Source organism: Quercus lobata, chromosome 6, assembly GCF_001633185.2.
Source record: "Quercus lobata isolate SW786 chromosome 6, ValleyOak3.0 Primary Assembly, whole genome shotgun sequence".
In the NCBI taxonomy this organism is placed as follows: Eukaryota; Viridiplantae; Streptophyta; class Magnoliopsida; order Fagales; family Fagaceae; genus Quercus; species Quercus lobata.
Window position 1 is genome coordinate 33,498,021 of NC_044909.1, and position 71,189 is coordinate 33,569,209.

General features: G+C 36.2%; 7 protein-coding genes across 9 annotated transcripts in view; 6 read left to right on the forward strand and 1 right to left on the reverse strand.

Moving 5' to 3' along the window:
• The first annotated feature begins 818 nt into the window (after positions 1-818).
• LOC115994908 lies at positions 819-5,222 on the forward strand. Its single transcript, XM_031119248.1, has 3 exons — positions 819-1,018; positions 2,366-3,228; positions 4,676-5,222. Exons 2-3 carry the CDS (start codon positions 2,369-2,371, stop codon positions 4,848-4,850), a joined length of 1,035 nt encoding a protein of 344 aa, XP_030975108.1. The 5' UTR covers positions 819-1,018; positions 2,366-2,368; the 3' UTR covers positions 4,851-5,222.
• A 10,117-nt stretch (positions 5,223-15,339) lies between these two features.
• LOC115993754 (transcription initiation factor TFIID subunit 14b) lies at positions 15,340-18,775 on the forward strand. Of its 2 annotated transcripts, none has more exons than XM_031117727.1 (6): positions 15,340-15,714; positions 16,662-16,750; positions 16,835-17,056; positions 17,134-17,321; positions 17,436-17,557; positions 18,307-18,770. In XM_031117727.1, the coding sequence occupies exons 1-6, from the start codon at positions 15,586-15,588 to the stop codon at positions 18,400-18,402; spliced, it is 846 nt and encodes a 281-aa protein (XP_030973587.1). In that variant the 5' UTR covers positions 15,340-15,585; the 3' UTR covers positions 18,403-18,770. The 2 variants fall into 2 exon arrangements, with proteins under 2 accessions (XP_030973587.1, XP_030973589.1); XM_031117729.1 differs by having other exon boundaries at positions 15,352-15,714; positions 17,436-17,567; positions 18,307-18,775.
• A 6,205-nt stretch (positions 18,776-24,980) lies between these two features.
• LOC115950878 (auxin-responsive protein SAUR50) lies at positions 24,981-25,540 on the forward strand. The gene has a single exon (XM_031068154.1). The coding sequence runs from the start codon at positions 25,054-25,056 to the stop codon at positions 25,369-25,371; it is 318 nt and encodes a 105-aa protein (XP_030924014.1). The 5' UTR covers positions 24,981-25,053; the 3' UTR covers positions 25,372-25,540.
• A 28,833-nt stretch (positions 25,541-54,373) lies between these two features.
• On the reverse strand, positions 54,374-56,400 carry LOC115950639 (60S ribosomal protein L8-3-like). The gene is made up of 2 exons (XM_031067862.1): positions 55,897-56,400; positions 54,374-54,945 (listed from the first exon to the last, which is right to left on the reverse strand). The coding sequence occupies exons 1-2, from the start codon at positions 56,334-56,336 to the stop codon at positions 54,600-54,602; spliced, it is 786 nt and encodes a 261-aa protein (XP_030923722.1). The 5' UTR covers positions 56,337-56,400; the 3' UTR covers positions 54,374-54,599.
• Positions 56,401-57,566: 1,166 nt separating this feature from the next.
• LOC115993710 (peptide methionine sulfoxide reductase A5) lies at positions 57,567-60,709 on the forward strand. Of its 2 annotated transcripts, XM_031117666.1 has the most exons (5): positions 57,567-57,980; positions 59,085-59,197; positions 59,281-59,425; positions 60,102-60,273; positions 60,342-60,709. In XM_031117666.1, exons 1-5 carry the CDS (start codon positions 57,690-57,692, stop codon positions 60,356-60,358), a joined length of 738 nt encoding a protein of 245 aa, XP_030973526.1. In that variant the 5' UTR covers positions 57,567-57,689; the 3' UTR covers positions 60,359-60,709. The 2 variants fall into 2 exon arrangements, with proteins under 2 accessions (XP_030973526.1, XP_030973524.1); XM_031117664.1 differs by having other exon boundaries at positions 60,102-60,709.
• Positions 60,710-62,033: 1,324 nt separating this feature from the next.
• On the forward strand, positions 62,034-64,018 carry LOC115950680 (60S ribosomal protein L8-3-like). The gene is made up of 2 exons (XM_031067905.1): positions 62,034-62,565; positions 63,401-64,018. Exons 1-2 carry the CDS (start codon positions 62,126-62,128, stop codon positions 63,744-63,746), a joined length of 786 nt encoding a protein of 261 aa, XP_030923765.1. The 5' UTR covers positions 62,034-62,125; the 3' UTR covers positions 63,747-64,018.
• A 6,273-nt stretch (positions 64,019-70,291) lies between these two features.
• The window catches only part of LOC115950789 (peptidyl-prolyl cis-trans isomerase Pin1), a 2,940-nt gene continuing 2,042 nt past the window's right edge, over positions 70,292-71,189 (forward strand). The window contains exon 1 of the mRNA XM_031068030.1: positions 70,292-70,790. Coding sequence (XP_030923890.1) covers positions 70,538-70,790 — 253 coding nt within the window. The 5' untranslated portion in view covers positions 70,292-70,537. The remainder of the gene's footprint in view (positions 70,791-71,189) is intronic.

Here is a 71,189-nt window from a genome sequence, read left to right on the forward strand (position 1 = left end):
TGGAATGGCCCCAAAATGCGGGCAAAAGCTTTCGAAATTAGCTTAAAAAGCCAGCTTTTTTTATTATTCAGCTTATTTTTGCTACTATTCATAAATCTCATTGCTTTTTTGGTACTATTCATAGGTCTCATTGTACTATTTTAATTACATTTTAGATTTATCTACAGTATTTTCAGCAAAAAAAATTCAATTTCAATTAAATAAATTGTTCCTAAACAGACACTTAAGATCTTATAAATATCATAAAGCTTTAGAAACCACTAAGCCAACCCCTTTAAAGTGAGACTTTGAATCTTTTTTTTTTTTTTTTAGAAAGAGAGACTTTGAATCTTGAATGATTTTCTTTGCAGACACTACAATGTGCCAACTAATTAAGCTCCAAGATTTTTGGCACAACTAGATTCCACTTTGGACCAATTTTCATCTCATCCTAATATCTTACCTGATTTTTTTTCCTTATCTTTCCCCATCGACAATAATCTGTCAATTTCCTTTTTTTAGAGTTACAAATAGTGATAAACTATATTAAATTAAATTAATTATAACTCAAAATATAATTCATAATAGCCACAGAATTTTTGTCTTTTTTGGATAGTTTACTGGTTAACCGTTTTTTTTTTTTTTTTAATTATGAGAAGAAGAATTCAATACTTAAAAATTGATCTCATAAAAGTCATCTACCCTGTTTAAATTTTCAATAATCTCCTTCATACAGATTGAAAAATAATTATAATAAAAAAGTTGGAAGAAGAAGAAAAAGGAAAGGAAAAAAGAAGAGAAATAGTATAGACAAAGAAAGAAGCACCTTCCCATCAAAAAAAAGAAAAAAGGAAAAAGAAAGAGGCACCTGCCCCGGCTACCTTCCTCATAATATTCTTTTGTTGTTTTTATTTTTCCTTTTTGTTCTTTTTATAAGATCGACGCGTACTATACCAACCAAGAATACCCAACACCAACATCACCACATTTCATCGTCATCTCCATCTTCATCTTCATCGTCATCGTCATCCATCCCAAGGTTCTGTTTGTCTTTTATTATCCTCTTTTTTTTATTTCCTTTTGTTTTTTCAGTTTTGGGTTTTCTCCGTTTGCTTTTAAGGTTAGTGTCTTGGTTAAGATCCTAATTATGCTTCTTTTTTTTTTTGAAGATTAAGTTTGTTGATGGATTAATTTGAATTTTAGGGCTTATGGTTGTCCTTCTTTTTTGCCGATGTGATCACTTTGAGTTTGGGATTTTGTTTGTTTCTTCACTTGGTAAAATGAAAATTCACATTTTGATTTGGGTTTTATTCCTCCTTTATTTTTAAAGAAAAAAAAAATTAAAAGAAAAGAACTTTGAAGTGGGAATGGCTTTAGATTTGCGATTTATATGTTGCATAATTGCATTATATTTAATTTAATTTTGGCTATGACCTGCTTGCAAATGATGATTATGAGCTAATTAGTCATAATAAAGCAACAACAGTTACTTTGAGAATAGAAGCAGTTGATTTTGGCTAAAAATCTTAGTTGGTTTGTGTAATACAAGGAGGTTCAGTTTAGATGTGTGAGAACTGGGAAGGTTTGTGATTGCAACGATTTTTTCCTTGTCTCTCCATATTACATTTTGAGGTATTGTGTGTATCTGTGATGCATAAATAAGTATCATTTTTGTCAATTAGCTCTAGCTTAGATCACACTTCCTCCCCTTGTAGAACCAAAGTGGACGGTGAGTTTGTGAGTTCAGGACTTATTGGGTGTGTGTGTAATTAACAATTTGGGATGAAAAGAAGTAGAAGAAGAGAATAAGTGTCATTTACAGTCTTGAACAAACTTCTTCTGATCTATTATGCATGTAATATGTTTAGTCAGTTATCATATTTGGTTATAATACTTTTTTGGTTTTTTTTTTTTTTTTGTTTTATGGGTGGACAATGCAGTCCTTGTGAAGCTTGTGAGCATTGTAAATATGTATAGATAATGCATTTTTAAGGGCTCATTGTAAGAATTATGTTTGTTTAGTTGAAGAGGCTGAATGCTTTCAGTGTGGATAAGCATAGATTTTCCAGAATAGGTGTACAGTTACATTTCAACTGTTTTTACCAGATAAGATATGCATTCCATTATTCATCCAAAAAAAGGCAGGAAGAAACAAAGATAGACCTTCTTTTGCAAGATGGAAACTTTGATGTATGGTGTTCAACCTATTAGGACCTTTGTCTGCTTCATCTTGCTTGGTTGGGCTAGCTGGCGTGTTGTTAACTACTGTGTCTGAGCTTCATAGCTTTGTAATGAATTATTATTCTTATCTTCAAGGATCCTATAAGAATCTCCATGTAGTCAGTCAATTGGAATTCTCATGTTCATTTCTGCATAATTTTGACAGGGGATGGCTGCAGAGAATGTTATTGACTTGTCAAATTTGAAGTCTCAGCTAAGCCAAACACATGAAGAGTGGAAGCACGAAATGGAAAGGAGCCAGTCCCAAGTGGATGTCTTGCAAACAAAAATTATGGAGGTAAAAATATCTATACAGGGGTCTGAGGAAGATGCAAAGAAGGAGTTAGAGGTTCTTTGGCGGAGAGTTAAAACTACTGCAACACTTTTAACTTACTTGAAATCAAAGGCACGACTCATGGCTGTTCCCCATTTAGCCCATACATCATGTGGCATCAAACAATTAGAAGGGGTAGGGTTTATTGACAAAAATGGTACACCATTGTCTGGCTGGACTAGGAATATTGATCTTTCTTCATTTGACGGTCCAGATGAAGATACATTGATTGGAATTAGTGGGAAACATGTTTCACTGGATGAACAAGATGCAACATACACTGGTGAAATACTCAAGTCTGTGCAGATGGTTACAGATGTAATGGAAGCTCTTGTTAAAAGGGTTATATTAGCAGAATCTGAAACTGTAATTGAGAAGGAGAAGGTAACTTTTGGCCAGGAAGAAATTAAACGGAAGTCAATCCAAATTGAGAACATGTCTTTGAAATTAGAGGAGATGGAACGTTTTGCTCTAGGTACAAATAGCATACTGAATGAAATGCGGCAGAGAGTTGAGGATTTGGTTGAAGAAACATCTAGACAGAGGCAGCGAGCTGCAGAAAATGAACAGGAGCTTTGTCGTGTGAAAAGAGACTTTGAGTCTCTAAAATCATATGTTAGCAGTCTCATCACTGTGAGAGAAACACTTCTTTCATCAGAGAAGCAGTTTCAAACTATTGAGAAGCTGTTTGAACGGTTAGTATGCTTTTTAAAACATAAAAAAAGGGTATGTTTTTACTTTTTAGGTATCTCCAATGTATAAGATGCTTTGGTCACATCCTTTTCGTGATTGTCAAGAGTTTACTAGATATTATTTGGTTGGCTGTGTAAAGTGTTTTATTACACTTTCTTATGCATTTCTGCAATTCATTAGCTTTCTGTTTTGTTGATGCTTGCATCTTCTGTGTTTCTGTCTTGTGTAATTTGTCACATATTAGCACGCTACAATGTTAAAGTTATTAACCTTATTTCTTAGTTGGACAGGCATCTCTTTGGTTTTAAAATTTTACATTAGCGTCCAGATTTTGGAACTTCTGGAGCTATTTAGTAGGTAATCAAATGAAAAAATGTGTGAAATTGGTACCATTGGATTTATGATTAGTGCCAAATAGATAATTTGTGAGATTAGTACATTTAAGTAATATGTCTCATATTAGTGCACTACAATGTTAAGGTAATTAAACTTATTTCTTAGTTGGAGAGGCATCTCTTTGGTTTTAAAGATTTACTTTAGCGTCCAGATTTTGAAACTTCTGGAGCTATTTGGCAGGTAATCAAATGAAAAAATGTGTTGGATTGGTTACTGTTAATATGATCAGTTCTTTATGATGACAATTTAGAAACTCGCTTTATAGGTTTTTTGGCTTCTTCATTTTGATAGCCGGGTAGACATCGTACTAGCACAATAATGCATTGAAAAAACAGTGCTTAATCATAACTCTTTGATTTGAAGGAGAATTTCATCCCTCAAACATGAAACCATTCCTTATGCTGTATCTTATTTCTGTTGTTTTTCTCTATTAGCAAGTAGCAAATTATTACTGAATCAATATCACTGTTCACTTTGTGTTTGGGAAGAGATGGCTAGAATAAATTATTTACTAATACACTTCTTTTCTTCGTCTCTCCTCTCTTTCGAAACATAGGGTCAGGCAGACAGGTTGGTAGATGTTCTGATTGACTTTTTTTAATTGTCTATCAGATTAAAATTTTTATAAAGGTTGTTAGACTCTGTTTAGATCTTGGAAAAGTTGAAAGAAAGGGAAAAAGATCACACAAAATGATTAATGAAGAAAGTTGACTGGAAGCCAGTCTCACATTTTGAGTTGCCAACCCAGAATAGTTTGAGTAACGAAAATAAAATTGTAAAAATATATGAAAAAATGAAGTTTATTTGTTAAGCAGAAATTGGTTTCCTCTCCTTTTTGTCTGCTTTCCCAATACAGTTGGACCATATCTAAAATCCCCAACCTTTAGGCTCAGCAAGCTTGTTGATATCTTTGCCTGGTATGGAAAATTTGCTTCCCTTGATAATGCCGGTGATTTGCATTGTCTGTGTAGCTAAATCAATTTTTCTATTCTTTCCCGTTGCTATATTTTTAAATTTTTGGTGGTTTTATTATCTGATGTTGCCATGAAGCAGGCTAGTTGCAAAGACAACACAGTTAGAGGGTGAGAAGATGCAGAAAGAGACTGAAGTGCAGAAACTTATGGAAGAGAATGTGAGGTTAAGTGCTCTTCTTGACAAGAAAGAGGCTCAGCTTTTGGCCATGAATGAACAGTGCAAGGTAATGGCCTTGAGTGCTTCGAATATCTAATTTGGTAGGCTGCTCTTGTTCGACTGCCTGTTGGCTTGCCATGCAAGGTGGTTTGATTCTTACCCTCCTGCTGACCTACCATGGAGTCTGAAAATCAGCAGCACTGGATCAGAGCTCTTTCTGGGATCCTTTCTTCCATACGTAACTTTGTGAAAAGCCCTGTGAGCTTAGCATCCAGTGCTCTTTTCTTTTATCAGTTGGTACTGCACACTGTTGTTAAATTGAACCCAGAAAGTAATTTTAATTGGAAAGAAAACTTGGTGTTTTGTTCATCAAGTAGCCAAGATGTGCTAAAATTAATGATGTAAATGGTTGTGATTGCAGTTTGTACTTTCAATGTTTGCATTGCGATTTCATCAGTTCTTTGTTTCACAGTTTATGATACTCTTGGTCAAGCTGCCACCTTCAAAGCTGTTGACCAAATAACAGTTTCAGGGTCTTTTTTTTTTTTTTTTTTTTTTTTTTTTTTTTTTTTTTTTTTTTGAGAAACACAGTTTCAGGGTTTTATCTTGATATTTTGGCCAGTATTAGTATAAAAAATTAATGACCAGGTTAAGTCCACGTTGACCCTAGCATCTCAAAGGGAATATTTAGTATTTCTGCTAAAATATAAGGAGAATCTTTTTGGTTTTGGGTTATGACACATTATCGCTAAGGATTGAGGACTAATGCCATTAACTTGCTAATGTGATTTTTGTGTACAAAAATTCAGGAAATCAAATGAATAGCTCTTTGGCGGAAAATTAAAAATGCCTCATATTTTGAAACTGTGATTGATATTGTAAAAGGGATGACTCTTGAGTTTGATCACCAGATTCACCCACCTCCAGTTATATAGAAATAAGTTTGGTTGAGAACTCTTTAGTTTCATAATCACCTCAGCTTAGATGGTAGTAAGTTTGGTTAACGACTCTTGAGTTTAATCATCACCTCCATTTATCTGTTAAAAAGTTTGGTTATGTTAAATCCCTTAATTATGGTATAGTTATGTTCCTAGACTATAAAACTGAGTAGTCTCTCCCTAAACTATTGATAATAAGCATTTTGCTCATTGTATGTTAGGAATTTTGTTAAAATCAACGGGGAATTAAATTTTTTAAAATAAAAAAAATTGACGTTTCTGTTAGATTTACTGAAACCCTTGCAACGAGGTAATGTGCAAAACAGCAATGCAAAATAATTGTATATAGTTAGTTAGGCAACGTTTGAAACAATAAAGGAAACTAATATCTCGAGTTTTAGAAACTCGAGATCCATATTACAAACAGGCCACATGGATCTCGAGTCTTTAAGACTCGAGTTTTATGCGAAAAAAATTTCACCTATAGTGGCGTTTTTAAGCCTTTCAGTGACGTTTTAAAACCCTATAGCGGCGTTTTCCTGAAAATTTTTTTTTCATAAGTACAGATTTATGGAGTCCTATAGTGGCGTTTTTAAGCCCTATAGTGACGTTTTATAGACCTATAGCGTTTTTAATCAATTTATCGAATTCGAGTCTTTAAAACTCGATTTTCAATTTACTTAATTTTTTTCGAGTCTTTTACTCGATTTTCAATTTAATTTTTTTCCACTTTAGACTAATCCACTTACAAATTGAGATTTAAAAACTCGATTTTTATCTTGGAATTCGAGTTTTAGACACTCGAGATGCTAGTTTTTAATATTGTTTTGAAAGGTGACAATTAACTATATTTTTTAATATTTATTGTTATTTAGAAAAAAAATTCCCCTTGCAACAGTAGGCAAAATAGTCACATCCGATTTAAGATACCGTACAATACCTTTTCCTTGGGGTGCCATTACCCCTCGTTCTTACACAAAAAGCATTAACTTCTTTACTTTTTTATTTTTCACTGTTTTACCTTTTAAAGTTACTTCTTAAACTTTTAATCTCAGTTATTGAGAACAATTGCCCCATTTGCACGTAATAATATTGCACGTAATCTTAATCCGTCATGTCCAATAGTTAAGGGGAACACTACCCAATTTTAAAGTTTATAAAATATTATAATAGCACCATAATTAAGGGAAAGTGCAATTAGCGTAAACTTTAAAGTTTAAATAGAAGCAAATAAATTTAAACTATGTTTTCATTTCAGTCTAGTGTATTATATATAGGGAAGAAATAAATTAATCAAATATTTTGTGAGCAAGATAAAGCTTGTTTGGCGCGCACAAAAAAAAAAACCGAAAATAATGAGAAAGTTTAACTAGAGGCATGACAACATGTCACAACATTTTAATAATACTTTTATTTTTAGTTGTGGTGGTCTAATATTTTATTATTTTATATTAACCTATGAGAGACTAACACCATAACTATTATAAAAACGAGTTTGAGATTTATATTTTTTAATAAATTAGGATTTAGAATAGGTACTCTCAACTTAAACCTATCTTTTTCCATTTGCACCAAAATTGACCAAATTGGATTGAGTAGACCAAATGGAACGGAGTGGATCAAATGGACCAAATAGGATTAAAGTGGACTGAAATGACCTGAATAGACAGAATGGGATCTAAATGGACTGAAATTAACCAAAAATGGACCAAATTAGATCAAATGGACCGAAGTGAACCTAATAGGATCGAAATGACCAAAATGGACAGAATTGGACTGAAATGGATCTAAGTGGACCAAATAGACAAAAGTGGACCAAAATAGACTGACTATGATAGAATGGACCGATGTGGACCAAAATGGACCAAATAAGATTGAGTATACTAAAGTGGACTAAATGGAATGAAATACTATGCAGATGTGACTTAACAAGAGCATATCAACCATAAAATGCTACGCTTTAACTTTTTAAATATTAATAACGGTAGTTCGTGCGTTACACGATTTTGGTTATAAACTTATAAATATAATTTTTTATATATAATTTTAGAACCTAATATGATGTAAATCATTTTCAACATTTCTCTACCCATTAATAGAAGTATGCATAGAAAAATTTGAGTAACAACATGTCTTTCAAAATAATATTTAATGCTCACACCCAACTAAGTTAAGGATGTCAATTTTGCCACGCTCTACTTAACCCACCCCTCTCCGCTTCACCCCGCACTAGTTATCCCTTCCCCGCGAAAATGGTGGGATGGGGATGGAGCAAGATTTTAGCCCTTCAGCACAAGGCAGGGTGGGGATGAGTTTAGACTTTTTAGACCCACCCCACCCTGCCCCACCCCATCCTTGCCTTGCCCTGTGTTGATAAAAGGGCTAAATTATAAATTTCCCGTACCCTATAACCCTACTATTTAAACAAACATATCATCATCTTATTTTATTCTACCCAATGTGGTTCTCTGCTTCTTTTTATTCTCTAGCAAGATTGGAAATAAGATACCAATTTTAACATTTTCTTTTTTCTTTATTAGAAACAAATCTATATACTATTGAACCATTGATTTTGTATTATGAGATTTTGTTTTTGTTGTGATATTGCCTTGTTAAACACTTGGATAATATTATTCAATTTTTGCTAAAAATTTGTTTGATTTGATGGGATAAATTTATTTGCAATTTCAAGTATATTTTTATTAATGAAATAGGTTTTATTTTAAAAAAATTGTAATAGTTATGGGCAAATTAATAAGAAGTAGAATTTTACGGGGTAAGGTGAGGCTTCGCGGGACCCTAAGAGGCGGGGATGAGGCAATAAAATTTTCCCTGAGATGGGAATGGGGTAAGACAAAATCATGCGAGGTGGGAACGAATATCTCATCTTTCAGCCCCACCCGCCCCATTGACATCCCTAAGTCAAGTAACTATAAATCTAACATACAACATAAACTAAACCAACATATAACCTTCTTCTTAAAAATTTAAAAAAAAAAAAAAAAAAAAAAGCTAATAACCTGTGTAGCAAACTCTATTTGAGGCTTTGAACTTTTCAATTCGTATTCTTTAATTTCTCCGTCTTACAAAAAACATATAAAAATTATTTTCTTAATGAGAAAATTAAAAACAGTTTGAAGTGATAGAAATTGTAAATTTATTTTTGAAGTTGTACTTGCTTCTTCACAATAATTTTTTTTAATCTAACAATACTACTAAACATTTGTAGGCCTCAATTTGCATAACAAATCTCTAGAATAATAACAAAGATGAAGATGATATTAAAACAAAGACAACATACCTATCTACAACAAACAACGACATATCAATATGCATGTAAATTACATATTAAAGAAGGAAAGATAGAATTAGTAACAATCTAGCATACATCAATCAAACATTACTTCTCAGCTCTCGATACTCTTCTCAAATTCTCCTCTCTTTTCAACATCAACATTGGATAATGCAATTTAAATGTCTGATTGTTATGCAAAGTCAAATATTTTCTTAAACAATTTAATAAAAAAGAAGAAAATGTAGATAAGAAAAATGCAAATAATTATACCATAAGAAAATTTTCCATGAAAAAAGAGTTTATATTTATACTTTTTTTTGAGAAAGAGTTTATATTTATACTTGATAATGAAATCTTTTTCAAGAGAAATTTTCTCCTTAACAAACTATATATTGTTTGAGCTCTTATTTACAAATAGGTTCAATTAATATATTCCCTAGGAACATACATTAATCATTCATTTTAAGAAAATTTTTATGAAAAATTGAAAAAATTATCTAAAAAGTTAGTAGCTTTTTTATTTCCCCATAAAATATTTCTTAAAATAATTTATTAACGCATGTTCTAAGGACATTCGTTAGAAAAACTAAAACCCTTTACAAATTACAATGGCGAAGAATGTCCATCTATGCCCTGTCAAAGCCATCAGCCCCAAAGCCCCCAACAAATGATGAATTGAGAGGAGAATAGAATCAATAGATGCATTATCCTCCTTTCAACAACAGCTTCAAGAAAGATATGAGGAAGTCATAATGAGAGTAATGTGACTCATCTCACACATATCAAGATTAACATATAAAAAAATAAAAATAAAAACTTCTAAACCGTGGGCGCAGGATCCCAAGTATACTGTAGAGTATATACTATTTTGGATTAAACAATAAGAAAAATGATTAGATTGTAAATTTGTAACCATTCCTACAAAAGAGTAAAACTTGAATGCACAGAAGTAAACTTTAACGCAATTAAATACTGTGAGGTTGAGATATAAATATAATGCTTTAATTACCCGTTTAATTACAAAAGCAGATTCTCGGAACATGTGGAAAAGGATCACAAGAAAAATGCCTGTGTATCAAATAGATTTTGTCGTTTTGTCGTTTAGAGGTAAATAGATTTTGAGTTTGATGCTCATCATGCTATAAGTGCTAAAATGCTATTTTTAGTATCTGAAACCACAAAATGCTTCTCCATCAAACATGCTATATCTTAAAAAATTTGTCATCTTGTTATAGTGTGCTCTAAAAAATGAGAGCACACTATAGTAAGGTGTTATCATTTTTTTAATATTTTTTTCTCTCTCTTCAGACTATCACTCTCACTCTCTCATTCTCGTTCTCTCTCATCTCTCTTTCTCAGATTCTCCCTCTCGTGAGTCTGATGGGTCTCGATGACTAAAAGTGGGTTGTGGGTCTGACGGTGGAGGGTCTGATGGTGGTGGGTTCGACGGTGGTTGGGGTTGGTTGAGACTAGGGGTTGAGGTTGGTTGAGGCCATGGGTTTGTGTCGTGGGTTGAAGTTGGTTGAGGCCGTGGGTTTGTGCTGTGGGTTGAGGTTGGTTGTGCTGGTGGATTGAGGCCGTTGGTTGTGGGTTTGTGGTGGTTGGGTTGCTAGGGTGGTGGTCATCGGAGAGGTTGGGGTGGGCTTTGGCTGCGGTTTTGTGGTGGGTTCAGATCGGGGTTGCTAGGGTCGTGGGTTTTTGGCTGCGGTTTTATGGCGGTTTTGTGGTGGGTTTTGGCTACAGTTTGTGCCATGGGTTTTTTTTTTTTTTTTTTTTTTTTTGGTGGTTAGGGGTTGAGGTTGCGGTTGGTGGTGGTGGCTGTGGCTGTGGCCGTGGTTAGAGGTGATGAGCTTGAAAAGCTCAGGCCATGGAGGTTTTGAGAGCAGAATATCAAAGAGAGGGAGAAGCTTCTAGACCGGGTTGAGAAAGATGGAGAGAGAGTGGGAGAGAGAGACAGAGGGAGAGTGAGAAATAAAAAAAAATGAATAAAAAATAATAAATAAAGAATATTTAAATAAAGTGTTAAAAAAAAATAGAAGTTTTGATGTAAGGAATATTGTAAAGTGATGTATTATATGTTATAGAACCCAAGCTAGGCCTTCCCCATGTTCTCCAACCTGGACAGCTCTTAAAAAAGGGAAAGATATATTCATTAAGGGCACTAAGTGGATTCCTGGAAGGGAAAGTAGCTTATCTCTTTGGTTTGACAAATGGATGGACAAAGGTGCTCTCCGAAGCCTTATCTCTGGTCCACTGAATAAGAATGAGGAGAATTTAAAACTTAAGGATGTGGTTGGGTATGTTGGCTGGAATTTGGAGAACGTATCCTTCCTTTTCCCGAAATCCATTCTTCTGGAGTTAAAGGCAACTCCCCTCTCATTCTCTTGCCAAGATGTGGATAGACTTATATGGCACTTTTTTTCAAATGATGAGTTTGATCTGAAAGGAGCTTACCAATTAGCAGTTAATAAGGATGAAAATTTGAGTAGAACTTTTTTTTCCAGGTGCTTGGGTGTGGAAGATGTCATCCCTTCCAAAAATCCAGCACTTCTTATGGCAATGCTGCCATTATAGCATTGCTGTGAAAGCAATCCTTAATGAGAGGGGGATGGGAATCCCACCAGTCTGCCCTGTTTGTAACTCCGAACCAGAGACCATTTTTCATGCCTGAAGAGATTGCCCCAAAGCCAAATGTTTTTGGAACTCTTTGCTTCCTCCCATGCCGCCGAATATCTTTTATGGAGTTCCTCTAGTTGATTGGCTGAAAATCAATAGCAGAAGCACACGGATTAGTGCTATTTCTGAGATGAAGTGGGGCACTATTTTTCTTGTGGCAGTGTGGATTCTTTGGTTTCACCATAATAGCATTGTGTTTGGTAAAGCAGGGCCACATCGAAGCCTTTTAGATGAAACTTTGGCTAGAGCAGCAGAGGTAGCCTATTTGGTGAGTAATGGGAATCAAAGCACAATCAGAAACCAAGTCCAGGTGAGGTGGTTGAATCCTCTGTGTAATTGGTTCAAATTAAATTCGAATGGTTCATCTAGGGGAAATCCAGGTTTGGCTGGTGGTGGAGGGCTTATCCGTAATGAAAAGGGTGAGTGGGTGAAAGGTTTTGCCCGAGCCATTGGTATCAAGACCAGTGTTGCGGCGGAATTATGGGCTTTACGAGATGGCATTCGTCTTCGCATCTCGCTCAAGCTTCCAGCAGTGGAAATAGAGTTGGATGCCAAGGTGGTCATTGATTTAGTGAACAAAGATTCCAACAATCTTAACAACTTAGATGCTCTAGTGGCTGATTGCAAGGAGGGTCTGAAGCTAATTCCTCATGTAAGACTTATGCACTGCTTCAGAGAAGCCAATAAGTGTGCAGATAACTTAGCTAGGCGAGGTGCTCTGCTGAATCAAGATTTTGTGGTTTTTATCCACCCTCCTTCAGAGGTGGAGTTGCTTATTAGATTAGATGTCGTTGGCACATTTTATGACAGATATGTAACCTCTTCTGCAGAGGCCTTTTAATTTGTTTATGAAAGTTCCTTCTTACCAAAAAAAAAAGTTGGTTTTGAGATGGTAAATGCTAAATTTTTTAGAAGCTTTGATGGGAATGCTCTAATATGGCTCTTTCATTTGAATCATTTCAAATCCTAGAACATAGGTTGGATAATAACAAAAGTCATATATATATATTATATGTTAATAATATATCAACAAAACCTAAAATCAAATAGGATAAAATTTACAAAAAGAAAAAAGAAAAACCAAAAACTTAAAGGGTCCAATTAATATTAATCATCCAATTTTGAAATATTTTATAGGAAATTGAAAAAGCTGTCAAAAAATTTGATTACTTTTTCTTTTTTTTTTTTCATAAAAATTTTCCCAAAATAATTTACTACTGTATGCCCTTAGAACATACGTTAGTAAAATCCAAATTTAAATACTATTGTGTCTATTTTTTTTTTTTTAAGAAATACTATTGTGTCTATTAAAATATTATCAAAAAAATGTAAAATCAAATAGGATAGAATTTTAAGGAAAAAAAATGTAGGGTTGTGTAAGGACCAAATTTGGCTCCCTAGCCCAAAAGGTGGATGGACTTAGGCCTAAAAAGCTAAAAACAATGAATTTGTAGAGAATGAGTTGGAAAACTGGGTTTTAGTGAATCGGACAACAAGTAAAGTAGGTCTTGATGACAAGAGAATGAAGATAGACAAGTTTAAACTAAAGAAAGTCGTCCTCAGCATAGTCCGAGGATATCAGTTCTTATATATTGATTCTCAAATTTGATTACAAGTTTGGTACTTGATTGCTATAGTGTTTTTCCCTCAATTTCTCTCCTTGAACCATGAAGGGTTTCTTCCATTATATAGTTCTCTTTAGATGATCTTGGCCCTCCACTTATTGATCATCCAAGCCACTACTTAAGTGCTTATCCCATCGGACACCCTCTCAGGCCCTTTGTGCGTTGGGGCAGCCAATGCAACATTGTTTAGGGGTCTTCTCCACATTAATACAGCTAGAAAGTTAGCTGCAGAGTATTTAATGCTGTGGCAGTAGCTTTCCCTTGAGATATTTCATGGCCCCCCTCTGTCCTGTTCCTTCTGGATACTTATCCACATTAATGGAGTCGTCCGGACTGTTACCCCTAGTGTCAAACCACATCTTCTGATCTCGGCTTTGCCCTGCCGAGGAATTACTCCTCCTTGGACAGCTTTCTCGGATGGTTATGACCAGACATCACCTCTTTACTTACCAACACGGGTTCCTAGGAAGGTGTTTACCCATCCTTGGACTATTCATATCTTCAGATTGGGCCCCTGGCCCAATATATATGTAGATATACATTCCTGGGCCTATCACCCCTACAAGTTGTATATTTAGTTAAAGACAAGTGATATGTACACAACATTTTCACAACAAATTTTCAGTTAGTTATTATTGGTTCTAATTTGAAATATAACCACTAAAATTACTTTTTTATCTACAAGTAATGAACATAACATTTTTCTTAAAACACTTATTGTTACTCACTCCAAAAAAATGGATAAAAAGTTAATTTTATCTTAAAAAATTAGTGTGATGATTTAACATTGTAACAATTTGTTGCGTCCTAGGAGTCTAGCCATCTAGGACTACTCAAATTAAATATGTAATTTAGTTTAGCAAGTAGCTTAAATATGTAATTTAGGTGTTTTTTTTTTTTTTTTAAGAAACAAATATATAATTTAGTGTGCGTTTGGGTAGAGATTAAAAATTAAAATTATTTCACTATTCAGTTTATTTTTGTTACTATTAATGAGCCCCACTGCACTTTTTGACACTATTCATGAACTCCACTGTAGTATTTCAACTAACTTTTACATTTATCTACAGTACTTTCAGTAATAATTTTTCAGTTTCAGCAAAATAAGCAATATCCAAACACACACCCTTAGTTTAGTAAAGAGTTGGTAAAAAAAAAAATTTGAGAAGAAAGTTAGTTATAAAATTAAGGCAAAAATCCAAAACTGACCCTCTAACTTTTAGCTTTTGTCATTTCAATCCTCTAAGTTTTAATTTTTGTTAATGTAGTATTCTATTAGGTATCAGTTACTCCTCCCATTAAGTTTGGCCTTTTTTAAAAAAAAAAAAAAAATCGTAATTAAAAGAAAATTAAAAAAAAAAAAAAAAACCTGTGAAAAAAAAATGTAAGGGGAACGACATCATTCCCCTTCTCCTGAAATCAAAATCGGAAAATGGAAAAAGTCAATCTCAATCTCTCTCTCAAATCCACCATCATATATGCATTATGCTTTAAAGCAGACAACCACCAAACCTCAATATTTCAACAAACCAACCCATAACGCACAAACAAACCCCAAGCAAACACCACACCCTCGCCAATTGACCACCCATTAACAGTAAGCATCGGCCATGGGTCACACTCACTGATCGACCACCATTGCCATGATTGAGAGAGATCAAGAGACGAACAGAGAGAGAGAGAGAGAGAGAGAGAGAGGTACTGAGTTGATTTGAGAGAGTAGTAGTAAGGGTGTTGGAGGTGGCTCTGATTTTAACGAGAGAGAGAGAGAGAGAGAAGACTGAAGGGGACCTTTCATGTTTTTTTTTTTTTTTAATTACAATTTTTTTTTAAAAAAAAAATTGCCAAATTTAACGGCGGCCGCCGTTCCTGAGACCTAACAAAATACTACATTAATAAAAATTAAAACTTAGAAGATTGAAATGATAAAACTGAAAATTATGAAATTGAAATGATAAAAGTTAAAAATTATAGGATTAGTTTTGGATTTTTGCCAAAAATTAAACGAAAAAAAAAATCTTAAACGTTTAAATTTGGAATTTGGACGTTTGGTTTACGCTTTACAGCTGACAAGCTCTATTCATAAACGGCTCGTTTCTGAACTTCCTAGGAAATGTAGAAAACTAAACCGTTTAAAACCCTAACCTAACCCGTTAACCCCATTGTTTCAACTTTCAAGCATGATTCACGAAGCCCCAATGCATACAAAATTCACCGATTCAAACCGAAGACCCTTAATACTAAATTAATAAACCTCTTTTTCGTTTTTGTGTTTCAACGAAAATCGAACTCCTAAAAATGTCACACTCACACCTCACAATTTCAGCAAGAAAACAAGGCGAATACCAGTCCGATGATGGTGCTTCTGCTGCCCCAAAGCAACCTCGTCTCAAATTTGGAAAGTCCGCTGAAGATACCGACAAAAAGGTACCACATTGTAGCTTTAATTCCTCATTGTGCTTAGCCCTAGTTTTCTTTTGCTTTCCTCCTAATTTTTTCGTTGTTTTACTTTATATTTTTAATGGGGTTTTAGTTTTAGAAGAAAACTAGTACTTTGAAAAAAAAAAATGGTCTTTGCGTCCCAAACACGTAAATTGACTGGTCCTATGATTTTGTGTTCCCAGTAGTTGTTTTGTGTTTGTCTATTAGACAACAAATTAGAAGATGTTAAACCTTGCAATATATCGTGCATAGGATATTTAGATTCTTTTGTTGGTCTAGCTATCAATCACCTCTCTTGGACCCCGCAAAATTGGGAGCTTTGTGCACTGGTACAACCTATTTTTGTTGTTGTTCTAGCTACAGTTTCTACAAAAATCTGTAATTTGTAAGGTTTATGTTGGATTAAGGGAAGAAACTGAACTTACCTATTAAAAAAAAAAAACTAAGGGAAGAAGCTGTGTTGAAAATTTGTAAGTTCACTTCATCTTGTAATCAGTATGCCAATATTTCATGTATAAGAATTTCGTGTTCCAAAGTGGATATGATCCTAATTTAGATTTTTTATTTTTAATTATATCTGTAATTTGTAAAGTCTGTGTTGGATTAAGGGAAGAGACTGGATATGTTTGTGTGTTCACTTCATATCGTAAATTAAAACGCCAATATTTCACACCTAAGAATTTTGTGTTCCTAATTGAATATAATACTAAGGGTCTTGTTAACGAGAGTGCCTTTAGGACATTTGTTAATGGACCATTTTATGAAAGTTTTAATATCACTTTCATGAGAAATATAAAAAGGTGTAAAAAAAAAGCCAGTTGCTTTTTTCTTTCCCCATAAAAAGTTTCTAAAAATATTTCCTAAACCAATGCCCTTATTGCGTCCGTTAACTTTTCCCTTATACTAATTTAGATTTTTCTGGGCCGTTATAGGGTGCAAACAGGAGGCTTAAGGATGTTGAAATTTGTGTTCCAATAGTATATGGAACAATTGCATTTTATCTCGGTAGAAAGGCCAGTGAGTAAGTGCTTTCTTTTATTGGAGTCCCTTTTAAGGCCTTCAACATATTTGAATAATTTATCCGTAATGTTTATCCATCTCTTAGGTCTCAGTCGCACAAGTGGACTGTGTATGTACGTGGGGCAACAAATGAGGATCTTGGGGCGGTGATAAAACGGGTGGTATTTCAGTTGCATCCTAGTTTCAATAACCCTACAAGAGTGGTTGAATCACCCCCATTTGAGTTATCAGAATGCGGATGGGGTGAATTTGAAATTGCCATCAGCCTTTTTTTCCATAGTGACGTCTGCGATAAACAAGTGGATTTGTGAGTTGCTTCATGTGTTTCTTATTGATTCACTTTAGAAGGTAGTTTACTAACTTTTGGTGCTTTATTATTCACAGGTATCACCATTTGAAGTTATATCCTGAAGATGAATCTGGCCCCCAGTCAACCAAGAAACCTGTTGTAATGGAATCATACAATGAAATTGTATTCCCTGATCCATCAGAGAATTTTTTGGCTCGTGTGCAGAATCATCCAGCTGTTATTGTGCCTCGGCTGCCTGCTGGTTTTAACTTGCCTGATCCTGGTAAAATTCCCTATTGTTCTGTTTCATAAACTTTTTTGCCTCTTTGATTTCTACTTAATGTTCAAGTTTTGTCGCTTCTTTGTTTGTTTGTTTTTTTTTTTTTTTTGGGACCAGTGCCAATTGAGAACTTGCATGAAAAGGAAAAGGGTGATACCAAAGATCATCCCCATAGTCAGTGGTTCATGAATTTCTCAGAGGCCGATGAGCTTTTGAAACTGGCAGCAGCTCGTCAGCAGGTTAGAATAAGTTGGTTTCTTTCTGCTGTTTTCTGCTGTATTATACTAACATCATTGTGACTAGTGTGCTCTTATGTTTTTTTCTAAAAGCATCTTGTGAGAAGATTTTAGTTAAAATCTCTTTATTTCTACACAAGTAAGATCATGCATTGGAAGATCTCACACTGATCATGATTATATTTATGTGCCAAGCTCTAACTCAAATGGTGCTTCCTTCCTTCAAGAAGAATGGGTGGGGGATGGTCACGGGTTCAAGACTTCTTGGGTAGCTTACAACAACAAACAAAGTCTTTGTCCCAAAATTTTGGGGTTGGCTATGGATCCTCAACAAATTAGTTATATGGATCCTCAATATGTGTAACTTACCAATAAATAAAAATTTATATTTATGAATACTAGGGTTACATGATATCAATACCCTTTTTTTTATTGAGTAGTTCACTTGTTCATGATTAGTGTTTCAATGCCATGCCATTTTATGTGCACGACTATAAATGGGTGCTGAAGCATGATTTGGATGAAACTCTTGTATGTCCCCTACTATCTTGGATACTTGTTGGGTTTCACTTTTGGAGCTACATATCATTCCATATACCATTGGTACCACATTGGTGCTCATAACTTTTTTTCCTGGGGGAGGGAGGGGGGGTTCTCTTTGCATGCTCAATTCAATGGTCTGATATTAAACTGTCTTAATCTTTTGAAATGCTTCAGTGAATGTTGTTTTGACATTTTTTGCAATGTGATAGGTACAAGCGCATATTATTAAGCTGAGAAGACAATTGAGTATGATGGATGGGCTGCCTCAACTGTCGAAACCACCCACTGGTTATGAATTTACATGATCATAGGCTGTTCAGAGTGTGGTGGGTAGTACACATGGTCACCCATGTATATAGTAGAAGACATGATACATATAATGTAATGTACACATCTTGGTAGTTCTGTTCTAGGGACCGTCAATTGTTGACTGATGTTTAGCATATTGAAATATGGATGGTTATGTAGCATCGCAGAACCTGAGTAGTGTATATATGTGCTTTTAATTTCTTGGTATGTTAGGATAGATAATTTCCCACTTGATATATTCATCTCTAATGTCATGGGAGCTGGTATTATTATGAAACTGAAGCTAAGACATTTAGGATATGCTTTCAATTTTAGATTGAAGAAATAAAGATCCTTTTTCTAATGTGGAACTAATAAATAGAAACGATTTAGGAGGTTGGAGTTCTTTTTAATTTATTTTATTTTATTTTGGGAATCGGGAGAGCTCCTTGCTATGCCTCCTATGAAGGTGAGTTATAGCTCACTCATCCTTCCAAATGTTGTGCTTGTGATTTGAGGAGGTACAAGTTCTTTAATGATTCTAGCTAATCCCATTTTAAGTCTTCTATCTAAATGAGAATAGTGATGGAAGCGCCCTTCAAGAATTGCAAAAGTTCACTGAATTTTTTAGTTTAAAAATTATTTCTAGTAATTTATTTCTCCTTTATATTTAGAATAGGTCAGATTATCCTCTCATGGTAGATGAATCTTATTGTTTGTAATTGGCGTTTCCTACTTATAAAATAAAAATAAAAATAAAAATTGGTGTTTCCTGTTTTTGGGCATATTAAACGGAAAATAAGGAACTGATTGTTGCTTTAAGTACTTGCAGCAAACATTTTTTTCCCTCTTGAAGAAGAGTTAAGGTTTTTTCCTTGAATATGAAACATGTGTAATGTGGAACATTACACATGGCAATCGTTCTGCGTTGCTTTTATTGTCTATAAATTGTAATTGGTGTTTCATGCGTATTGGGCATATCAAATGGAAACTGAGGAGCTAAGTGTTGTTTAAAGTACTTGCAGACTTGCTGCGAACAGTTTTCCTCTTAAAGAAGAGTTAAAAGGTATTTTTCCTTTCATATGATGTAATGAGGAACAGTCACATGGCAATCATTGTGCATTACTATACTTGATACTTTCTATATGTTCTTAAGTTGGTAGTAGCTTGCATAAGTGACTGCATGACTGCTTTGCAGCATACAATCACACAGTATGTTGGCAAGTTGTAGAGTACATGATCATGTGGCTAGCTACAAATGCTTTCAGGTACATCTGGGCAGGTTTTAGAATGAATCCTTATGGGCCATAACTTTTGATTTCAATTGTATCACTTTTTGTTGTTATTCATCATTTAGGTTTCAACCTTGTCTTCAATCTTGATGGAATTTTTTAGGTCTTGGGTTGTTTGGAAGCAACTAAGTAGGATAATGACTCTAGTGGTGCTTAATTATTATCTTTGGCACATTTCCTTATGACTTTGTTTTCTATATAAAATGTGAGGGTTGATTAGCCAAATGGGGGTTTGTTTGGCTGATTGAGATGCATGATACTCTAGTCCTCAAGCAGTAGGTCTTGCTCAGCATTAGGTGATTCCCATACTAGATTGTTTGATAAGTGTATGCTTAGTGTAATTGTAATTGGATAATGATCAAAATATACTTATAATAGATTGATTGAAACATTTAGGAGATATTGGAATGGGCTTGGCTGCTTCTCTTAGGATTATTTCTGTTCCTTCTTTTTTAAAACAGAGTAGCCCTGTGGCTAATAGCTTCTGTTAAATTTTTTAGAGATTACATGTCTTAATTTTGACGGATGTGATACAGCACCAATTGGTGTAGATTGAAAAGTTTATGATGAAAGTTTTTTTTTTGGGGGGGTTGAATTGACCTCTCAAAACACATTAAAGGGTCCAATATTCTTTATTGATCTGATTATAGATTCCTCTAGTACACTCTGACATCACCCTGAGAAGTTGGAACACCAATCCTGCCCAGTCATCTTAATCTCCCTGTAACTTTATTTTGGCCTTTAAATTGGGGAAGAAAAAAAATTGGTGTCTGTAATTCTTTCATCATGTACAACATTTTTGTTCCTATGAATCATGTTTTCATTAATTTTTCACTGTAAAAGCAATATATTGGAAGAATAAATGAAGCTAACTTATCAAATAACTTTTACAGGAACACATATATGAAAGAAATTTCTAGCATGTAGTTTGAGATGGTTAGATTAATAAGCTGATGGAATTTCTGGTCTTAACTGTTTTGTCTTTATAGATTTTTTGGAGACAAGAGTAACATGGCCACCACATGTTCGTCTTTTGATATTGTCACCATCCTTAAGAAAATGCCTTCTGTTGATTAGCTATTATGAGTTATGTATTCAGTGACAATGATATGTTATCTTCTAAATTCTATCCTTCGTATGGTACCCCATTTCATTCATAGAATGTAGACGCACCTTTTTACTTCTTGAATCCGGATTGAGTTCGGCAAGTTGTACTCAAACCAGATTGCTTGTGTTTTAAAAACTGTTTGAAACTTTGAATTGTTATGAAATTTGTGTTGCCATTCCAGCAAATGGTAGGTAAGTCAGCTTTAAATGATGTGTAAACATATATCTGAGTTCAACCCAAAGAAATTTCTAAACTTGATGTCAAAGATGTGTTAGAACCAATCTTATTATGTAGAAATGCAGAAATGTGAATATAATGGAATGCCATGAATACAAAAGGTAAGCAAAGGAAGAGAAATGGCTGACCATATGGCTATCAAAGATGGCTTTGCTGGCATTAGAGCATGGGAATCAAAATCCATCTCACCAGATGAGACCTGAAACTGAAATACTTGTGGTGTTCGATTTTAGGAGGAATATGCTTAGTTTGCATGTATCCTATATCTTGAAGTTGTGGTTTTTAGGCTTTGGCAGAGCCACATGTGTAGTCCTATAATGTTGAGACATTTCCTAAAGTGACTGGTGCATGCAAGTCTTGTTGGAAATGCAACTAAAACTAAATCCTCCTACGTTGGTCTGTTTCGTATAGACTCCTTACATCGGCCTGTCTCATACAGTCAGACTCTCTCATATAGGATTTATTTATAAATCCAACAAGACATTGAATAAATTTGATTTGTTTTTTATAGACAGTATGACAATTTATGAGCCATGTGCCCTCCGTGTCAACATAAAGTAATTTGGGTAGGGTACGAAATGTAGAGCTACCAGACCAAAAAATTTTTTTGAAAGGGTTAATTATCTATTCAGATAACAAATAATATGCATGCTAAGCTTTGTTGAATTACTTTATGGAAAAATTATTTAGTCCTCGTAGGGGACCACATCAACAATACTAGTGGTCTTTCATTCCAATAATAAAGTGGAGGGCCACTGGATATTGCTGATGTGGTCCTCCATAAAGACTGAATAATTTCTCCCCTTTATGAGCCAAGAGTTTTCTAACTCAATTGGCTGACACCTATAGGTGTTTCTAACAGAAACATTTAGAATTCAAATTCCCCTTTCCATAATTATCGATTTATTAAAATAATAAATAAATAAAACTATAAGCTTGCTACACTTTTAAACATTTCCCTAGTTCAAAGCTATAGTATGATTAATTTTTTTTTTTTTTTTTTTTGGATAGGTATATGTATGGTTAAATTCTAACGAATTAAGTGATTGGTTTCTTAATCCCATTGGTTTCTTAACTCCGATATGAGTTTTCTCCTATTTTAACTTCTCCATAGGATTTGATTGGAATTTTGAGAATTAGTGATTTAATTGCTTAGGGGACAAAGTTTTCTTTCAATCCGAGATGGAGGAATCTCCTCACTCATTAGGGGTGGTTTATAATGACATCTATATGTATTAAATCACATGATTAATTAAATCATTTAATCAAGTTACATGACTATTAAGTAGGTCATGTAACTAAAATTTCCCCCAAACCAATTTAGAGAAAGGAAAAAAAATCCCTTTCTTAGGTAGTTAGCATTAAGTTACACTTTGCATAATATTATTGTTACTAATTATCACACTATTTAATAACCTTTAATTGGATTAATATTTTGAAAATTCCACAATTGTATTATATATTTTATTTGTTCTTACTATGGACACCTATTTTTGTATTAATAGGATTTTTTTTATTGTCTAATCCATGAACTTATGTTTTATGTATACTTTTAAATGAGATAATAATTAATTTCTAATAATTTTGATATTTAAAACACATAAAAAAAGTAATTAAGAAATTTACTTATTATGTGGTTGTCATGACATCAATCACAATTATTATCATGTAATTTTTTTTTTTTTTTGGAGAAGAATTATCATGTCAATTTGTAAGCATTTTGTAATAAAATTGATATAAAAAAAAATTGTTTCTTTCATTCAAAAATTAATTTATTTAGTTGTTGATATGACATCAATCATATTTATTAATACATTAGTTTCTTTTTTCTTTTTATTTTTTTACAGTATTTTTTAATATTTACATGATATCACGTCCTTCAAGGAAGAATATATATAATTTTTTTATTTTATGGGAGAGGAAGAAAATATTGATATTGAAAAAAAAAAAAAAAAAATCACATTATGGTCTGCCACAAATCCATACAACTCGAAGGTGCCTAGAGGTATAATACCGAAGTTCCATGTTTTGCACCACATGGAATTTCAAGTTGCAAGTTGGAATGCGCCTGCTCCCATCCATAAGCAAATCCTCGCACGTTCCTGGCAGAGCCATAATGTCTTGGTCGATCGAACTCGTGGTCCAACGATACTTAAACTACTTGCAGCCGCAATTCTGTTTTAATTTGCTAATATCTAAGAAAACTAGCATTTGGTCCTCTTCAAAGGATTAAAATGTTAGTGTGTATATATATATATATATATATAAATTAAGTTATAATTAAGTGTGTGTTTAACAGTTAATTTGTTTCTTAAAAAAAAAAAGTATATAAATTTTATAAATATATCATAAAACTTGTTTTATGATATATATATATATATATATATATATAATTTTCTTTTGTACATGAAAAGAAAAGGTCAAAAAATAAGAATATTAAATATAAAAAGAATTCTTTAAATTGTTTTAAATATAAAACATAATGATATAGTCAATGGGCTCTAACTCAACTAGTACCTTTTTAGTTTTCCTCTTTGCAAGTTTTATGTAGAGGGTAAGATTATAGATTTAAGATTCACTAGATACGTGTGTAACTTACCTATAATAAAAACATATACATTGTAAACATCTTACTAAAGCAATATGTCATAGTTCAATGTGATTTCTTTTAAAATGAACTTTATTTTAATAATAAATATCTTGTGGGTTTTTTTTTTTTTTTTCATATCTATTCTTTTAGATATAGAATAATTCAATATGTATAAGATTGAGAGATTAAGCACAGCCCCCCAAAAAAAAATTCTGGTTCCACTACTAATTTAAAACGTGAAGTTGGAGCACTTTCGGTATTAGTAAATTCCTTAAGTATTGCAGTTTCAAAGTTTGAAAGATCAATAATGTGTGTATAAATACAATAATTCATATTTCTTCATGTCAATTATTCCTTCACAATTCACACACATAAGCACATAGACATGCAAAGACACACAGACAATGGCGAAACCAGGAATTTATCCTTAGGGGGCCATTTATAAAATTTTTTGTATATGAAATCTAAAATAATAATGTACAATACTTCATAACTCAATATATGCTATAAACAACAATTAAATACATGTTAATTTTTTTTGAAGTGCTAAATTCATGTTAATATAGTAATATATACTTTATATTTTAGTCAAACTAATCAAGTACATTTATAAATTATAATGTCATACGGTATATAATATATTAATTATTATAATAACAAATAATGTATTATAAGGAATATAAAAAAGAAAGCAGATGAAAAGTAAAGTAAAGAAATTAAAAGAAAGCAAATGAAAAGTAAAGTAACACGTACAGGAGCACTATACACGAATGAGGGGCCTACGGGAGCTTTAAACTTGTCTTTCACTCTTTTTTGTCTAGTTTAGTCACACTGAACTTTTACTTTTATGTTGTAAACACAAAACTGTAGTAGCATTAATATCACTTTTTCATTTATCAATTACTACTCATCACATCAGCCATTTGTAATATTTTTTGTAAAATAATTTGTATCTCTAACATTATTTTTCTATTTAAATGAGAGTTATGTTTATTTTTAGACTTTCTTAAATATATATGTATATTATTGGATATGAGGCCAAAATGATAAGATTATTTTAAAAATTTTTAAATTATTTAGGATAATTCAAAAAAAAATATTCATTCATTTTTTTTCAAAAATTTGGGGGGGGGGGGGCCAAGGCCCCCTTCGGTCCTTGTGATGGTCCGCCACTGCACACAGATAAAGGGCATGCCCCAGTGGGGTTGGAACTAGTATGCCTTTGTCCATAGTGGCCCCAAAAAAGACTTGTGGTCTGTTCTTTGCCCCCACATTCCACATGACCTTGTTTCTCGCCCTCCCTTCCAACTCTCCCAATAAATACCTATCTATCCCTCCAATCCTCTCTCGCCAAACCTTCATCTTTGTAGTCCCTTAAACCGTACTACTTTCCTTACAAGTTTTTTTTTTTTTTTGAAAAAAGTGCTTTGAGAAAGCAAAAATGGCTCTCAAAAAATCAAACAAACTACCTCAAACAGCAGCTTTGAAACAAATTCTCAAGAGATGCTCAAGCTTTGGGAAGAAGAATAATGGGTACGATGCAGAAGGGCTTCCTGATGATGTGCCAAAAGGCCATTTTGCTGTCTATGTTGGAGAGAATAGAAGCAGATACATAATTCCAATTTCATGGTTGACTCACCCTGAGTTCCAAAGTCTGCTTCAAAGAGCTGAGGACGAGTTTGGCTTTAATCATGACATGGGCCTTACCATTCCTTGTGAAGAAGTTGTTTTTAGGTCTCTAACGTCAATGATCAGATAAAATTGGAAGTATGACAAAGATGAAGCGGCTTCATTTTGTTATGATATAAATAACTTCTACTCGAACTAGCTAATATGATCAATGAAAAGATTTAAGGGGTACTATAGTAGTGGTTTTGACCATAACTTGTTGACAACTTTTGTATTTAAAGTGTGCGTTTGGATTGAAATGGAAAATTAAATTTATTTTACTATTCAGCTTATTTTTGCTACTATTTATAAGCCTCACTGCACTCTTTGATATTATTCATAGACCTCACTGTACTATTTCAACTAATTTTTACCTTTATCTCCCGTACTTTCAACAATAAATTTTCAGTTTCAGCAAAATAAGCGGTATCTAAACACACCCTAGATATTTTATTATTGATTTGTGTCTGGTTTTCCTCAGTGATGCGCTTTGTGTCCTTGAAAGAACTATTACAAATGTAGAGGTTAAGGGGTTGTTTGGATTTGTTGTTTTCCACCACCCATTACTCTGTTTTCATCACCCATAACTCAAAACTGGTGAGTCTCATGGTTGAAGGGTTTGTTTGGATTTGTTTTCAGTTTTTGTTTCCATCACTCAATTCTCTGATTTTTGAGTGATGAGTTATGAAAACTGAAAACACATTTTAAGTGTATTCAAGCTATGGAAAACTGAGTTATGTGGCATTTTTGTAATTTTACTCAATCGAATGAGACCCACTATGCCTTGTCTCATCAATCTGACTTCATGAGCATGTGCTCTCCCCTTCTCTCTCTCTCTCGTCTTTTTTTTTTTCCCCTCTTCAAACACACAGCTCTCATCTCCTCTCTTCACCGGACCTCCATAAGCCCATAACTCACCGCCACATGAGCATCACATGCCACCTCCATAGACCTATAACTCTCTGCCACCAAGAGCATCACCGGACCTCAAAACTCAAATGCCAAAAACATAAATAAGATCCATTCACAGGACTGGGTCATGCAGCTGGGTCGCATCGCTGAGTCACGTTGCCGCTGGGTCACACCACCTCCACAGACCCATAACTCACTGCCACTACAAGCATCACAGCATCACCAGACTTGAAAACAACATCTGAGCTGTTTGGATTTTAGCTAGGTTCGGGTTTGTATTTTGGAAGAGTAACAGGGCTGAAGGGGTAAAGGGGGAAATGAGCACTGAGGAAAATGGTGGGGAATGAGGGTGAGGCTGGAAGGCTAACTATACTCACTGACATGGTGCTCAGGTAGTGGGTCCTACAAAAAGTAGAAATATTTGAGTGATGAGAAGCTGAAAACAGTGAGGGCGTTTGGATTCAACTTAATCCTACGTCTAAGTTTTGCAACACGTTTTCAGTCCTTTTTTTTTTTTTTGCGCATGAATAGTGATTTTACTGTTCAGAAGACAATTTCTACTGTTCATGCACTGTTCTGTCACTGTTCACATAATGTTCATTACTGTAGTAGCACTGTTCATACATTAAAAAATATTAAAAATAGGTCCCACGGCACTATTTACACATTTAAAAATTATTTTGCTACAGTGTTTTCAGTTTTCAATTTTTAATTTTCAGTTTCAGCAACAATAAATTCAATCCAAACGGACTCAGTGTGCCAAATGTGTAGAGTTTAGGAAATTGGGATAATTTAAGTGATGAGTGAGTTTTTTAAAAACCAAACAGCCCCTAATTATTCATGAGTAATTCTCGTTTCTTTCAACTCTCTCTTCTGTCTTGTTTATACGCGTACGTATGTGATGTGTTTTGGTTGATTGATGAAGTAGCTAGTGCTTGCATTGCTTCAATCATATTACCAAAAGTCATTCGGCCTTTATGGATGGAAAGGTTCTAACTGATTGAAAAGACGCAGGCAATGGACAAAACCTCCAGTTGTATTAGTGCTTAATTTCTATCTAGTATCACTTTCAACATCATTTTTGTTTATGTACGTTTGTTAGCGTACTACTTCTTGTGACTTGCTTGGTACAGTGTTAGTGCTTATGTACATCTTATATATGTAAGACTAATTGTCTAAACAAATTTTTAACGTAGGTAATAAATAAAGTGATATTATTAATGAGTTTAGATAAAAATTTATAAAAAAAAATTGATGATATATAGAAATATTACAAAGTTTATGATCTAACGTTTACAAATTGGTATGTTACAAATTACAAAAAAACTATTCTAACATTTATTTATTATCTTTTTTATGAGCTTATTTGTTATGTTTTAAGAAATTTTCAATCATATTTATTATCATACGAAGTATTAGTCTATAAATTTTTTTTTGGTAAACAGTATTAGTTTATAAAAAAATGCTGATAAAATATCAAAATAATTTTAATTTTTTTCCTAATAAAAATCTGTGAACTCAATTATTTTCATCATTAAAAAACAAGCAAAACAAAATTTCCAGAATCATCGTATCAGTTAGAGTGTCAGGGTTGCAACTACATGGGTACGTAAAATTCTCTTTCGTCATTATTGACCCCCCAATTCGAGGCGTTCATTGGCGAGAATGTGAATACGTGATACCAATTTTCTAGCACTCGATGACGACGTAATATGGTTCTGAAGAGTGTATTGGCTATATATTGATTGGATGGATTCCCAATGTAATATAAGCAAGAACTTTATTCTTCTGTTATCAACCAAGAACGATACACATGCATTCTCAAAAAAAAAAAAGAACGATACACATGTGATGTGACCATGAACTAAGTTTAGGTTATTTGGCTGCTAATTTTTACTAAGAGAAAATAGACAGTGGAGATAAGTTTATGAAAATACATTTTGTCTCGTTATTATAATTAACCGTGGTGGATTAAAACATTCCCACTATTTTAATTTTTCACTTTCCCAATGTGAGGATTTCCACTTATGTTTTTACAACTTCGGCAAATTTAACATGTAATTTAGTAAATTGTTTACTTTTTTTGACATACTAATTATTAAAAAATGAGACCACCAAATCCTACTCTTTCATAACAAGTGTGTAAATTACTTTAATTATTCCAAATTAAAATCCAACATGGATTTAGTAGATGAAGAAAGTCATTTTAGTTTTGTAAGATGATATTAATCATCAGCACTAGATTCAATGTTTTTACTTATGGGTCTCTTTCTTTACTGTTTATGGCATTCTTTGCTACAGGTCTCTTTCTTTACACTTTTATGACATTCTTTGCTATAGCTATAGGTCTCTTTCTTTGTTAATCTCTCGCACAAAATTGTTTTGTTTGAAGGAAATATAGGTAGAGAACCACTTGCATTAGGATTTTGTTAATTTGTTAGGCTGAGTTGTTGCCTGTAGGGCATATTATGTTGGGTTCATGCACAAGGAACCTGCAACTTTTCTGTTCTCAATTCACTTAGCTCTCGAGGGCTCTCAATGCCACACAAACATATTGCAAACCAAACTTATGTCTTCACAACTTACCAAATTTAATTAACATGAAGAAAAAATATCAAGATTGTCTCCCTAAGAGAGAGCTAAATATTCAAGTTTGCCTTTTGTTTCCTTTGTTTGTCTGTGACATTAATAACTAGCTGAGTGCATTTCTTCATATCCATCTGTTCCCCTCTAAAAATATGAGGATTTCAACTTTCAGGAAACTTCTGAAATGGGCCATGATGAGATGGGTACTATTCTTGCATGTGGGTCGTTGATTTATTGCAAAACAAAAACAGTGAACCTTTTGTCCTTCGACCCATCAAATCGATGCGGTTTAGATCAAGCTTATTGTCCTAAAGCCTAAACCAATTACCACTTAGCTTGTCAAATATCTCTCCAATGTTGCTGTTGTTTTCTGTTTCTTTTTTGGGTACGCGGATCCTCTATGTTGGGTAATAAAATCTTCTCTGCGATTTTGGTTTTTTAAATAATTAGTCGGCAGCACGTGCAGGCACTTGCTTGCCATAGGAAAAGAGTAGTGATTAAAGTTATTTCTAGAATTTAATTGTAATACAAAATAAAAATATAAATCATTTAATTTTTAAAGTATATAAAGATTTACATTAATCAAATGAGATATTAAAATTTTGATAATTATGTTATAAGAAATTAATTTCATTCGTATAAAAATTTTGATTAGCCACAAAGTTAGGGTAGCTATTTAACATATAATAATCTATTTTATTATAATAGTTTTTCAGTACCTATTTGCTAAATGCAATATATCTATTCACTAAAAACTTCTAAGAATGATAACGAATATCATTATCTTCCAATAATAAACAATTGAGTTTTGTTAAGAAAATTATATATATATATATATATATATATATATTTGTGTGTGTGTGCGCGCGCATGTATAACGGGAAATTATACTAAACCCACATGTGGTTTGTTCCGTTTTCACTTTGCCTACCTGTGGTTTAAAACTTAACACTTTGTCCACCTAAACTTCAATCTGTTTGCTCTCTGTTACCCACCTCACCCTCAGACGTTAGAAAAACACATTTTTAATACAAATCAGAACATAACACGGATCAAAAACACGAACTAGTGAAACTTTTCCTCACGAGCCTAAGAAACACAAAAAGCCCCATCTGAACAAAGACGCAGAGCTTCATTTTTATCAATTTCATGAAGTGGGTGGAAAGTTGGGTTTTTAAAGCCTCTTGGTGGTTCTATTGCAGTGAAATTTCATATTTAATATATTCATTGTCCATATTTTTAGTTTCACTAGCTTTTGTTCAAGTGGGTTTTTAATATTTTTTTTGAATGATTCATTTTACTGTGAAGGCTCTGATAATGGGGTTTGTTTCAAGGACTAGATTGCCATGGCCTTTGGTGGCCTTATTGATGTAGTGATTTTTGTTCAGTTGTGGTAAGGTTAGTGTTTGGATTTTGAGAAAATGGATTGTGCTAACTCCAAAACTAATGAAAATGAAGCTCTACGTCTCTGTAAAGAATGGAAGAAATTCAGGCCATTGATTTAAGGTATGCTCTAGCAGCTGCTCATATCTCTTGCACACAATCTCTTAGAAACATTGGCATTGCTCTTCAGCGGTATGCTGAGGCCGAGGTCTTGATTAGATGAGGTTTTTATGCAAACAAGGAAATCTGATGTTGGGTTGAGTCGTAGAGGGAATTTGAGTTTTGGGTCGAGGGAGGCTTCAAAATTGAATGGTATGTTGAAGAAGTTGTAGGGCATAGACGATCTCAGAGGTTTTCTAATCAACGAAATATTATTGATGAACATGTGGAAAAGAGTAGCAGTGGTAAGTCTTTGGATGAAGTGGATTTAACAGAAGATGAAAATTCTTTGGATGAAGTTCTTAAGCAATCAAAAACCCTAACTTTTTTATTTTTGTTATATTTGATTTTACCTAAAAATATGTTTTTCTAACGACAAAGGGAGAGGTGGGTAACAGATCTCTAACGGAAGTTACTTCAGGTGGGTAAAGTGTTAAGTTTTGAACCATGGGTAGACAAAGTGAAAACGAGCCTAACCACGGTGGGTTTATTGTAATTTCCCATATATATAAAGATAACAAAAGGCACGTGTCATCAAATTTTCCATTAGATAAATTATAAGTTTCGAAAATTTAAACCTAGAAAATCAGTGTTCTTTAGATAACAAATAAAACACCTTATATCATCATTTTAACTTTCCAAGAATTACTACTTTCAACTTTCCAAGAATTACTACCATCTAAAACTCAAAATACATGAAGAAAATTTTTGAGATGTTAAAATTTAGTGGGAAAATTTTAGAAATTACACAATAAAATATTTTAAGAATCATAAGTTTTTAGTAGAATTTAAATAAGAGAATAACAATATGACATATTTGCTATTTTCCCAAATATTAAGGGAAAAATTGCTTGATTTTAAAGTTTAAGAAGGAATTGTAAACTACCTTAAACATAAAGGATGAAAAGTGTTTTTATCCTAAGTTTTTGTTTTTGTGTGTAAAACAATGTGTTTTTACTTAAAATGGTGCGCAAAGAAAAAAAAAAAAAAAAAGTCAACTCAATAAAATTGTAAGTGAAACTATAAATTTTGGCTCAACAAAGCTACTAAACCAACAAAAAATTTCTAAAAACACAACAAAATGGCACAACATTTCCATAATACCTTTATACTTTTGTTATATTTTATTTTGACTTGTAAAGAATTGATAGCTTAGTAGTTTTGAAAATATTGTGATGACAACAAGATATCTTAACATTTTCACCAAAAAAAAAAAAAAAATGCTATGTTAACTACATTTTCACAACAAATCATAGGTAGTAAGTTATTACAGATTGTTATTGGTGGGCAAAAAAGTAGTTTCATTGATAAGTTTAGATTGGAAACAATAACAATTTACTACCTATGATTTGTTATGAAAGTGTTGTAAAAAATATTGTGGATGTAGCACTTCATTTTTTATAATTCCTTTATTTTTAGTTGTGGTTGGTTCCAGTATAATATTTAATTTTGACCTATAAAAAATTAACACCTCAACAATTGTGAAAATATTGTATCAGTTTGTTGTATTAATATTTTATTATAATGTGAAACAATGCTAATTGGACAAACAAAAAATAATGTAGAAAATCTACTGTAGTTTTATGCATTCACAAAAAAATAAAATAAAATGAAAACAAAATGGCCAGCGAAATAGTGAAAATTGAATATCAAAACTACTATAAAAAGCTACTGTACCTTTTCTCATTCTCTTTTTATATATAGATTTTGAACCATAAAGAATTGACACATATGCGTCACAACATTTTCACAATATCTCTATATATACATTGTACTTATAATGTAAATTTATATCATAGACATATAAAATTGGCAGATTTTGTACACATTTGCAAAATTTGTATAGTATTTACCTTTTTTTTTTGCAAATGTGTATGATATTTTCCATTTTGTATGTATACAACATAAGCTTACAAAGTAAACATACAAAGATCCTTTAAAAAAACACAAAAACAAAAAACAAAGCTCAAACTAAACTGGTGTACAACTTGAAAAAAAAAAACTCACCGATTGAATAAACCAAAGATACTATTCACGAGTTTATTGGCTTTTTTTTATATAGTTAATAGATAATGTAATAAACTGGCCCTCTAACAAAAGTTTTAATATTTTTTGCAATTATGATAGTTTATTATTATTATTATTATTGTAAGGACTTAATTTGTAACGATCCCAAATTGGATTGGGTTCGAACGTTGAAGGCCTAAACAATAAATTTGTAGAGCATGGATGTCAAAGAACTAGGTTAACTCTAAAAGAAAAACTATTAAACCTCACGTTTATAGATGGATTAGTACTGATATAACGATCAATTTCTCCTTGAAACAAGTACAGTTCTTTAGTTCATAAGGATTTCTTCTAAGTCCTCTTTTTTCAGAAGTTCCGATTCCTCTATCTTAATGCATTCTTCTAGGTTATATACTGCCCTCTTGGTGTCATCTTCACCACACACGTGTAGGTTGGGTTCGGGAGATCCCTTCTTGTCCCATCCAACACCTTCTGGAACCTCCAACCAGCAGTTGTAAGGCTGCCTCATCACTGTTCAGGCATCATCTCCACATTAATGCGGTCAGAGAGTTGATTGAGAGGCAATTAATGAGGAGGCAGCTGTTGTTAAAGATATTTGTTTAACTTTTCTTTCTTACCCTTGGTCCCATGTTCCACATTTAGTGGTAACGTAGCTCTGAAGTGCGTTTGTAACAACATGGAGTTCAGGTTGTCCTCGGACTCATATTGCCGAGAAGGATTTTGTCGTCAGACGAATACTGAACTCACCTCACGTGATATCTACTCTTCCTTCATGGGCCTCCTCGGACAGTTTTACGTCCTCGGATGGCCCACAAGCCCAATTAACACGATTTTAATAATTTATTGATTAACCGGCCCCCACAATAGCCCCTCAAAATCTTGCTTTTCGACTCCTCGGGAGAAAATATTGATTTTGATGTCATAAGCCCATGCCTGTTTATGTTTTGGGCACGCTCTTGACGCTTCAGCATCCCTAGCGTGGCAGCAATAAATTTTGGCGACACCCTTGTCTCCCACGTTCAACGGTGAGATGTAAATCGAACGGTAAGGGGTCTATCTCGTTTCGCAAGCGGGAACTTTCCCGCTCATAATTTTTGCGCGATTATAAAGGCATTCTCAAATCAATTCTCTTTCTTACCTTCAACGATCACACAATTCTAGAGCTCATACATTGAACCTGTCTTTCTCCTTTTTCGTCGTTTTCCTGGCATCTACAAATACTTAAATCTTGTTCGAGGTCCCTCTTTCAAACCTGTAAGTTTTCTCAAAACCTTTACCGCTTTCATCTTAAACTCATTAATTTCTCTACTAAATCCTTTAGGAAAAATGGGGAAAAAGGAGGGTAAGTTTCGATGTCTAGTTGAGTCCGAGGAAAGTATGAGAAATTTCCGCTCTAAGTATAGGATTCCCTTTACGGTGGGTATGAGGTACACAGCCCAAGGGGAATGGGCCGACGCTAGACAAACAGGGGAAGTGGTTATTCCCATGATTGCCTTCATAGAAGGCGGGATGACCATCCCCATGGGTAAGATTACTAGGAGCTACCTTAGGTTCTTTAGGTTATCTCCAACTCAGTGTGCCCCAAATATGTTTAGGGTCCTGGGAAGTATAGAGGCTTTGAACGAGAGAATGGACCTAAACCTAACCCATCATGACGTGAACTGGGTGTACAATCTCCATCACTTGAAGGGGCAGGGGTACTATCTCAAGTCGAGATATCCCGAGGTGAGGGTAATTCAGTGCCTTCCCACCTCAAACAAGAACCTAAAGGAGGATTTCCTTATCTTCTCTGGGGAATGGCATGATGGTCTGCCATGCCCCATGGAGGAAGGAGTACCAGATGGGAATGTAGTCATACATTCATAACATTTGGTTTACACATACATGTTTTTTCCCTTTTTCTCTTTTTTTGTTTTGAGTCTTAGTACTCCTATCCCTAATGACGCTTCATTTTAATTCAATGGTTTTGCAAATAGACGTTTCACGAAGCCAACCTTAAGTTAGTCAATAAAGCAAGCTTGGATAAGGTGTTAAAAGCCGAGATACACGTGAACGAAGCTGATGGCCAACTCCGGGCAGCACATTTAATCCTCGGCTACACCCCCCTCTCGTTTGCTTTCCAGGCGCCGAAGTGCGTGATCAAAGCCCGCAATCCTCGGCTTCACCGTATCAGTGTTGCCTTCAAGGGGTTCATCATTCCAGAAGGTATCCCACTTCCCGAAGATACATCTTGCACCGAGCCCCTTTTTGTGGTTACCGTCTCAACAGGAGCCTCTTCATCCCAGCCTACCCTCAGAGAAGAGGAAGTAGAAGAGAAGGAGGAAGAGGAAGAAGAAGAGGAAGAAGTTGTAGAACTCTCAGACTCCTCGAAGGATTTTGGGATTTTTGATCAACCTATACGCTCCGAAGAAGATCCTGACGAGATGGGGATACAAAGACAGCCCCAAAAAAGTTTGATGGAATTGATTGAGAATCAGCCCGGGAAGAATGCTCCGGCAAAATCAACACAATCCCAAGTTCCTTCTCTTCCCTCCAGGTTTCCACCCCCTGCTCCTCGTCCACCTTCTCATCAACCTCAACAGCCAGCCAGAGCTGATACAGCCGAATTAAAAAGGCGCAGGGAACAAAAAGGGAAGGACGTGGTGGATGCTGGCAAGTCCCGTCTGACCCGCGAGGAAGATGCCCAAAGGGCTGCAAAGCAGCAGAAGACCAGTCATCTTCCTCAGCGAGGCCAAGAGAGGTTTGAAACTTAACCTCCTGAACCTTAAGCCTAGCTGCCAGCACCCATGCATGGTGGGGAGCCCCGACGAGATGATGCATCCATTAGGGACTTCAACGGTGGCATTGGGTGTCACGTAATCTTGGCTATAGAGGAGGCCTTGTTACTCCCTAAGGACATGGCCGAAATAAAGAATGCAAGGAAGAGTGAACTCATCCTCAATAATAAAAGATATCTGGGCATGGTATAGTGCTAACTTTTTTCTTTTTCTTTTTGCGATCACTACTCTTTGATGTGTACTTTTTACTGACTATAGTATTAATCTCTTCCTTGTAGGTCATTCAAAATACTTTCAAGCTGGATGAGATGCTCAACATCTGCTACAATCAGCTAGACGATGAAAAGAAGAAATGGGTAACGGCTGTACAGACTTTGACACAATCCGAGTAGGACTTTGCTAATGCGAGGAAGAGGCTACTTGCTAAGAAGCAAGCTCGCAAGAGCGCTAACTCGGCCTTGGAAGGATATCAAAAGCAGGCCGAGGACCAGGGGAGGCGCTTGCGTGAGGCAAATGCAGAACTGAAGAAAGCTTGGGAGCAAGTTGCAGCCCTTAAGAAGCACTTGGAGGAAACCCAAAAGCTGAGGGAGCAAGCTGAAAAGGCTAGGGAGGAAGCTGAGAAAGCAAAAATCGAGGCCGAACAGGCAATGAATGAAGCTGAGCAGAAAGGCTATGAGGTCGGTGTAGCTGAGACCGAGAAGACTCTGAGGGTCGAGGTGCCAATGGTGTGCCGCATCTACTGTGCCCAAACTTGGGATGAGGCCCTTAACCGAGCTGGGGTTGAGGCTTCATCCGAGCTAAGAAGGCCAGAGAACGCATTCTACCCTGAAGCAATCCGCCCCTCAGCTCCTCCAACCAATCAAGCTGAAGCTACTCCCTCGACCACTAATCCCAATGAGGAGGTTTTGCCTTCAAGTCTTCCCTTTCCTAGCCAGCCAGAACCAACTAAAGAGAATATTGCCCCTCTAGAAGCCTCCTTGGACAAGACTGCAACAGACTCTGAGGCAGAGGTGGCCTCCCAAAGCTTTCAATAGGATTTGGCCTCCACAGTCTTGCCAGCTGGGGGAGCTACTAAGGATAAAAAGGGAGTCACCACCTCGGAGGCAAATAAATCAGCCAGCCAAGCTCCAAAGATCCAAATCAAGTTGAAAAAATAGGACTTATCTTTTATTTTGATTAGGGCTTTTGTAAGGACATTTGTATTTATTTGATTATTGCTGTTTCCGTTTTATCTTGTTTTGTACTTGTTCACTGTGTTATCTCAATTTGAATGGACTCATTTTGGCTGTCTTTCGTTTGCAAGAGAAAAAATAACTTATAAACATTAACAATTGAGGATTAAAAATGGGTGATAACCATTAATACTATGAGGTTTCAGGGAGACATCTTGGACACATACGCATCGTTTTTAATCAACTGAAACTTTAGGCAATGTTCAAAAGTGGGATAAAGTCGGGTCTACAGTACTTCAATTGTACATTAGATGATGTTCATAGGCTTAGTGGGGTTTATATCTCCAATAGGTGATTGAAAATCCTGTGATCTTAGAATGATATTTGAGAATTTGTTATCTTGGAATGCATAAGCCCAAGTGGCCCTAGCACTTTGATAGCAAGAGGCTGTATTAGTTTCAAAGGAACCCACTTAGTGACCCCATAAATTTCACAGGGTATTAATTTCTATTAAGTTTGTGGTCAGAGGACCTGACATAACTTAGATTCTATTTAATACTTCACAAGATGCAATAGGGTATTAATTTCCACTAAGTTTATGGTTCGAGGACCTGACATAACTTAGTTTCTATTTAATACTTCAATAGATGTCATAGGGCATTAATTTCCACTAAGTTTGTGGTCCAAGGACCTGACATAGTTTAGTTTCTGTTTAATACTTCAATAGATGTCATAGGGCATTAATTTCCACTAAGTTTGTGGTTCGAGGACCTGACATAACTTAGTTTCTATTTAATACTTCAATAGATGTCATAGGGCCTTAATTTCCACTAAGTTTGTGGTTCGAGGACCTGACATAGTTTAGTTTCTGTTTAATACTTCAATAGATGTCATAGGGCATTAATTTCCACTAAATTTATGGTCCGAGGACCTGACATAACTTAGTTTCTGTTTAATACTTCAATAGATGTCATAGGGCATTAATTTCAATAGATGTCATAGGGCATTAATTTCCACTAAGTTTGTGGTCCGAGGACCTGACATAGCTTAGTTTCTGTTTAATACTTCAATAGATGCCATAGGACATTAATTTCCACTAAGTTTGTAGTCCGAGGACCTGACATAACTTAATTTCTGTTTAATACTTCAATAGATGTCATAGGAGGTGGAAACACAAGATGCATGATTAGCATAAATTAAAGGCAAAACCCAAACTATACTACTTTTATTAATAATAATACCTCTTGAGATTATTTACATTCCAAGGATGAAGTACAGCTTTTTCATCTAGGTCTTCCAGATAGTAGGCTCCTATTCCGGCTACTGAAATAATCCGATAAGGCCCTTCCCAATTAGGCCCCAATTTTCCCCAAGCTGGATTCTTGGTGGCTCCCAGAACTTTCCTCAGCACCAGATCTTCTACGGCTAACGATCTCAGCTTCACATTAATATCATAGCCTTGCTTGAGTTTATACTAGTAGTAAGCCAATTGGACCATTGCACTCTCCCTTCACTCTTCAATCAAGTTTAAACTTTTCCCCAACAGCCCGTCGTTACTGTTCGAGGAAAATGTACTAGTTCTTAATGTTGGGAATCCAGTTTCCAGAGGGATGACGGCCTCGGCTCCATAGGTCATGGAAAAAGGAGTCTCCCTTGTTGATCGTCGAGGCGTTGTTTGATAGGTCTAGAGAACATGTGGCAATTCCTCTACCCATTTTCCTTTTGCATCATCCAATCTCTTCTTAAGTCCATTGACTATTATTTTGTTAACAGCTTCAGCTTGCCCATTCCCTTGAGGATAAGCCGGAGTGGAATATTTGTTTTTTATACCCAAGTCTGAACAGTATTGCCTGAAGGCCTTACTATCAAATTGAAGGCCGTTATCCAAGACAAGAGTGCGCGGAGTTCCAAATTGTGTGACAATATTCTTCCAAATAAACCTCTTAACATCTACGTCTCTGATGTTAGTCAAAGGTTCAGCTTCGACCCATTTAGTGAAGTAATATGTGCCGACCAGCAGATACTTTTTGTTTCCTAAGGCTTTAGGAAAAGGGCCGACAATATCCAGTCCCCATTGAGCAAAAGGCCAAGGGCTGGAGAGAGGGTTAAGAATTCCTCCAGGCTGGTGGATGTTTGGAGCGAATCTTTGACACTAGTCACATTTTCTAACATACTCATGCGCTTCCTTCTGCATATTTGGCCACCAATATCCTTGAGTAATGGCCGGTGTGATAGGGACCTTCCCTCTGTATGACTTCCATAAATGCCTTCATACAGCTCTTTTAGGATTGACTCTGACATCTCAAGATGTACACAAAGCAGGTACAGCCCAGAGAAGGACCGTTTGTATAACTTTTTGTCCTCGGATAACTAAAACCGAGGAGCTTTCCTCCGTATTTTCTCAGCTTCTACTTTCTCTTCGGGCAAAATGTCACTTTCAAGAAATTTCAATATGGGATCCATCCAGCTCGGCGCTAGATTGACTTGATGAACCTAGCAAACGTCATTTTCTGGTGAGGTGGGGATATGCAAATCTTTGACGATGATCACCCGAGGAAAAGTCCGTATTGAGAAGGTGGCAAGGGTTGCCAGGGAATCGACATGAGTATATTCACCTCGGAGGATATGCGACAAGTCGAAAGACTCAAATTTCGTTTGCATATGCCTAACTTGGTTCAAAAACCCTTGCATTTTTGGATCTCGGGCTTCTAGCTCTCCTTTCACTTGGCCGACTACCAATCTTGAATCCAAGAATAATTCTGCTATCTTTCCACCCATTTTTTGGACCATACTCATTCCCATCAATAAAGTTTCGTATTCTGCTTCATTGTTAGTAGCCGAGAATCCCAACCTCAAGGACTTCTCAATGATGATCTCTTCAGGGGATATCAAAACTAGCCCCAATCCTGCCCCCTGTTGGTTTGCTACTCCGTCCACATATACCCTATAGGAGGAACCGCCTTGTGTGGATATCAGACCAACCGATTTTTTATCCATGTCATTTTGCTTCATATTAGCTTCTTCTGGGCACTCGGCGAACTCGGCTACCAGATCGGCAAGGACTTGGCCTTTCACAGAAGTACGGGGCATATACTTGATATCGAAAGCACCTAGAATTGTGCCCCACTAAGCAATTCTCCCAGTGTAGTCTGCACTTCTTAGTATGGACTTGAAAGGTAACTGAGTCAAGATAACCACAGTATGGGCCTGAAAGTGATGCGGAAGTTTGCGTGTTGCATGGACCACCGCCAAGATGGCATTTTCCAATGACAAGTATCTCACCTCGGCTTCATGAAGGGACTTGCTTACATAGTAAACTGGTCTTTGGACGCCACTGTCCTCTCGTATTAAGACAAAACTAACTGCATGAGGGGCAACTGCCAAATAAGCAAACAGTACCTCATCCACCTCAGGACTAGACATGATAGGTAGCCTGGACAGGTACTCCTTCAACTGTTAAAACGCCACAGCACACTCCTCGGTCCATTCAAATCCTTTCCACTTATGCAGTAGACGGAAAAAGGGACATCTCTCGACCGATCTGGAGATAAATCGATTCAAAGCAGCAGTCATTCCAGTTAGTTTCTGCACCTCTTTTGGATTCCGAGGTGCTTGTAAATCGTTGATGGCTTTAATCTGATCTGGGTTCACTTCAATTCCTCTATGAGTCACCATGTATCCCAAAAACCTCCCGGAGCCTACACCAAAGGCACACTTTGAAGCATTCAAACATAGCTTATGCTTTCTCAATACTCCGAAGATGTTCATAAGATCTTCCATGTGCTCGGATACCACTCTACTCTTCACCACCATGTCATCGATATAGAATTCAATGCTTCTACCCAGTTGTGGTTCGAACATTTTAATCATCATCCGTTGGTAGGTAGATCCGGCATTTTTCAAACCAAAGGGCATCACTTTGTAGTGATAGTTTCCAATAGGGGTGATAAAGACAGTCTTCTCTTGATCGTCCAATGCTAGCAGTATTTGGTGATATCCTTGGAAGGCATCCAAGAAACTCATCCTAGGATGATCAACGGTTGCATCCACCAACTGGTTTATCTTTGGCATGGGAAATGGATCCTTGGGACAAGTCTTGTTGAGATCCATGAAGTCCACACACACTCGCTACTTTCCTGTCTTCTTTTTTACCACCATCGTGTTGGTCAACCATTCAGGATAAAATAATTCTTTGATAGCCCCAGCCTGCTTGAGCTTGGTCACCTCACTTCTGACAGTTTCAGCATGCTCTTTTGATGGTCACCGAGGTGGTTGCCTTTTGGGAATTACGGAAGGATTCACATTGAGTCGATGAAAAATGAAATTCGGATCTATACCTGGGGCTTCATATGGGCTCCATGTGAACACATCCACATTTGCTCTGAGGAATTCCAGCAATCGCTCCTTCTTTTGCAAAGGCAGTTTAGCCCCAACCTGGAAGAACCTTTCCGGATCATCAGCAACAATTACCCTCTCCAAATCTTCACATTTTACCTCGTCGGCTGGTCCATCTAAGGGTAATGCTGGGGGTTTTAATTGCTATAATCCATTATCGACAGCGGCTGAGGTCTCTGCCTCTGGCCGATGTTGTATAGCCGCTACCAGGCACTGCCGATCTACAACCTGACTTCCTATTATCTCCAATACTTGACCTCCAGATGGGTACTTTATTTTCTGATGTAGAGTAGATGAGACTACTCCCAGGGTATGAAGCCAAGATCTGCCCATAATAGCCGTGTATGGAGAGAAAACGTCTACAACAATGAAGTCCACCTCCACCACATCCATACCGTTTTGCACAGGTAATCTGATCTGTCCTTTTGGAGCGACATCCTTCCCTTAATACTCACCAGAGGGGAGCTATAGGCTGCTAAGTCCTCTAGCCTCAGACCTAGCCCCTTATACAAATCTGGGTACATTATATCAACAACACTACCTTGATCAATTATCACCCTTTTAACGTCGTACCAACCAATTTTCAGTGTGACCACCAGAGCATCATCATGGGGCTGTATGGTTCCGACCTTATCCTCATTTGAAAAGCCCAAAATCAGGGGGACGTCCGCCCTGGCTCTCTTCGACGCTTGGCAATGATCCTCGGCCGGAGGTCGGAACACCAACAGTACCCTGGAAGGACAAGATCCAGTCCTCCCGGGGGCGGCAAAAATAACGTTTATTGTGCCAAGGGGGAGTCTTGAAGAAGCGTCCCCACGCATCTCTGAGCCTGCCTGGCCTCCCCTACCACTGGAATGATGCAAGAGTCGCTTCAATTTCCCCTCTCGGACCAGCTGCTCCAAATGGTCCTATAAATTCCTGAAATCTTCCGCCGTGTGCCCATGATCCTGATGATAGTGGCAATATAGATTCGGGTTGCGTTTCTTAGGCTCTCCTGCCTTCTTGTTTGGCCATTTAAAAAAGGGCTCATTCTTTATCTTTTCCAATACCTGCTGCACCGGCTCCCGAAACACTGCATTGACCACCTGGGTGTCAGCAGAACCTGATTGCCCCCCGAAGTCCTTCCGAGGTCGGTTACTATTGTAACGGTCTGACCTGAAATCCCTCCTCTCCTGAGGGATTACCTTAGCTTTTCCTTTTTCCTGAAGTTGGTCATCTTCTACTCTTCTGTACTTATCAATCCTATCCATCAACTGGTGTACACTAGTAACAGGTTTACCAGTTAGAGATTTCCTTAAATCATGCTCGGCTGGAAGGCCAGCCTTGAAAGTACTGATGGCTACATCATCATGCTCTCCCTCTATTTCATTAAACATTTCCCAGTATCTATCTGAATAAGTTTTGAGAGTCTCGCCCTCTCACATGGACATTGACAGCAAGGATCCCAAAGGCCGAGGAACCCTACTGCAAGTGATAAAGCGAGCGCTAAAAGCCCGGGTAAGCTTTTTGAAGGACTCAATAGAACTGGCCCTTAAACTGTTGAACCATCTCATCGCTACCGGACCCAAACTTGATGGAAAGACCTTGCACATCAAGGCCTCATCCCTGGAGTAGATAGCCATTTTTTGGCTAAAGTGGCTGACGTGTTCTACTGGGTCTAACTGGCCATCATACAGGGTGAATGTAGGCTGGTGGAATCGTCGAGGAAGAACCGCATCTTCTATATTCCTTGTGAAGGGTAATTTGGAAACTTGACTCAACGCTTTGTTCATGGCGTTGTTATCCAAGCCCCTGCTAGGCGGGCTTCTGTGCCTATGTCGATGGCCGTGCTCCTCTTCATAGGAGAAAGTCTCACTAGGCGGAGTTCTAGATCTCCACCTATAACTAGCTCCATTCGTCTCCTCGGATGATGGTTCGGAGCAAGGTGGGGAATGTTCTCACCGGGCATGATGCAACTCTCTTTTCAACTCGTCAATCTCACGTTGCAGGTTCCTGTCATGCTTTGCATGGGAAAACGAGAGTGACTTTTGGTGGTATGAATTGTGCACACACTCCCCTCACAGCCTTTTCTCCGTTCGGGACTCCGGTGGGGATCACCATGCTGGGAGCCCCTTGACTCTGCCTGGTGTGGGTTGGCATCTACCTGAAGTGATCCTATTGCGTAGTGATGCGGACCTGCTTCCTCCATCATAAACGTTGCACCGGATTTCTTTTAAGTTAGATCAAGCTCTTCCCACAGACGGAGCCAATTGTAAGGACTCAATTTGTAACGATCCCAAATTGGTATTAGGTTCGAATGTTGAAGGCCCAAACAATAAATTTGTAGAGCGGGGATGTCAAAGAACTAGGTTAACTCTAAAAGAAAAACGATTAAACCTCACGTTTATAGATGGATTAGCACTAATATAACGATCAATTTCTCCTTGAAACAAGTTCAGTTCTTTAGTTCATAAGGATTTCTTCTAAGTCCTCTTTTTTTAGAAGTTCCGATCCCTCTATCTTAATGCATTCTTCCAGGTTATATACTGCCCTCTTGGTGTCATATTCACCACACACATGTAGGTTGGGTTTAGGAGATCCCTTCCTGTCCCATCCAACACCTTCTGGAACCTCCAACCAGCAGCTGTAAGGCTGTCTCATCACTGTTCAAGCATCACCTCCACATTAATGCGGCCAGAGAGTTGGTTGAGAGGCAATTAATGCGGAGGCAGCTGTTGTTAAACATATTTGTTTACCTTTTCTTTCTTACCCTTGGTCCCATGTTCCACCTTTAGTGGTAACGTAGCTCTGAAGTGCATTTGTAATAACATGGAGTTCAAGTCGTCCTCGGACTCATATTGCTGAGAAGGATTTTGTCCTCGGACGAATACTAAACTCACCTCACGTGATATCTACTCTTCCTTCATGGGCCTCCTCGGACAGTTTTACGTCCTCGAATGGTCCACAGGCCCAATTAACACGATTTTAATAATTTATTGATTAACCAGCCCCCACAATTATTATTATTATTATTATTGTGGGGAATAGACAATGTGGAACACATGGACAACCAAAACTTATGAAAAACAATTTTATTTTATACTTTAATAATTACAATGGAGAAATGATTACTGAACTATGGATATCTTCTTTTAGAAACAACAAATTAAAATGCATGACTAGCACCCCCCCCCCCCCGGACGGAAAAAAATGTTATTTATTGATAAAAGCATATCTTTTGCCCTTAATTTTTTTATTTTTTTATTTTAGCCTTTTATGCTTTAAATTTTTTATTTTGACTCTCCAAGTTTGATTTTGTTTTCATATTAGTTATATCGTCCATTTTCTTTATTAATCTAACTATTAAATATTATTGGTGCTTAATTAACTATTTCATAAAATACTAGCATCATTCATAATTTCCCTCATCCAAATTATTAAAAATAATCTTAATAGATAGAAAATTCAATGTTTTATAAAAATATGAACATGTTGATGCCTTATATAAATAGAAAAATACGAAACTAGAAAATATTGATTTTGATCATTTAAAAAAAAACAATTATATTACCAAATAAGAGTATTAAATTCAGTCATGTTAAAGTGATTTCATATAAATTTAATAATTTTAATAAGTGTTTTATAGTTTAATTATATTTATATATATATATATATAAACTTGTATTTTTAGAAATTTTTTTCCATGCATAAATAAGAGTTTTTTTTTTTTTAAAATGTGCATAGGATGAATGTGAGCTTGGGATGAGAACCAAAAACCCAGTAGATCATTTTTAAAGAAAATGGGGCCAGCCCAAGATAAATATGTAGATGAAATAGTTTGTTTGATGAAAGGAAACCGTCCAGGCCCACTACCGTGGAAGTCCGGGCTAACTTCCTTTCCCAAGGTTCATTACCGAGGGAACGGGCAAAAATTTCTCTTTTGGCAAGTAAGAAAGGAACCATAGTTGACCAATCCCCTTCTAAACCAAGATACCACTGTTGACACCTTATTTTGCAACCCACATTTATCCTCACATGGAAGGTAAAAGGGTAATTTCACCTTAGAAATATGCATCTTGATTCTGGTCATTAGATCATTAATCTCATTTCACCAAAATGATCTTGATATTGTAATGATCAAATCGACTGGTCATAAGCCTGAATCGGATCACCAAATTGAAAGTTATCATCAAATCAAGTTTTAATGGCTGAGATGCACCATCACAAATTGAGTCCAACTATATGTGATTATAAACAATTGATTTCAATTGGTTATAAGTATAATCAATTTGAGATCAATGATGTGTCATAATTTGATTGGTTAGGACTGCATTATATGGTAGGGTTGCACACACCTAATTAACTAGATAGTTAAACATTAATTATTCAATGAGTAATTTGTGCAATTATCTTTTAATTAGAGTAAATTTGGAACCAATTAAGTCTGAAATGGGAATGATTGGAGTCATTTAATGTTAATTGGGAGCTAATTTGGGACTTATTAATGTTAATTGTGTTGAAACCATTTTCTAACAAATGACATTTGCTCACCATTTCATCGATATCTCTCAGAATATTTTGAATCTGTGAATGAGGTTAATTTTTCCATTAACTAGACATCCGGGGCTTCAATTTGAGTATAAGAATGAGACAATTCCAATTAGAATTGAGTCAGATATGATTTTTCGAAATTGACTCTACAGGCTATTACAGTAGCTACGGGAAAACCGAACTTTGCTTACTCCTTACTCTCATCAATCTCCACATTTAATGCACCAAATTTCCCTAAAGGCTAAAATGAGGTCTAGGTTCATGATTCTTTGTCAACCCTCATTAAATGACATTCCATTCATATTTCCTCCACCACTACTATATAAACCCCCCCTCTCCTTCATTTCATGACACACAAAAACCCCCTCTCTTCTCCTCTCTTGAGTTCTAGGAAGTTGATTAGTCTTGTCATATCTTGGTCTTCTTGAGACTCAAGGTATTGAGTGAGACTCACTCTCTTTCTCCTAACTCTTCTTTTCCTCCACCCCTAGGACCTCTACCAAGAGGCTCCTCCCCCACCATATGGATTTTGCATGAAAGTATAATTCATTTCCCTAACTTGTTTTTTGTATTACCAAGATGAGAGTTTAAGATTAAAGTATGATAATAATCATTTAAATTCTTTTGAATATATTTGAATGTTCTTAATTGTTCTTATATGTTCTTCACATGTTCTTGGTTGTTCATTATATGTTCATGCATAACACTAATTTTAATCTTGAATCCACATAAAAAATATGAAAAATATGTTTGTTTAATAATTCTTTCAAATCCTTGAATCTAATATATTACCATCCACACACATTCACTAGAATTTATTTTCCAATCTAAATGAAATGCTTAATAAATTGTGAAGGTTCAAATAGTGTAAAAACACCCTTGAACGTTTAGACCCCAAATTTACAAGTTAACTAATTCAAGCTTTATGTCAAACAATTAGTGTACGGAAAATGAACAAAAGGTATAATATAGAATTGGAAAAACTATCTAAGCCAAATTAAAATCACAGCCCATAGCAGATAATAAAAGGTAAAGATAAAAGGAAAAGAAAATGCAAATACAAACACAACACGCAATGTGTTATCGAAGAGGAAACCGAAGCCCTCGGCATAAACCTCTCCGTCGCCCTCCAAGCGGTAAACAATCCACTAGAAAATGTAGTTGGGATACATGGACAGCAATAGACCCTCCAAGCCTAATCTACCCAGTGCACCTAAGCCCTCCAAACTTCTTGCTCCAACGAGGTTGTGCCGAACCTTTTTTCTTTTCTAGCTTCCCGGATTCAGCTACTAGACCATAGCATCAACCAATGAAGATTGGTTCCTTCCTAACTGCTTCCCAGAACACCAAACAGCCCTCTCACAGTAATGGATATGGTGAGAACAAGGTTTTGGTAAAAAGCCTCTCAAGGGTTTGGCAATGGAGAGGAAGAGAGTTGAGAAATTTGAAGAGACACTTATGTAAAGATTGTAGATAAATCAATCTTGTTTTACTCTAGGGTTTCTCTCTCAAAATTCTCTCTGGAAACTCTCTCTCTCATTTGTGGGTATAAGGGGTATTTATACTGAGGTAAGAGGAGAATGTGAAATGTCAGGTTTTTCAAAACAGGGCTGGCTCGCGACTTGACTGAGTCGCGAGATAACCGTATGGCCAGTTGTCCTGTTTTGTCCTGTAGTGCTCCAGCTAGCATGACTGTTCACCTTCTGGCATGCTTGGCACGTGTGCTGCGTCTGGCGGCTTGTAGCCGCGAGTCACCCACGAGGCCAAGCCGCGAGTCTCTGTTTTCTTGCACACTCTTGAGCAAACTTCACTCTATTTCACTCACTACTTTTACAACAAGCCCACCTAAATACAGGGTTACTAAATGTTGAAATACAAGCAAATTTGGCACAAAATAAAGCCAATTAGATAGTTGATTAAATTCAACCTTACAAATTGAATTAGGATTTATCACATGTACACACTTTAAATTCAACATGCAAATTGATTGATAACATATTGGATGATGTGATATAAATGTTGGCCACCATAGTCTAGAAGACCGATTTCACCGGGTAAGGTAGGTGCCTAACACCTTCCCACCTTGTAACATAGCCTTTGAACTTAGATCAAGGGTTGATAAACCAATGCTTATCATTGTAATTTTCAATTTCTAGATTGTAACTAGGAAACAAAGCTATATACTTTATCTTAGATTGTATCTAGGACCAAAGCCATGTAATTTTCCTATAATCAATGTAATTCAATTGAAAATTAATAAAATGAGGAATTTTTTAATTTTGGTTTTCTTATTTATTCCAATAATTAAATAAGTGGCGACTCCATTGTAAAACCCTTAATCTAGAGGAGAAAATATAACTAGTTGAATCTCCATTTTGAAAGGCAATAACATAACTCCACCCATTCACGTGAGTTTGGCCCAACATCCTAAAAAAGGGGGGCCGGGGGCACGGTCTCTCACAGCCACCTTTCCTCAGACTCATCCTGAGAAGCACAAGGAACAAATAAGAACCAATGGAACAGTCACCTCCGCATTAATGAGGTTTCTCACCTAATCTCTACCACATTAAATGCTGAATGTCTGACCTAAATAATGGAAACCCCCAACAATTAGGAATGGCAACGGGTTGGATTCGGGGCGGGTTTTTTGATACCCGGACCCAACCTGCGGGCCCTCCCTTATTACTCGGACCCAGCCCGTTTAATAAACAGGTCTTTTTTTTAGCCCCATATGCGCCCCTTCGGGTCTCTGCGGGCCCCGCGGGGCCGTCCAGCCACTTCTGGGCCAATTCTATGGCCCAATCCGACCAATCTTATTAATTAAAAAAAAAAAAAAAAAAAAGAACAAGCACAAACACAAACAGCAATAGCAACACAAATACAAATCAATCAAAATTGAAGCATCAGTCTTGCTGAAATGAGATTTTTAGACAATAAATAATAAATAAACATAAAAAATAGAGGAAACAAAACTCAAACTCCATTTATGGACCGATTCTTACATGAATTCTCAAACATCAAATACCCAAAAACAAAAACTATCGAGGAAATGAACCCAAAAAAATAAAAAATGAAGAACTCAGACAGTAGCTTCGTCGGAGGTGGTTTCAACAATCTTCGCCTAACCTCACAAGATCCATGCTCCTCCATGACAAACGACGACCACCACGAGATCCGTGCTCCTCCACGAGGATGAGGGTGGGTCGGTGAGTGAATGAGAATGAGGGTGAGGATGAGATGTGAGTTAGAGTGAGAGTCAGTGAGGTTGTAAGGGGCGAATGAGATGTGAGTGAGGGTGAGAGTGAGAGTTAGTGAGGGTGAGAGTGAAAGTCAGTAAGGGTGAGGTGAGACTTGAGAGAGGCGGCTGAGTTGAGATTTGAGAGAGAAATGAGTTTTAGGGTTAGGTTTATGATATATATATGTAGGGTCACGTTTTTCAAGCCAAGCCCAAGATGCATGAGACCTTAGACCAGTGAGTCCGGTACAATGAATTTGTAGAGAATGAGTCAAAGAGCTAGGCTTTAGTATATGGACAACGGTAATCACGGTGTCCTTCATGGACCGAGTTTACTAGAGAGGATTGGTCCTTGGCGTGATCTGAGGAGCTTTTTCTAGTGCCTCTGGTGTGATGGGGGGTTTTCACCCCACCCTTCTGTCTCCTTGCCCTCCCTTTTTATAGTCGTTTCCTCTTTTCTGAATGGGGTTCATTGGGTAGGTACTTGTCCCATCAGCCTTTTCCTCCAGTTGTTGGAAGTGATTGTAAAGGCAGAAAAGTATGGTTGTGTCAGGCACAAGGCACTGAGTGCAGTCATGGAAGCTTTTCCCTCTAAAATTTCCATTTTCTCTACTGTCCTTTTCTGCTTTAGTACTTTTCCTGTTCCGTAGAACGATTTGGAGTGCCGCTACCAGTGGCAGGTTGCCTCCTTTATCCTCGGCTACATCCATGCCGAGGAGGATTCTCCACATGGCCGAGGAGGGGTTTTTCCTCCCCATGGTCGAGGAGGGGTTTTTCCTTGGGCTAGGCCCTTGGCCCGACGTAGACATTGACATGGGCCTACTGGTCTTTTACCCCCCACAATCGCCCCTCAAAATTCTGTTGTCCGGCTCCTCAGATGGAGAGGAGGGTTTTGGTGTCATCAGGCCTCTGTCACAGCTTGCCAAGTCTTGTCCTCCATTAATGCCAGAGCCTCTTCGCTTACCTGAAGCGTGTTCCTAGCTGTGAGACATTATTTTAGTCTATCCAAGCCGCATTCCTGTCGTTTCGGTACACAAGGCGCGCTTTAATTAGGGCCTTTTCACGAGGTGACATAAATCCAACGGCTGAAGACTACTTTGGAATTTGAGCGATATTTATCTCGTTTGTAATTCCTTCTTGGAGATTTGGGACGAATTGATTGCCTCCAGATCTGCCCCCTATATAAGACGCATGGTGGGAGATCATTCCCTTTTATTAGCAAACCCTTGAGTTTTTCAGGTTTCTAACTCGCCAAATGTTCCCAAAGTCCCCACTATGAGAGTGACTGAGATTTAGGGAGTGAAATGGTCATGGTCAGGGTGAGGGTGAAGGAACCAAACCCTCTTCAGAAGCCTTGGGTGTCTCCGAGATTCAGAATGGCCCAGTCAGGGCAAGGGAGGCAAAGGTTAAAGATACTTCTCCCCCTCGACTGGACAAGAAAGAAGTCTCTCTTCCTTCAGCCAAAATCCGAAGCAGGTGTAGGTCGTATCAGATTTTTGGTGCGACAAAATTTGGGCTTTCATCCGGCGCCGTGTGTCATGCATGTGAGGGTTTGGTCTTCCCATCTCCGATACCATCCATACTTGCTCGATTACTGCTAGAGCAATACTTGCTCGATTGTTGCTAGAGCAAGTATAGAGATTTGGCGTCCCTACTTCTTCTTCTCTTCCACCACCGGTGCCATCCATATTTGCTTGATTGTTGCTAGAGCAAAATCGTGGACCGAGAGCCTCCGCTTCTTCTTCTCTTCTACCACTGGTGCCATCCGTACTTGCTCGATTGCTGCTGGAGCAAGATTGAGGGTTTATTGTTCCCGTGTACCCTTTTTTTTCTTTTCTTTTTTAATTAGCTTCTAATATAGGCCTGTCTAAGCCTTTTATGTACGTTGTACTACTTCTTTATCTAATAAAGAGACGATTTCATTTCATTTTGCGTACCCTTTCTTTTCTGCAATGATTATTTTATGAGTGGATGTCTTGGTGCTTTTTCTTTCGAATAGTACTTAGAACTGATGCCATTGATAGTAAAGAATTATCACTTTGGACTTGTCAAAACTGACGGGCACATCAATGCTAACTTTAAGTAGGTTAACTATATAAGACTAACCATGAAAACAGCCGCATGTTCTGTACTGTAAGCGGGGTGACCGCCCGAGGACGTGTAACTTAAAGTAAGCTGTCCGAGGAGATCACCGGGTACTAGGGTTCTTTTCCACGTTTTCGGTGATATTTATAGCTTTAACTTGCTTTAGGCATCTGGTCCGAGGACCGAGGCATGATTGAACTTAGCTTGAACGCTTAAAAAGGCACCATCGCGTGTTAATTTCCACAAAGCCTGAAATCCGAGGATCATGTAAGACCTTCGTCCCGTCTAGGGCTTAGGTTTTTCTCGAAGTAGCTGGTGTCCAATAGGTTTGAGTCCAAGGACCATGCAGGACCTTGGTTCTGTCTGGCACTTAGGCTTTTGGAGTGACTAGTTTCCCCATAGATTTAAGTCTGATGACTATGCAAGACCTTGGTTTTGTCTAGCACTTAGGCTCTTGGAGTGACTAGTTTCCCCATAGGTTTGAGTTCGAGGATCATGCAAAACCTTGGTTCTGTCTAGCACTTAGGCTCTTAGAGTGACTAGTTTCCCCATAGGTTTGAGTCTGAGAACCATGCAAGACCTTGGTTCTGTCTAGCACTTAGGCTTTTCCTGGGGTGTCGTTGGTGCACGTTAATTTCCCCAAAACCGGAGGTCCGAGGACTCGACGTAGCTAAGGCTTTGTTTAACCACTTCGAAAGATTCTGGTTTGACCCTCGACTCTTTTCTCCAGAGGAGATTCAGCGAACTGGACTACTAGGCCCGTGAGAGTTAGCCCCTTGACAAGTGCGTGGGGCACACATCTGACATCAGAAACCCTTAGAACCGCATTTCGTTTAGCAATCCTTCTCACGCGTTCAACGCTTCGAAGTGCAGACCTAAGTGGAAGCTGAGTAACGACAGTGATAATGTGTTCTTGGAAATAATGGAGGGTGGCTTTCGCGTAACTTGCACCACCGCCAAAGTGGTCCTATTGAGGGACTCTCGCTGATAGGAACTTGACCGTGATTAATCGTTGCATTCGCCAATGCACCAGCTCTTCCCACAGACGACGCCAATTGTAGGGTCACGTTTTTCAGGCCAGGCCCAAGATGCATGGGACCTTAGACCAGTGAGCCCGGTACAATGAATTTGTAGAGAGTGAGTCAAAGAGTTAGGCTTTAGTGTATGGACAATGGTAATCACGGTGTCCTTTATGGACCGAGTTTACCAGAGAGAATTGGTCCTCGGCGCGATCCGGGGAGCTTTTTCTGGTGCCTCTGGTGTGATGGGGGGTTTCTGCCCCGCCCTTCTATCTCCTTGTCCTCCCTTTTTATAGTCATTTCCTCTCTTTTGAATGGGGTTCCTTGGGTAGGTACTTGTCCCATCAGCCCTTCCCTTCAGTTGTTGGAAGTGATTGTAAAGGCAGAAAAGTATGGTTGTATCAAGCACAAGGCACTAAGTGCAGTCATGGCAGCTTTTCCCTCTGACATTTCCATTTTTTCCGCTATCCTTTTCTGCTTTAATACTTTTCCTGTTCAGTGGAACAATTTGGAGTGCCGCTACCAGTGGCAGGTTGCCTCCTTTATCCTCGGCTACATCCATGCCGAGGAGGATTCTCCACATGGCCGAGGAGGATTCTCCACATGGCCGATGAGGGGTTTTTCCTCCCCATGATCGAGGAAGGGTTTTTCCTTGGGCTAGGCCCTTGGCCTGACGTAGACATTAACATGGGCATACTGGTCTTTTACCCCCCACAATATATATATATATATATATAGGGTTTTTTGTAATTTTATATTTAGCTAACCAGGTCGAGTCGGGTCCGGGTTCGGGCTGGGTTTTTTTCAAAACCCGAACCCGCTTCGGGTTTTTTTTTTTAAATCCAAACCCGACCCTATTCTTTATCGGGTCGGGCCGGACTGGGTACCTGTGGGTCGAGCCCAAATTGCCATCCCTACCAACAATCCTCTTTTATAATCAAAAAGTGGTAGAATAGAGGGATGATGGGACAAGTATCCCCCAAATCCAGCTGAGAACAAGACAACTAGGGAGAAAGGGGAAGGGGGGGAGATTTTTTTGAAAGGAGGAGAAGAGGAACAAGGTGGAGCGTCAAGGAAATGAGAGAGAAAAAGTTTAGGCAAGAACAAGAGAGAGAAAGAGAACAGAGAGAGATAGTTCTAAGGGTTTTTAGTCTTTGAACCTATCTCATGTATCTCAGGAACTTCATTCCCATGCATATATATATATATATATATATATATATATATATATATTTGATTCGATCACTTTTCATGTTTAATTTGTTGCTTAGACTTCCTATTGTGGATCGTTTCTCTTTCTTTAGAAATTAGTTGTGTAGATCTTATATCAATCTCACTGAAAAGTTGTAGGTTTTTTTTACCCCCACATATACATATAACATATATGACCAATATAGTATATGTTGTTTACTAATTATTCTACTATGATTTTAGCTTCACCTAAAAAGGATGTAAGTTATACAGTACAATGTAAAAGTAAAACTACTCTAACCTCTCAATTATATATGCTTATCAAAAAATCACATTTGATTGGTTGACAATAGTCTTATATCGCTTTTTATAGATTCACAGATTCACATTCATCACTATAATTACTTTTATTTCTCATCAGGAACTTGTTAGTTTAATAGGTTAAAAAAGTTTCATTTATTTTTATTTTTTTTTATTTGTGGATAATTTGATAGTTGTCATTGAGAATGAATGATTTAAATCAAGAAACATTATGAGATGTCAATTGAGTAACAACTAACAAGTCCACATGCTATCGGCAAAGTTCCATTTATTTTTTAAAAGGACAAAAACAAAAACAAAAACAAAACCATCCATTTATTTTTTTAAAGAACAAAAACAAAAACAAAAACAAAACCAGGCCCATATATCACTCATGTTCATCAACTGCCTAGTTTGAAAAACCTAGCGGCAACATACCTCACCTGTAACTCCTCCAAAAGTCGTGCAATCAAACATTAGTAATACTGTGAATTCCAGTTAGCTCAACTGGTAAAGTCTCTGATGGTTGTATAAGAGATCTGAGGTTCAATCCCCGCCTACATCAAAAACTGATTGGTGTCTTAGTCTAATGATAAAGAACTATCATTAGGAGCAGACGCCATAGGTTAAAACTCTCTCTCTCAAAAAAAAAAAGAAAAAAAAGAAAAAAGTAATACTGATAGATAAGCCTAAAGTCAATCATCAATAATTCGGCTTGGCAAATCGCTAATACAATTATGAATCATCAATTTCTTTTTAAATAATTCAATAATTTGTTACAACGAGGGGATTTGAATCTATATGTCTCGTTAAAAATACCAATAAGTGCCAATTGAGCTATAGAGACTTTTGACTCCAATTATCACAGGCGTCATCTCTCATAACTTGTAAATTCCAGGGTGCCCACGTATTTGTGAGAGATGCCGCATTTCACGAATGTACAACATACCTTTCCTTGGCAATCAACCAACCACCAAAAGAATCTAAAACTCCAGTTATTAATCAATTGTACAAGGATTAATCATACATATGACAACACTGCAACTCAACTAAACTTAGCTCAGCAAGCCGTGCAAAAAAGTATTGCCCAGACTTCCGACAAGGAAGCAGACGGCATTTTCGATCAAAAATGTAATACTTGCAACAGAACTTTACATCTGATCAGTATACAGAATGGAGTAAATGGACATACCCATCACTCCATTTTTGGCCAAAATGACAACACTGCAACCACCATGATGTCCAAAATTTCTATCTTAATAAAATTTCCTATGTCATTGACATAATGCAAAAATTATTCTGATTAACAAGATATGCTAAATTTGAATAATCAGTGCAAGGTAAAGTGACCCCAGCAGAAATAGGAACTACTAAATCAGAATAATTTCAAAAAGTGCATAAACCAATTGTAATTAAAATAAAACATAACGACATTCCAACCAAAATTTTGACAATAAGGTTCAACAACTAGTCTTAGATGATAAGCAAGATACGCGGCAGATCTAAAGTATAACACTCTTTTAAGCACTCTTATCAGCCTAAAATTTTCAAGAACCCTTGTCAGCTTTAGAAGCAGTTGCCGCCGCTTGTCCTCTGAGCCGACCAGTCCTCCTTGCAGCAATGAGACCAACCTTTTGACCAGGAGGTGCATCACGCCTAACAGTACTTGCATGCCCAATATGCTGGTGGTTACCTCCTCCATGAGGATGCTCAACTGGGTTCATAGCCACACCACGTACCTTGGGCCAGCAATTTCTCTTCACTCTGAACTTGTGGTAAGCATTACCGGCCTTGAGAAGAGGCTTCTCAGTTCTCCCTCCACCGGCAACCTGCCCAATCATAGCTCGGCAGCCACTTGGAACAATCTTCTTAGCACCAGATGGGAGTTTTACCCTGTTAAATTGAGTAAACAGACAATCCAATGATCAGCTACATAGATGGTGTCAGGGCAAGAAATCATGTATTCTCACAAGTTTAGCAAAAGTAATCAAATTTAGATGTTTAAAATAATCAAAAACTCCAATTACTAATCAATTGTACAAGGATTAATCATAAATATGACAACACTGAACTCAGCTAAACTTGGCTCGGAAAGCCATGCAAAAAAGTATTGCCCAGACTTCCAACCAGGAAGCTGAAGGCAATAAAAACTGGCTTTTCAATCAACAATGTAAAAGAATATGCTAAAAACGCAAATCATGCAAAGTCATCAGGATTTAACATAAACATACAAAGCTACTATAAAAAGCATAACAATCTTTAAGGTACAAACAATACAAGAACTCTATATATGTACATAGAAGATGATAAATACATAATATCAGTTTGCAAATTGGTACAATTGGTTCACTGCAACAACATGGAGTTTCAATTATCAGAATCTTATGAATATACAGGATTGGAGCGGTAAACCTATAGTCCCTAGTCCCCTTCTCTTTCCCACGATCTTATAAGGAACCCAACACTCCAACCATTATATTATTTATCTTTGTGCAATGAATTTCATTTCAAAAAGATTAAAGACTCACTAGTCTCTACATCAACAAACGTCCACTAAATACCCAAACCAAATGACCAAAAGTTTCGAGTTATGCAAGAAGAGTAAACGTTAATCAAACAGATCATTCACAAAGGTACCTAGCATTAACAAAAGAGCCACATAGCAGAAGATGAATAAACTCCTTTATCAAAAGCAAGCATATGCCATTCTATGTAAGGAGTAGTAGTTAGAACATTTGGGCAAAAACACATAGCTCACTCAAGCAATTCATATTAGAAACGACATTTTCTACAAATTGTAACTATATATAAAACAATTAATCTTAAAGGACAAAAGATAGATACCTGCTAGTGTCGTTATCAGGGTTGTGGCTAATGACAATAGCGTAATCACCAGAACACCTAGCGAAGACACCACGGTCACCCACATGGTGCTCAACGTTGCAAACCACAGCTCCTTCAGGAATAGATCTGAGAGGCAACACATTGCCAACAACAAGAGTAGCCTTTTTCCCACAATACACGAACTGACCAGTGTACATGCCCTCGGCAGCCACGAACAGCTCGTTCTGCTTCTTGTATCGGAAGGGGTGGCGGAAAGTGATCCGAGCGAGCGGTGCACCGCGACCCGGGTCGTGAATGATCTCACTGACCACGCCCTTCAGGTACCCATTGCGCTCACCAAAGTCGAGACTGCGGAACCTCGCTGGTCCCTTGCGGTGGTGGGTGTGGGACTTGAACACAGACCCAGCACCCTTACGTTGAGCTCGGATTACACGACCCATGGGAACTGGGAACGACTAGACGGCTGAGAAATGAGGAAGAATATTGAGAGAGACATATGAAGCGGGGATATTAGGGTTAAGTATAACAAGAGCCAAGCCAAGTTAGCCTGGTAATGGGTCGGATGTGAACCGACCCAACTGGACTTCGGGTTCAGCACAAGCTTAGCTAAGCAAACACATGAAATGTTTAATGTGACTTAATTTTTATTCAAATAATAAAATTTCTTTAATTTTTTGAGAAGGAAATTTTAAAAAAATTTTGGTTTTGAAACTTTTAACTGGAATATTATTTTTAAACTTTTTGAATAATATAATTTCCCATAAAAGTGAATAAATATACTTATACTATACTATAGGAAAAAAAATTAAGATGACATATACTTTTATTATAGGTGCCCATTAAGCATTTTACTTTTTTTTTTTCTCTCTCTCTCTTAGCTTTAAAAAGAATTAACAACTAGATTTTTTGAAAATAAACTTTTTTTTCTCACACGTATAGCAAATAAGCAACCAAAATATATATGGTATTAGCACTTGGTCCATGTGATTGGACATGGTAAAAAATCATCTATAAAGTGAAGAAATATTTTAAATTATAAGTTAAATGAACAATAAAATTACTATTAAAATTTAAAAAAAAAAATTAAACAATGTCACAAAAGCACATTACGAAAGACTAGGTTTTCTTCAAAAATAAATTGAGAGAAAGGTTTTCTTCAATTTAGTGCATTAGTTTGATAATAAAAAACAATTATCAATAGTAAAACTATCTCTTTATCTCTCTTAATATAAATAGGCATTTCTCCAAAAAAAATATATATATAAATAGGCATTATTGTTACGTCATATATAATTCAATATATATTTGTATTTTGATCGTTTAATTTAAATAAAATTCTATAAAAGTTTCAAGTCATCAATTGGTTTTTTTTTAGGGGAGATTCCTCCAATATTTTATTCAACCAATTCTTTTAAAGATTCTCAAAAAAAAAAAAAAAAAAAAAATTGGATCCCTTACATTCATGATACATTAACTAGTTATTAATAATAATAATAATAAAAAAAATGGCTATTACTAAAATGGACCCGTCTTTAACCAAAAAAAAAAAAAACTAAAATGGACCCGTTGGTTTTGAATGGGCTCTTTTCCCATTGAACGTGGGCTTCCTTCTACGCTGGGCTTAAAACCAAAACCAGAAACAAAAACAAAACAAAAAATCCAAGCCGAACTCCAATCTATTTCTTTCCCGTGTCAATAATTTTCCCTCAGAATCCCGTTTCGAAAATTAACGATTCTCATTACTGCGAATTTGACCAGCTCTTTCTCTCTCTCTGAGAGAATCTGATAAGCCAATGGTTTTTTTACAGAGCAGAGGCAATCTATTAATCTTTCTTCTCCTTACCACATGCGTGATTGATAAAGCACAGTGCATCAGAATTCCGGATCGGATTTCGGAACCCGCGAGGGACCCACCTAGCCAGCAGCCCTTGAAAACAGCGGTTTTCGCTCTCGGAAGCTTTTGGAGGTCCGAATCCGTGTTCGGGTGCTTGAATGGGGTCGTACGGACCACAGTTGGTTATGCCGGCGGATCCAAATCCAACCCGGAGTACCGAAGCTTGGCCGATCACGCCGAGTCCGTCCAGGTCTCTCAACCCCCAAATTCTCAATTCCTCTCTTTTTTTTCCATGGAATTTCTGTAATATAATTCTACATTGGTTTGTTAAATGTTACTGGTTTCATACTGAGCTTGAGCTCATAGCTAAATTAGATTTTACATTTTTAAGTTTTGTTCATGTTCCTCTTGAACAAGTTTGAGCTTGTTCTTATAACTTTTACTTTTCCTATCTAGTGACTAGGACTAAAATTATCAATGCATTATAGATAATAATTCGATATGATATGAACTTATTTACAAACTAACCCAATCCAATCTGAAGTCCATATTAGTATATATTTTTAATTGAAACCCATAATCATGGGCTTGTTTAGGAACACATTATTATGTTTGAGCTTGGCTTATAATATTCTAGCCTAAAATTAGGCTTGAGCTTAACTCATTTTCCAAATAAATGATCATAAACAAGCTTTTTTGAGCTGTTCATAATCGACTCGGTTAATTTATCGCCCTATTTGTTGCTGGATTGATAAGGGTTGTTTACTGGTCAACATATGGTATAAAATTCTCTAGGACGGACCTTTTAAAAGCGTGTTGGGAAAAATTATTCAATGCAAGAGCTATATGGGAATTTTTTGGCAACTCTGGGAATGAATACACATTTTCTTTTGAGGAATTCAATACGTACCACCTGTATGTAATGTCTTCCTCCCTATCGAACAAATTGTTATTACCTTCTATTCCACCCAAAAGAATACCAAGTTTAATGTCGGTTTAAAACTTTACAGTTGCATATCTCTAGATGTTGTATGCCTAAATCTTGTATTAGAAATTCAGTCATTACTGACTCTGTTAGCCTAAATTTGACTGGTGTATTTTGAATTCTTCCTTATTAAATTGTACATGAACTGGGTTCACCATTGCCAATTGTATCTGTTTTGGGTCGGCATGTAAAGAAGGCTGGCCGTTGGAGCTACATTTACTTTGGATTTTGAATAGGGATTCTTGTCTCATTTGCTTTCATATCACTTATTTATGTGCTTCTCACTTGGAGTTTATTATCTTGTGTTTTCTTTTTCTGTTTGAATGATAAGGAAGTTTGTCTAATATAGCTTTTTTATCGCTGTAAAAGGTTGAGTATGATCCCAGGCTGATTAGTTTCAAACAACTTTTGGAGGTTTTCTGGTCCAGTCATGATTCTAGGCAAGTATTTGGGCAAGGTCCTGATGTGGGTAGCCAATACAGGTAAAATTGATGACCCCTCCAAAAGCAGATCCGTACTTCATAGAGACCTCATACTTACCAGCGAACTTCCCATATTTTAACAGGTCTATCATATTTACTAATGGAACTGAAGAGTCTAGAATGGCTGCTATCAGCAAAGAAAGAGAGCAAACTAAGTCAAGGAGCAGCATTGTGACTACTCAGATTCAACAGCTGGGAACGTTTTATCCTGCAGAGCCTGAACATCAGGTTTAGTATTTTGAATTATTGTATGATATTTAATATAAATTTTGTGGCTGATCTTCTAACTGTATAACCTTTGAAATCATCACACTGCTAAGTCCTCCCAGATTTCTGGTGTTGGAGTACTTAGGATGGTCTGTGAATTTGAATTTTAGAGTTGGATATAAATAGATGTGATTATGCAAAATGCCATTTTCTTTAAAACTTAAGAACAAGAAACATGAAGCAAGAAGATGAACTTCCTGAATTTGGTGGTGAGCTAACTTCTGTTTATGATAATATTTATTTGTTCATTATGTGGTGGCAATCATGATTAGAAGTGGATATGTTTAGCATCTGAATTTTAGAACATTTATGAGGTTTCAAAATTAGGGTTTTGCTCATTTTGTCATATTACTGAAAAAGGCCTGTGATAGTCTCACTTTTGTTGGGTTCGGAATTTGACCATCTTTTATGAAGTGATTTGTTATATGAGTCTGCTGTAGTTTTGTGTAGAGACTTTACTTTCACTACTCAATTGTCATTTATACATTCATTAAAAGAGCATTGCTGAGATATAGTTTAACTTTGAAAGATGGGAAGTCATGTAGCATTGGTAAATTCTGAAATTGCTTTATCAGATGTTAATTTCAACAATCTTTATTGAATGTCTGATCAACTTTCCATCTTCTAAAATTTTCAGAAATTTGAGCTCAAGCAAAATCCCTTCTTTCTTCAACTAATTGGAAACCTGCCAGAAGAGGAGCTTGAGAGGTCAAGTCTAGCCACAAAGCTAAATGGCTATGCTGCAGAACTTTGCCCTCCAAGGGTTCAGAAGCAGATTGATGCAAAAATAAATGACATTATGAGAAAAGGTTGGCCCATTTTAAGAGAATTGTAGTTTAGTCTTTTGGGGTATTAACTTTAGGCAAATATGCTTCAGCTGACAAGCACCTGTGATCGCACAACGATCAATTTGAGCAATTTGCTGGAGCATGCTGAATAGTTGGAAATTACAAGTTATTGGAAAGACGAGCTAACTGAGTTCATTGATTCAACCAGCAGGTAAACAGGTATTAGAAATATAAGTGCCCCTCAAATTTTACCAGTGGTATTTGCTATTTGGTTGATGGAGATTTTAACCTCATAGGCATGCGATAACAGTTCACTGTCAAATCATTGGTTTGTGTAATTATTAATCTGAATAAGAGTTGTCTTTTTCTTCTTCCTGAGCGTGATTGTGTTTCTTATATCTGAGCCTTGGCTACGTTTGGTGTTTGTTTAAATTGTCATTAAAAGGACTCTTTTTTTTCTTTTTTTTTCTTTGGAGTCTTCGTTTTTATTGGACGACTTTATGTGCAGAAACATTAGATAAATTGCATTCATATGGGTTATTGGGTTTCCGTACGAGTAAAATTGCACCGCAATGGCTTTCACATCTGCCCTTAGAACATTGTCCCTTGGTTATGTAACTTTTATTCTGCGAGCCAACGCAAGAAAGAATAGTTTTGGAGTCATCCATATGGAACCTTTTTTTATTAAATTTATCCCATCCTTGTACTTTTACTATTTCTTCTATTAACAAGTGGAGAAAGTCAATTACAATCCTGCAATCTTCTTTTGATAATCACAATCCAGCAATTTAATCGAGAAGTAATTGCTGCGCAAAGCGAGAAAATAGATCTTCCCTAATGTGGAAGCATTGGCGGCACGAAGTGATCTTAGCTATGGAGAAAATAGATTTTCTACCCACTCGCAGTGATTGTCTCACACATTTCGCTCAAAGAGATGTGAGTACGATAACTATCTAATTAGAAATGCACAAGTCAATAATGAGAACAACGGGAGCACAATAGATACCTTATTGTTGGCCGTAACCAAATTAGAGTCTAACAAGTGCAATACTTAAGTTAACAAACCTACTCCTAGTTCAGGCCAGGCGTTAACGCACTTGTAAGCATAGAATATAACCTCTGAATTTCAAGAATGTGAGGACATGTCTCCAAAAAACTACAAAAGTAACCACTCCTCTTGTTCACGTGCTTTGTTTATTATCTTTGTACAAAGAAAAGTTCCTTTTATTCACTGTGCAAGGGACTATCATAAACATTCAAGTCATCATCTCATATTCTTGAATAGACATGCGAAATATTTATGTAACTTAATTACTCATGCCAACTTAGCATCCTTTTAATCATTGCGCAAGGGATTATCGTAAACGTTCATGTGATCGTTATATGTTTTTCTTGAATAAACATACATGAACTATTTATGTGGTTCGGGTAATTATACTAACTTAGTTTTCAATAATATGAAGCCACTTGTCTTTCTCTAAAGGTTTTACGTTACTGTTATTATTTCAGATAAGATGTTCATATTATTGTCACTATATCAGATAATATGATTAAAAGTTCTGGAGTCATATAGATTAAGCCATGCGTAATCCAATTGAGAACTAATTCCAAAAAAAAAAAATGGTAGAAAGAATTAATTCATGATATAATATTGTTGTTAGTTTGTTACTAAAATGGACCTTTCTATCTTGAATGGCCTTTTTGCCTAGTGAATATGGGCTTCCTTTTCGTACTTTTTTTCTCATTCGAGCCCATTGATAAAATATATAGGGTCTCTTCCCTCTAAACCCTAATTCCCTGTTGGTACTAGCATTTTCTCTGAGTCGGCCGTCACGACCAGTGCCAGAGCCAGAGGACAGAGAAAAAGGCTACAATGGGTCGTGTAATCAGAGCTCAGCGTAAGGGTGCTGGGTCTGTGTTCAAGTCCCATACCCACCATCGCAAGGGACCAGCAAGGTTCCGCAGCCTCGACTTTGGTGAGCGCAATGGGTACCTGAAGGGCGTGGTCACTGAGATCATTCACGACCCGGGTCGCGGTGCCCCGCTCGCCCGGATCACTTTCCGCCACCCCTTTCGATACAAGAAGCAGAACGAGCTGTTCGTGGCCGCCGAGGGTATGTACACTGGTCAGTTCGTGTATTGTGGGAAAAAGGCTACTCTTGTTGTTGGCAATGTGTTGCCTCTCAGATCTATTCCTGAAGGAGCTGTGGTTTGCAACGTTGAGCATCATGTTGGTGACCGTGGTGTCTTCGCTAGGTGTTCTGGTGATTACGCTATTGTCATTAGTCACAACCCTGATAACGACACTAGCAGGTATATCTCCTTTGTCGTTTAAGATTAATTGTTTATGTAGCTGCATTTTGTGAAAAATGTCTTTTTTAATGTATTGCTTTTGATTGATTACTTTTCTAGTAGTTTTGTAGTTGGATTAGACTTGGTTCTAATATGAATTGCTTGAGTGAGCTATGCGTTTTTGCCCAAATGTTCTAACTACTATTCCTTACATAGCATATGCTTGCTTTCGATAAAGGAACTTATTCATCTTCTGATATGTGGCTCTTTTGCTAATGCTAAGTACCTTTGTGAATGATCTGTTTGATTGATGTTTACTCTTCTTGCATAACTCGAAACTTTTGGTCATTTGGTTCGGGTATTTGGTTGGCATTTGTTGATGTAGAGACTAGAGAGCCTTTAATCTTCTTTGAAATGAAATCCATTGCAAAAAGATAAATGATATAATGGTTGGAGTGTTGGGTTCCTCATAAGATCGTGGGAAAGAGAAGGGGACTAGGGACTATAGGTTTACCACTCCAATCCCATATATTCATAAGATTCTGATCATTGAAGCTCCACGTTGTTGCACCGAACCAATAGTACCAATTTGCAAACTGATATGACGTATTTATCATCTTCTATATATATATAGAGTTCTTGTATTGTTTGTACCTTAAAGATTGTGATGCTTTTTATAGTAGCTTTGTATGTTTATGTTAAATCCTGATTACTTAGTACAATTTGCGTTTTTAGCATATTATTTTAAACATCTAAATTTGATTACTTTTGCTAAACTTGTGAGAATACATGACTTCTTGTGGTGACACCATCTATATAGCTGATCACTGGATTGTCTGTTTACTCAATTTAACAGGGTCAAACTCCCATCTGGTGCTAAGAAGATTGTTCCAAGTGGCTGCCGAGCTATGGTTGGGCAGGTTGCAGGTGGAGGGAGAACTGAGAAGCCTCTTCTCAAGGCTGGTAATGCTTACCACAAGTTCAGAGTGAAGAGAAATTGCTGGCCCAAGGTACGTGGTGTGGCTATGAACCCAGTTGAGCATCCTCATGGAGGAGGTAACCACCAGCATATTGGGCATGCAAGTACTGTTAGGCGTGATGCACCTCCTGGTCAAAAGGTTGGTCTCATTGCTGCAAGGAGGACTGGTCGGCTCAGAGGACAGGCTGCTGCAACTGCTTCTAAAGCTGATAAGGGTTCTTAGAGATTATTATTCTTTTTTTTCTGTTAATTGTGTCTTTTAGATATCTGGATTTTCCCATAGTAGATTAAAATCTAGACTAGCTGGTGAGCTTTGTTGCAGAAATTTTGTTTGGGTTGTGATAAACATCTTATCTATGACATTTGGTTTATGCACTCTATGAAATTAGTCCAAATACACTATTTGTATTTCCGCTGATCAATGGACGGAGTGAACTCTTCACTGATTATATTTGAGTATGGATTGTGCTTTATGCCAATTCTTTTCTTTGGAAACTCTGGAAGTTGCAGTAAATTGTAGGACATTAAGGTGTTGTTGGGGGGGGGGGGGGGGGGAGGGGGAGAGGAGTGTCAGATACTCAGATGTGTTGTTGTGGCCACAATGGAGGTATGGTTGTTATCTCCATTCTATTTCACAGATGCTGAAATTCAGATGTTATAGAGAAGCCCAATTTTTCATTGGGACTTGACCTTTATTAGCATATGGTTATGACTATGAGCTATTCTTTCTTTTGCATGAGGATTTTAGGTAGATGTGGCAAACGGCCAAGTCGAGTCGGTTCAATCGGGTTGCAAATCAAAATAGACTCGGTCAAAAGCAGTCATTTTAAGCGGATTAAAAATGGGTTTGAGTTGCTAGTCGGGTCGGGTTGACCCGTATTTTTTACATAAATTTTTTTTTATTTAGAAAACATGTATTTGCCATTTTGGAAAGTCACATAACAAATTACTTACGCTCTGTTTGTTATATTGGAAAACCTTCGGTAAAGATAGTTTTCCACATTTTTCAGTGTTTGGTAGCACAAAAAAAATTGGTCAACGGAAAATTATCTTTAGTCAATGGAAAATCTTAATAAAAATAAGGTTTCAATGGAAAATCTTAATAAAAATAAGGTTTGTTTTCTATAGGTTGTTTTCAAAAAAAAAATTTGGAAAACAATCTCTCTCTCATGGTACACTCTTTCACTTTTTCTCTCTTCCCTTTTCTTTTTCTTTCCTCACACTTTCATTGTCACTAACTCCGGTCTCCTCTCTTCCATAGATCTCTCTCTCTCTCTCTCTCTCTCTCTCTCTCTCTCTCTCCACGTTTCTCTTCCCCTTTATAACACAGTTCTCTGATTAGATTTTTTTCCCTCTCATTGCTCAGTAATTATTTCATTCTTACCTACCAACTTGCAAAGGAGAACATATTTGCAACGGTAATTATTTCATTCTTCTCTACCAAAATCTCAATTCTTTACTTTGAATTTCAAACTTGATTTTATTTTTTTCTCTAAGAAATTTTTGGTTTGATGGATTGTAGGTAATTCTTTTTTGCACATAAAAGTGCTAACAAAATATAAAGCAAAAAAGAAGAAAAAATAATTAATGAAGTAAAAGACTAAAATTTTAAACATAGTGCCTATACGGCTCTAAATTGCTTTTACAAGGGATAATATTTACGGTAAATTAATAATATTGTTATATAATAAATGATAATTGTTCAGGTGAATTGTATTTGTTGGTAGATACATTATGCAGATACTATGCAGTGATAATATATTATGTAGATACATTATATAAATACATAATTTCAAGTAATATTAAAGACGTCGTTGACCATAGTAGACAATTAGTGTACTAGCAAAAAGAATAGACAATTAAAAGTTATTATTATTTTTACTTATTAAAAATGTATTTCCATGTCAATTTTATGTATATGGACAAATGGTTGATATATATATATATATATATACATATGTATGTATGTATGGACGTTACTGTCCATATATATGAGCAAGATGAGTGGTAGAGATCATGAGAATTTGACAACTAATTTTGATTTTATCTATTGTCAAAATTTTAGTATGAAAACCAATTTCATTCTTGGTTTTATATATAAATATATATATATATATATATATGTATATTGATTATATTAGTTGGTTTACATAATACACATGTTTTAAATTACACAAGAAATATAAAAAATAAAAATAAAAATTTGCATACCAAACACCAGAAAACATTCTTAAGCTCATTTTCAAGGTCGTTACAAAACATTAGAAAATGATACAGTTTTCTAGAAAATGTTCTTTGGAAAATGAACCATTTTCCAGAAAACATTTATGCTGAAACAAACAGAGCGTTAATGTAAAATATATTATTTTAAATTCACCACTCATATCAAGAATGAGCTTAGGTAAACAAATTAATTCTTGTTCAATAATCTTAAAATTACACAAATCTTAACATTACTAACCAAAGAAAAATAGCACAAAAATAAGTAACATAAATACACAAGTCTTATTTCTACACAATATCAATGTCCCAAAACATAAAACAAAATTACAATGACTTGTTGGATGACTCATTGGACAAAGAATAAAAACATATAAGAATTTTAAAATTTTGAAAATTAATTTTATAATCTATTATCAATCATGGTAGGCACTCTATTTCAATTTGAGAATATACATTAAAATTTGATTATTTACTTATTTCTACATGGTCTCTTTTATGAATACCGTATCATTGTTAAGTAACACACACTCTAATTTATTTTGAAAAGCCATTTATTTTAGATATGAATTGTTAAAAAATAGGCCTAAGCATTTATAATTTATGTTAATTTCATTGATTTCACGCTTATAAATGTTTCTCGCACATGTCTACAATGTTAAATATATGTTTTTAACTCTACTGCAACCAAATTATATTAGCATATACTTTGTTACTTGATATCTAAAATTTTTTACTCATTACAAAGTGCATCCACCGTTCATCTTTTAATTCATTTGCATGTAGTTATGTAAACATCTCAATTGTTTCCTTAAACCTCACAACAAACAATTAAACCAATATATTCTTAATTTTATTTCTTTTTTACCAAAAAAAAAAAATTTATTTGTTTGGGTCATGGGTTAGGTTGGGTCACAGGTCAACTCATTTTTTCTTCAATTCAAAAAATTAAGTTTTGAGTGGGGTATTTTCAGATTGGGTCAGCAAATTCTTACCTGTTTTGTCATGTCTAATTTTAGGGTCTCTTGTGTTTTTATGGGACTTAAATGTTTCGGGCCTAATTGACTTGATTCTCAAAGAACACTTTGGATAACAAATTAATAGTAAAAGAAAGAAGATAAAATAAAATAAGTCAAGGGAAAAAGAATATAAAGCAAAAGAAAGTTGATGTCAAAAATTAAGTTTTGTGTCCATCTAAAGGATTGATAAAGCTTGATAAGATTTGTGGAGTTGATTCTATTAAATAAATTGCAGTTTGCTATTGTTTCTATTAAATGAAGGACAAACTTTGGTTGTAGTCTAAGACTACAATTTTATAATTTTTCTCAATATATTTTCATTGGATATGAATTTTTTTTTCTTAAAGCTTCTATGCTTGCAAAATTTTCAGAAAATTAAAGATTAATAGCTATATTATCAATCAATAGTTTAAATTACAAATTTTTGCAGTTTAAAATTATACATAAAAAATAAATTTATGAATTATATAGTAAATAGCTTCTAATTAGCACAAATTTGCCATGTGTTAAGAGTATAAAAAACATGCAATCCAACTATTAAAATTTCAAAATATGCAATTAAAAGAAGTTGTATCCTTATGTTACAATAAAGTTTGTGGCCAAATTTTGTCCTTCAATAAATTACTGCAATTTTTTTTTTTTTTTTTTTTTGGAGTAGAAGAAGAAATTACATGCAACCACTTGAGAATTAAACAAAATTATTATAATTTGGTAGCCTAACTTTATATATATATATATATAGAGAGAGAGAGAGAGAGAGAGAGAGAGAGAGAGAGAGAGAGAGAGAGAGACAAAGAGAGAGAGAGTTTAGGTCAAAGTTATACATGGAACATGGTGTAACTCTAAACTATGTAACAACACTTAATAATTTTTTATTGAATGCAAATTTATCGTTGGATTGGATTTTTTTTTTTTTTCTTATACCCTACATGTTTGAAAAAATTCAAGATGATCTAAAATTAATAATTATGTTATCGATCAAATACTTAAATATATAAATCAATTATAATCTAAAATTCTGCTATAAAATTATATATCGTACATGTGGGGCCAAAGAACTTAGCAACCCCGGCCCACGCCAAGGAGAGAAAAATGTCCGAGGACGGACAAAGAAAGCCCAAATGGCCCAGAAGCGTTGCCGAGGACGATCCCACTCTCGGTACCCCAAATCCCAAGGGGAGAGAACAGCGCACCAGTAAAGGCAGCCTCCCAAAGCGCTCCCAGGAGAAGGGTAAGTACAGTAGGATACCCATAGGCGGATGGTGCAGAAGCAATCCAAAGAGAAACCGTCACCTCCGTATTGAATGCACCCAACTAACGTTCTGGCCGCATTAATGAGGAAATGACCCCTGAACAGTACGGCCTTGGTTGCCGCAACTCACAGAGGGTTTGGGAAGGTGGCTGATGGGACGAGCACTCGAGTAATGACCTGTACAATCAACAAGTGGAGGGTCAAGATTGACTGGAAATAAGTATATAATGTGAGAGACCCTCCAAGAATGGGGGATCGCGGAAAAAGAGCAGAAAGAGAGAAAAGGAAGGAAGTTGTGGTAGTCTGCATGATCTTGAAAACCCCTATAACCTAGTACTGAAAGAAGAAGATGAAGAATACTTAGTTCCTCGGACGAAACGCCCGAGGACAAAATCCCATACTTCAACCCATTTCTTTGTTACTCAGCCCACACCTAACTGTGTCTAGTGATTGTGGTTCGGACTAAAACCTAGTTCTTAAACCCATTCTCTAAAAATTCATTGTATTGGGCTAGTTAGGCTTGAGACCTTTCGTTCAATAGAAGGAGAGCTCAAACCCACTTCCTACAGTACACATATAATAAATGCATTTGTTTTCATATATATTATTTATTCTATTTAAAATGGCCTATGATGAATCTTTATAAGATTTATATAAGAAATAATGATTTGGATTTAATATTCTTGCTTAAATTAATTTTCTTTGGCAACTATTAAAGCTAGGTAAAGATAAAAGCAAATTGAATTAGACACAATCAAGAATATTGAAGATACGGTCACAATTTATGTAAAGTTATGTGGGAACAATATATTAAATTATCTAATTAAATTCTAACACATAGTTGCAATGGCCAATCAAGCAATTCTCTCTCTCTCTCTCTCTCTCTCAGAGGGCATTTCAAGAGGCTTTTTTCATTTGCAATATTGACACAAAACCAGTAGCAACATTAGCTAAGTCAACAACCCTAATGCTCTTGTAACTATTAACTAATTAATTAGATAATTAGATGATTATTTTAAGCATTGACCAATAGGATTTAGACACTTATCAATCATCTAGAAGGATGTCAATGACAAACAATTAGTATAAATACCAAATTATAGTTACTTTATAATCAGTTTTTGTATGTGATTAAAAATAAGACTTGAGGGATTTTATTTGAGAACTTTGTGATTTTTGCATAGGTGCCTAATCACCTATCAATGTGTTTTAAGCAACTCACCTTTCATCTAATTCTAAATCATATCACGGCCCATCACCTTCCTTGCATCAACTTGGCATAAGAGCTTAGAAACAATGAAAGGGTTGAATTGCTTATAGCAGTTAATAGGTGGATAAGCACATCTGCAAGAACAAACAGATCCAAAATAGCAAACAGTTTATAAAACTAGTTTGAAACTAGAAGCCACTTGGATGAGTGCTAAGTGTCCTAATCCTAATAGCTATAGCTTAAACAATCATTTAACTAACGGACTAATCAGATACCAAATGATAAGAATGGTTGCTGGCTTGTAACTACCTACATCCCCTTGAAACAATGTTGAACATATGAAATGATGACTGAAGATACTCCTGCATCTCTCTCTCTCTCTCTCTCTCTCCATGTAATATAATTGAAGTTTTTTCAGAAGGATAATATAATTAAAGCTGATTCCTTGTATAGTATCCATAATAAGTATAATACATGGAACATAACATACTTTTTTATAAAAAAGAATATTAAAATGGAGTGCATATAATTTTTACGGAATGAATGGGAACAATTGTAGCTAAAACCCATCTTGAGAGGGGAAAGGATAAGTTAATACAGTTAGATTTTTGGTTTTTTGGTTTTTTTTTTTTTTGGGGTTATACATATTTAACTCTTATGGTTTTTATTTTTATTTTTTTGAGAAAATTTAGGTAATCTTATATCTCTACTTATTTCAAGTTTTTTTTTTTTTTTTAAATGGGTAAATATGATACATTATCTTATAAATGGGTTACAATAACTTTCATAAATGGACTTTGTCCCACATCGGATGGGTGAGTCTGTGTGTATGTTTATCACTAGCTCCACACAACTAACTGTTGCATGCGGTTTTAGTTGTTGCATGTTAGTATTTAAAAAAAAAAATTGTAACTTGTAATAAAGTAATAATTTATCAACTTAGCAACAATTATGAAATTGATTGTAATAGAGTATATTGAGTGTGATTAGGATTACTATTTTAGTAGATGCCAGGAATTGCAAACGATCTAGACCATCACTCCATCAGTGTTGTGGTTCCATGTGGGCCAAAGAGCCCAGATCCAGTATACTCACCTTTATAAAAAAGGCACAACTTGTAAAACCAAATTCCAAGTAGAAGCACTGCGCAGACAAGCCTAACCTCAGATAACACTAACACAAAACCCTTGAGCTCGCGATCCTCAATCGACTCTGCCAAAATAGATTCCTCCGATCGCAAGCGAAAGAAAACCTCGTCGTCGATCTCATCGTCGAGAGACAAGGACAAGCACAAGCAAAAGAAGAAGACGAGAATGTCGTCATCGAAAACGACAACGACGACCAACCAGGTTAGAGCATCGCACATACTGATCAAACACCAAGGCTCTCGAAGAAAGGCTTCGTGGAAAGATCCAGAAGGCCGTGTTATCATGAACACCACCAGAGACAGCGCCGTGTCTCAGCTCAAATCCATCCGCGACGACATCGTTTCGGGCAAAGCCAAGTTCGACGACCTCGCCACTCGCTTGTCCGATTGCAGCTCCGCCAAGCGCGGCGGCGATCTTGGTCAGTTTTTACTTTTATTTTTAGATCTTGAATGTTATCTTTGAAAGCAATTGGAGAGGATGTGTTTGTTTGGTTTTGAATTATATTGTTGTTGTTTATGTTAAGGTTTAGATGAATGAGGTTATGTTTGGTAGGAGAGAAAATCAAAACAATTTTCACTTGTGCTAATTACAATAAGTTAAAGATAATTTCTTGAAATGCTTGCTCAAGCTAGGTAAAGTAGAGTACTTGTGATTCATATGCGAAACAAACAAAGGGGGCGGAACTTTGGTAAATGATATAAGTGGAAAACTAAGAAAAGGGCAAAAGAAAAGGTGATTTTTTTTTTTTTGTTTTTTCATATTAATATGGAAAAACTAAGAGCAGAAATAAATGTTGCAAGAATTTAACAAAAAATGG

Coding starts and splice junctions, on each gene's coding strand:
- LOC115950639 (XM_031067862.1), bottom strand. CDS start 56,336: ATGGGTCGTGTAATCCGAGCTCAACGTAAGGGTGCTGGGTCTGTGTTC. Junction 54,946..55,896: donor CCTGATAACGACACTAGCAG/GTATCTATCTTT, acceptor TCAATTTAACAG/GGTAAAACTCCCATCTGGTG.
- LOC115994908 (XM_031119248.1), top strand. CDS start 2,369: ATGGCTGCAGAGAATGTTATTGACTTGTCAAATTTGAAGTCTCAGCTA. Junction 3,229..4,675: donor ATTGAGAAGCTGTTTGAACG/GTTAGTATGCTT, acceptor GCCATGAAGCAG/GCTAGTTGCAAAGACAACAC.
- LOC115993710 (XM_031117664.1), top strand. CDS start 57,690: ATGGTTTTTTTACAGAGCAGAGGCAATCTATTAATCTTTCTTCTCCTT. Junction 57,981..59,084: donor ATCACGCCGAGTCCGTCCAG/GTCTCTCAACCC, acceptor TCGCTGTAAAAG/GTTGAGTATGATCCCAGGCT. Junction 59,426..60,101: donor CTGCAGAGCCTGAACATCAG/GTTTAGTATTTT, acceptor TAAAATTTTCAG/AAATTTGAGCTCAAGCAAAA.
- LOC115950680 (XM_031067905.1), top strand. CDS start 62,126: ATGGGTCGTGTAATCAGAGCTCAGCGTAAGGGTGCTGGGTCTGTGTTC. Junction 62,566..63,400: donor CCTGATAACGACACTAGCAG/GTATATCTCCTT, acceptor TCAATTTAACAG/GGTCAAACTCCCATCTGGTG.
- LOC115950878 (XM_031068154.1), top strand. CDS start 25,054: ATGGCTCTCAAAAAATCAAACAAACTACCTCAAACAGCAGCTTTGAAA.
- LOC115993754 (XM_031117727.1), top strand. CDS start 15,586: ATGTCACACTCACACCTCACAATTTCAGCAAGAAAACAAGGCGAATAC. Junction 15,715..16,661: donor CTGAAGATACCGACAAAAAG/GTACCACATTGT, acceptor GGGCCGTTATAG/GGTGCAAACAGGAGGCTTAA. Junction 17,322..17,435: donor TTTTAACTTGCCTGATCCTG/GTAAAATTCCCT, acceptor TTTTGGGACCAG/TGCCAATTGAGAACTTGCAT.